This window comes from Camellia sinensis, chromosome 10, assembly GCF_055761805.1.
Source record: "Camellia sinensis isolate YWXY chromosome 10, ASM5576180v1, whole genome shotgun sequence".
NCBI lineage: Eukaryota > Viridiplantae > Streptophyta > Magnoliopsida > Ericales > Theaceae > Camellia > Camellia sinensis.
Window position 1 is genome coordinate 121,807,058 of NC_138970.1, and position 53,194 is coordinate 121,860,251.

Below are 53,194 nucleotides of genomic sequence, written 5' to 3' on the forward strand. Positions count from 1 at the left end.
ACCAAACACTTGTGATTTGCCTTGGAGGGGCAGGGAATGGCTTGTGGGCCATCCCCACACTCCACCGGCCATGGCTTGAGGCCACCGGTTGTGTTTTGTTGCATGTTTTGTGCTTTGTTGGATAGAGATTGTTCGAATAAACGATTTTAGCCAGCTCGTCCTAATGGAGCACGTCACTAAATATTTATTCAGTATGCTCGTTACATTGCCCAAAAACGGTGTTGATAAGACTCCGAATCCGGCATTTTCTTTAGGTATTTATTCGGCTCCAGGCTTAGGCTTGGACGGCGTCATGTGCCGAAGGGGCTCCGAATCCAGAGGCTTTGAGTGGCCGATCGTGATATCCACGAAGGGCGCTCCAAATCTGGAGGCTTTTTCGGCCCAACGGCGTCATGCGCCGAAGGGGCTCCGAATCCGGAGACTTTGAGTGGCTGATCATGATATCCACAAAGGGCACTCCAAATCCGGAGATTTTGAGTGGCCGATCATGATATCCACGAAGGGCGCTCCGAATCCGGAGGTTTTTTCGGCCCAACGGCGTCATGCGCCGAAGGGGCTCTGAATCTGGAGACTTTGATTGGCCAATCGTGATATCCACAAAGGGCACTCCGAATCCATAGGCTTTATCGGTCCAACGACATCATGCACCGAAGGGGCTCCAAATCCGAAGACTTTGAGTGGCTGATCGTGATATCCACGAAGGGCGCTCCGAATCCGGAGGCTTTTTCGGCCCAACAGCGTCATGCACCGAAGGGGCTCCGAATCCGGAGACTTTGATTGGTCAATCGTGATATCCACAAAGGGCGCTCCGAATACGGAGGCTTTTTCAACCCAACGGCGTCATGCGCCGAAGGGGCTCCGAATTCGGAGACTTTGAGTGGTCGATCATGATATCCACGAAGGGCGCTCCGAATCCGGAGGCCTTTTCGGCTCAACTGCGTCATGCGCCAAAGGGGCTTCGAATCCGGAGACTTTGATTGGCCGATCGTGATATCCACGAATGGCGCTCCGAATCCAGAGGCTTTTTTGACCCAACGGCGTCATGCGCCGAAGGGGCTCCGAATCCGGAGACTTTGATTGGCCAATCGTGATATCCATGAAGGGCGCTCTGAATCCGGAGGCTTCATCAGCCCAATGACGTCATGAGCCGAAGGGGCTCCGAATCCAGAGACTTTGAGTGGCCGATCGTGATATCCACAAAGGGCGCTCCGAATCCGGAGACTTTGATTGGCCGATCATGATATCCACGAAGGGCGCTCTGAATTCGGAGGCTTTTTCGGCCCAACTGCCAAATATCCCCAACATAAATCCTCCAGTTCGGCTTCAGTCAAATTTCGTCAAGCTTGAAGTCGGTCAGGACACCAGTGAATTCGGCGACAAAGTCGGCAAGCACCTGCCCTTTGATTGAGGTTCTGGGTAAAAATTGAATATCGTATTGGCCGAGTTCTAGAGCCCACTTTGAAACACGTCCGGAAGCTTCTGCACTGCGTAGTACAGACCGGGGGGGATAGTCTGTTAGCACCCCAATGCTATGACCTTGGAAGTAATGCATCAGTTTCCTCGCCGCCATGACTAGGGCTAGGATGAGCTTTTCCAGCGGAAGGTAGCGTGTTTCGGCATCAACCATTGCCTTGCTCACATAATACACCGGCCGTTGCTCTCCCAGCTCTTCCTTTATCAGCACGGCGCTGACGGCCCGGTCGGAAACTGCCAGATACATAATGAGCGGGTCATCAAGAGAGGGCGTTGCCAAGAGTGGTACTGAGCAGAGGTATGTCTTAAGGCCGTTGAAAGCGGCTTCGCATTTGGAGGACCATTCAAAAGCCTTGCCCTGCTGTAGTGTATAAAAGAATTATTGGCAACGATCTGTGGAACGGCTAATGAACCTGTTGAGCGCGGCGGCCATCCCCATTAACTTTTGCACCTCTTTTACTGATCGGGGGGAGCTGAGCTCCAGGATTGTTGTGATCTGCCTTGGGTTAGCTTCAATTCCTCAGTGATTGACGATATATCCCAAGAATTTTCCAGAGCCGATTCCAAAGGCACATTTGGAAGCGTTTAGCTTCATTCCATATTTGCGTAGGATGCCGAATGTTTCTTCAAGATCGGCAGCTTTACCTTTGACTTGACCACCATATCGTCAATGTACACTTCCATTGTGCGACAGAGTTACTTTTTGAACATGGTGGTGACTAGACTCTGGTAGGTTGCCCCGGTGTTCTTCAGCCCAAAAGGCATAACCTTATAGCAGTAGGTTCCTCTTGGGGTGAGGAACACAGTTTTCTCCTGGTCCTCCGGATGCATGGCAATTTGATGGTAGCCTCTGTAAGCATCGAGGAAACTCATGCGCTGATGGCGTGCTGTAGCATCTACCAGTTGGTCTTTCCTTGGGAGAGGAAAACAGTCTTTGGGGCAGGCTTTGTTTAAGTCCGTGAAATCAACGCAGACTCGCCATGTACCGTAGCCATGTGGGGTAGGTAACTTCCCGGATTGCCCCTGCATCAAGCAGCCGGTCAACCTCTTCAATCACGACAGTAGTGTGCTCTGCGGCAGATCGTCGACTTTTCTGAACGATCGGTTTGCACTTAGGGTCAACATTCAAACGATGCTCGGAAACAGTTGGGTCGACGCCCGGCATTTCATATGGAGTCCATGTAAATACATCAAGATTATCGAGCAGGAAGGATACTAGCTGTTGTCTGTCGGCTTGATTTAGGGAGGCACCGACCATGAAGAATCTCTCTAGATTGCCGTCAATCTCAATTCGGTCTAAGTCTTCCGTGGCTTTCTCATTCGGGAGCCGCCCGACATCGTCGAGGCTTTCACGATCTGGCACCTCGATGGAATTAACTTGCAAATCCTTTGGCATCTTTCTGGAGAGGAGATAGCATACTTGTGCCGATTGTTGGGAACCACGGATCTGCTCAATGTCGTATTCTGTTGGGAAGCGCAGAAGTTGATGATAGGTGCTTGGGACAGCCCGCATAGTATGCAACCAAGTTCGCCCCATGATGAGATTGTACGGCGAAGGCAGCCTGACGACCAAGAATTCCACATCCACTGTTTGGGAGCCTGCTTGGATGGGTAGTATGATTTTCCCCAACGGATATTCTGGATTTACATTGAAGCCGAATAATGGATAAGGAGCCGGAGACAAGTCTGATTCGTTTAAGCCAAGTTTGATGAAGGTCTTGTAATACATAACCTTAGAAGTACTTCCCTGGTCTATGAGAACGCACTCGATAGTAAATCGGTTGACACGTAGTTCAATGACCAGTGGATCAACGTGGGGGACTGTTATGCCGATAAGATCAGAATTGTCGAAGGTGATACTCGGAGCTTCACGCTGTCGTTTCGCTGGCGTGAGTTGCTTCTGGGATGCAGGATGTGCTTGAATTGTATGCATGGCTGAAGGCGTTGGCAAGCTGTATATCATATGGATGACTGCAAGCGGAGGTGATTCTTGCTGAAGTACAATTGGTCTGGTTGCGCACGTTTGGGCATGATGTTGGGGCTGAACATCTCGGACCAACTCCTGAAGGTCTTTCATTGCATAGCTATTGTCACGATCGTGATCTTCGCGATATTCACACCGCCTATCCCTTCTTGTCGTGTCAGGAGGTGCCACCGCTTCTGATGGCTTGGTGTAGAACGAGGGGGCCCACTTTATATGCAGACTTTCTCCAGAGGAACTGAAAACTTTAGATCATCCATCAATCTTGGGATCCGAGGATAATAAGTCGGAGCTGCTATCGGTGTCGTGAAGCTGGGCTCGAGGTCGTCGATCACCTGCTTTTAAAGGTCACTCGGGATTTTAGGGAACGGCTTGTTTGGAGTTTGCTACCTCCAAAGCCAAATCCTGACGGAGGCGCCTGTTCTCATCGATCAAGTTTTCCAACATCTGCTCATTTTGCTTTGCCTGCTCCATGATCGCTTGCATTGCCTCATGTTCTGGAGTCGAAGGTGAGGCGAAGTTCAAAACGCGTCTTGCTGGGAGAAGCTCCGGTCCGCGCGTGTTTGTTGGAGTGAAAACGTCTACCTGCGTGTTTTCATCAGTGACTATTAGAGGGTCCTCTGTCACATCCGCCATGGATATGCTTGAGTATTTCCACAGACGGCGCCAATTGTGGGGAAGTGGTTTTTAGAAATACTCTTCTGATCCTGGGGAACGCTCGTGATCCACCGATAGGCACTTGAAAGGAAGTAAACACTCCGGTCGGAGGTGCCGGAAATAGCACTCCGACGGTCAAGTCAATCTCTCGTTCTAGATTACTTGTATTCTAAGTTAAGCATCACAATTATCACATACCTCTTTCTGGCTAATGTCTCTTCTATTTATATCTTTTCTTCTTTGGGCCTCGGGATTAGTTCCAAATCCAACCTCCTATTCGGCATATTTTATAATAAACCGATCTCCACTCGGCCCCTTGCTTAATCGACTATCTAGCCGAATAAGATTGGGTCTGAGTTTCCGCAGCAATGGCCGAATGTTTCGAATCTTGATTCTTCAATGTTCGACTCTCCGGAATCTCTACGACTTCCAATATTCGGCCCCCACACCTCCCTATCATACAAAATAAACTCATTGTGGTAAAACAACCATTTCCCACGAGCTCCAAGTATTCAAACCCGGTAGTTCTGATACCAAGTTGTAACGCCCTAATTTTTAAGCCCAAATGATAATACAACAATCATGGCTCCTTAAGGTAAAATCGGAATAAATCCCCACACTTGCATTACATGATCATAAGATTCATACAAATAGTTCCTTATGCGATTATACATTCGATGATTTTAATACATGAACCTATAGCATGTAGAACATTTAATCCAAAGCCAAATAAAATAAACAAATAAATACCCTTAAGGGTTTATAATCTTCTAAGGCTTAAGCCTGGTTACACAAAATGATTATTCAAACCCACACAAACATAGCGTTTGGCTTACAAATAGAGTCACAACAAATGAGAACATTGTGCTCTCAACACGCATTTCCACGCCCTTAGTTAGGCAGAATCTCCACATCTTTTCCTGCACAAAAATCTCATAGGATGAGCATAAAGCCTAGTAGGAAATCCTTAACAAAGTATATACATTTTATACAAGTCCCAAGAGATGAAATGTACATGTCATGCCATGCATTTTTGAAAGTAGAACACATCTTCATCTTTTGAAAACCATCATGCTCAATGATGTTATGCAATTTCAACTATTCATAATTTATAAATTTAATTCAAGGGGCGGTAAATACAACTCTGGTAATCCCTAGGTTGGTATCTGCAAGTAGGCATCACTAGCACTACTAAACCCCACTTTACCGGTCTTTCACCGGAAGGGAAGTGGTATCTCCTCCGTACGTGTTTTCGGTCTTTCACCCCGGACACTTAGGCCAACTTAATTAATTTCATCTACACCACCTATCAAGATTTACCAACGTATTTACCCCCAAACCATTCCATGAGAACTTGTTTCACAACATTCTTTTCTCAACTCAAAGTTTTCAAATCAAATTTCAAAGCTTATCATAATCAAATGAATTGATATGCCAATGTAATGATTACCAATGCAATGCAACATTTCTTCCATGTTCAATTCTTCCACACAATATTACCATTGTGATCACAATTCCCAATCCTCTTTTCAATGCAATTTCACAAGATGAATATATATACCTTTATTCCACTTCATCCAAGGGATAACATATTTCCCACATTTTGAGCTTTCTCAACAATTTAGTCATTTCAAGACTATATCAACATTTTGAACAACAATTTCCAAAATCAACAATTTACATATTCCATGAAACTCATCATTTATGAATATAAATAAGAAACTTTCCAAACATCCATTTATTTTGGCACACAAAATAAATATGACAACATCATCCAAGGATTTTCAACATCTTTCAAAACCTCCAATTTTCTAGGTTTTCTCACCAAAACCATTCATCTCCAAAATATTTGAGGGAATCTCACCAAAAACATCTTTCTCCAATCAATATAGTTTAAAACCCTCAATTTCTATTTTTAAAGGAATAAGGAGTAAACCTACTTTCAAAATCACTCATTTTCTTGAAATCAACAATCAAATTTTAAAGTTATCAAATGATGATCTCGAAAATCATCGAGATCTTGAAAAAATATATATATAACTCTAAGAAAATCCCTATCTCAAGTTTTGAAGAAGAAATGAGACGAAACCCCAAAATCGACGATGTTGAAACTCGATCTTCACCGCACACAGCATAGCCCTCAAGAAGTTATCTAACTTTGATGAAGAACTTGGTTCAAAATCCCAATGGATTTGAAGAAATCAAGGATTTGATCTTGTTTGATGTAGGAAATATAGAGAGAAAGGAGAGAAAAGAGTTTTGAGAGAGAGAGACACATAACAAAGTGAGATACACTCAGCTTAAAGTGGAAGAAAAGGAAAAAAATCTCGGATCTCACCTACCACTGCACATGTGGTGCCCATGCCTGCATGTGCGGTGCGCGTGCTCCCGCACATGTGGCCTTCATTCCCGCACGTGTGGCCCTTTCCCCGCACTTCTACTCGCGCACCTGCATTTATTGCAGTAGTGTGCTCAAACCTCCCCTGTTTTCCGCACATGCGGCCCCTCTTCCACACGTGCAGCCCAAGGCCCCGCACATGCGGTCCATGCCTCTAGTCTGAAAACTTCTCAGCTCAACTCCGGACACTCCAGACCCGACCTCGCACCCTCCGAGACGTGTGAAACTTGATACGGAAGCAAACAAGGACAAGGATTTTGAGAAAAACTTCCAAACACAACAAATGTAAACGGTTAACAAGACTCCAAGTTAAACCCGCCACTCTAACAAGGGCAAACCCAATGCAAACAAAGAGGGAAGAGACGCACTACGTTACCGGTTATCACATATTATATATTCACTCTATCTAAATGTTGAATATATGATGTATGTAATTGGAGAATATCATTTATTGCATGATATTGACATATATATACAAGAGAATTCCTTTTGATTATGTTTATTATTGTCTTTTCTTTTGTTATTTATGATTATTCATCATGGAGCAGACATCCACCAATCCAAAGTGTAACATCCACCAATCGTCTCTTATCATCTCCACTACCTCCACTGCTAACTGACATTGCTCATTGTCACCTCATTCATCGCCGTTTTAGATCTACCTTTTCAGTTTTTGTTCCTTGTGTGCAAACAACGAGAACGACTTCATCGAGTCCTTTATTAAGGATGACATTTTGCTATTTTGATCTTCTTCTCGTCTCTATGGAGCCATTTTGCTGGATAATTTGTCGCTATGTTCTTGGAGGTTAGATTTCGCAGAGTTCTTTTATAGATTTCATCTTGTACACATTGATGGTGTTCAAATCGACAAGGAAAATCATCATTCGAACACGAAAAAATTTAGGTTTTTTAGTTTTGTTCATGTACACCATGTCTTTTTTGGGTATAAGGCGCGTTTTCCACACAATGTTGTACCAATTCACTAGCCCACATCAAAAGAGTCGTCACTTAATTTTTATAGAAAATTAAGAAACTTTTAACAATGAAAACTGAGTAAATGATCGATCCACAATAACCAAAAACATTCCAAGTTCGGGAACTTAGGTACAAGAGGGGAATGTCATTAATTGATGCACCCCCTCTCGCCCAATCAAAGATTGGCCTCTATTAATATTCTATTTTATGAGATTTAGCGATTAATTATTCCACAAAATCCATTATTAGCCCTAATCCTTTACTAAACCTAAAACTAGGTGATTTGAATAATGAAAACATCACTTAACTTGGATTCATGAATAAAACCACATATTTTTTTTTTATATAAAATAAGGATTTTCCATCAAAAAGTAAAATTTTAATTCATGTGGTCATAAACACAATCCAAATTAAGTAATATTCATAAAATCATACAGAACACTCAATTTAGCACTAAAAGCATTTAACTCGCATTATTTTAAAAACAAAGCAAAAATCAAGTAATATGCTATGAAAGATGAAGACTACCTAGATCCCACTGCAAAGTGTCCAACATGCATAATATGGATTAAATAGTATATATGACCTAAATATGCAACTAAACATATAACATACAAACCTAAACCCGGTTTAAGGCTACTAACATGATTTCATGCACATAAAGCAACTAACATATAAAATAAAAACATGTTGAATATTACACAGTGATTAAACCGGGCTATATGCATGTTTATATTATGAATAAATTAACCTAACACATGCAATAAACATACATTAACTAAAACATGCAAATAATCTAACCTACATGATGCTTATGCTAAACTAACAACCTAAACATGATTACATAATAAAAATATGATTAAAAAGGTATTGGAATTAAATAAATAGAAGCCCTTACTTGCTGGTTTGAATCAAACCAAAAAGAACGCAAGAAAAGGTGAGAAAATAGAAGATTTATTTGCTTTCAAACTTCCCTCAAGCTTTGATTCTAATTTAGCTCTCTTTTCTCAAAACCTGGATGCACTCTTACTTGTTAAAGCTACTGTAGGGTTGTATGGTTTTCGGATTTAGGGTTAAGGTGGCAAGGTTTCATTCTTAAACTCACCAAAAGCTCTCGAAATTGCTTAAGTGTTGGTCTTCTAAAAGAGGTGGGTAAGGGCTCCTTTTATAGACAAAGAGGAGCCTTGGGGGACAACCTAGGTCATGCTAGGGTTGCCCCATCGCTTCTTCTTAGCGGCTCCCTACAAAAATGCACCAATCGTCCAATTTGGATTATGGGCGTCAGGTGAATGTGCAAGTGCACCAAGATGGTACAAGGCGCACAACGCACATGTGGGCGCACGTTCTATCTTAGTATCTAGGTGTCAACCCATATACCTAGGTGTGAGGTTTCATGCCTTTGGACCTTCTTATTGCCTGAGTGGGTCCGATTGACTCTCAATTGACGGTTTTATGTAAAATTGATAAATGGTTTTGAAAAATGTTCATCAATTCAAACTCAACCAAACCTTTCTCTCTCCCTTCCTCCTAAGTGGGACCAAAGAGTTAAGTTTTGGATAAAAATGGATTCAGGAGTAAAATGGTCATTTTTACAAAAACATGGTTTTGGCTTAAAATGGAGTGATATTGCAGTTCACAACAACATTAAATATCTTCAGGGATGAGATAATTATCATTTCATCATCATGAAGCTTTCAAGCACCCAAAGTCTTAGGGTTAGTCAAAATAGGGTATCCACAGTCACTACCAGACCTTCCCTATCCAATGTCGCGTTACTACCATCACTAGCAGCCCCTCATTTACAACTTCCTCATTCTTCTTCTTCTTCTTCTTCATACCTTACTCATCGCCACCACAGCCATCGCCGCCACACTGTCTTTTTTTCTTCTCTGCAACTTACTCCATTGTCGCGACCTCTTCTCATCGCTAACCCCGCATCTTATCCCATTCTTGTTCTTGTTCTTCTTCTCATTCTTCACACTTCACTCGTTGCCACAGCCATGCCTCATTCTTTTCTTCTTTGCTACTTTCTCCATTGCCGTGATCTCAGCATACAATTAAGAGGGTACAACGGTTGTCCGAAAGCAGCAGTGGCAAAAAAGAAGGGTTTGCTGGCAATGGAGATCGCAAGAAATGTGTGGGCTAAAATTGGATTAATTAAAGTGTTTGGGGTGTTCAACAAAAAAAATGTCAAAATTCAAAACTAAGGTTGGGGTGTTAAAAGAAATTGGGTGCCCAACCAAATTTTTGGGATGCATCTAAAGCTACCCTTTTATCTCTTTGTAAAATTACTATTAAGGACAAAAAGCCCCAAACTTTCCCTTTATATTTCTTTTTGCACTCTTTCATCTTTCTTTTCACTACACACTACCACCACCACCCTTCTCTTCCACTGAACACCACCACCTTTTCTCCAATCTCTCTTTCAATCTATCTACAAATTTAAATACTTCTAACTTAAAGAATATATACATCTACACACATGAATAACAACAAACAAAAGAAAGTGCACTGTTAAACATTCCGTCCAACTTAACAAGTGTGAAACATGTAGCATACATAAGGGGGTTATATGCTCATTTTCAAATTTCAATGGGGTAAATCACACATGGAATAAAGCACAAGGAGTTAAAGTGCACTTTATTTTCTAAACAAATAATGAAAGTATCTATAATTCACACACTTAAGTTACTTATATATAAGAGTATTTTAGTCTTTTTCACTAAATCACTAATGGTCCTAATGGTGCATTTCGATCCACACACCACAATAGGGTTATGTGATCATTTCTAAACGTTAGGGGGTAAATCGCACATGACCCAAATCACGAGGGGGTAAAGTGAAGTTTACCCTAAAATGTATATATAATCATTATAAATAAATAACATATAAGATTTTTGTATTTAGAAAAATGTTTGGATGTAATTTTCAATCATTTTGGTATAGTTTCGAGTTATTTGTAAAAAGTGAGTTCGAAACTCCTTCGGCTCTAGTTCATTAAACAAATTGAGATTGTTCAATTTTTAGTAGTTGAGCAATTAAATTTGTTCGAACTTCTGTGGTCGAGCATGAATAATTAATCAACTTTGGCCCGTTTGGTGAGACATGACTGAACAAACTTGATTTGTTTGGGCATTTCCAACCGAACAAGCCTATTTGTTTGGCCGTGTTCCATTGAACAAACAAAATTTATTTGGCTTTGGTTTACAGAACAAAACTCAAACACTGAGAAAAAATTGCGAAAGTGGTGGTTTTGGAGGAGGTTGCGGAGTGATGATTGCGGTGAAAAGGGTTGTGAGGTAGTGCTCGAAGGCGGCTTCGACGGTTGTAGTAGTTGAAGATGGAGGAGTTAGAGTTTGACAGATTTTGAGTGTAAGGGAAGAAAGGAGGTTAGGGGTGAGAGTATATGTAGAATTAAAGAGTATGTAAAGAGGTGAAATAATATTTTTGAATTTTTTAGGAAAGTGTAATTAGAAAAACAGTGTAATAAGATAGAATTACCTTTAATGTTATTTGAAAAAAAAAAGTGAATTTGTTTTTGATTTTTTTTAACAAAAAATAATATATATTTTTTATATTTTACATAAAAAATATTTTCAAAATCTTAAAAAAAAATTTAAATAAAAAAATTGTTTTTATCAATAATTATTGTTTTTAATTAAATTTTTAAAAAAAAGTTTGATTATGAGTTTTGAATAAAATTTTGAGTGGTATGTTTGTTATAAGTTATAAGTTTTTTTGAATCAAATAACTTTTATAATTTAAAAATTCATAAAAAAGAAAAACTCAATTCAAATTTTTTTTTAAAAACTCATAATCAAATAAATTTTATCTTTTCAAATCATAATTTAAAACCTCATAAATTCAACTCCACACATAAATCATAATTTTAAAATCCTACTAAAGATTTGTGTGGACCTTTGATCATCCCAAACAACCAGATCATCTTATTTAAACACTGCCAAAATTTGGGGGGGTTTGGGAACTTAGTGCTTGTTTGGTTTGTTTTTGGAAGAGTTGTTTTTGAAAAAATTTGGGAGAGTTATTTTAGAAAGTTTTTTGGTTTGTTTGGTTGTATATTTTGAGAGAAAATTTTTTTGTGAGAGTTTGGGATGATTTGATATTTTGGAAGAATTGAATAGATGTGTGTGAGAGAAAAAATAATTGAGAATGAGAGATGAGAGAGAAAAAGTGATTGATTGATGTGTAAGAGAAAGAAGTGATTTTGAAAATTTTTTGAGAAAAATCTCAAACCAAACAATTTTTTAGAATTTTTTTTCTAAAACTCAAACCAAACAAGCCCTTAGTTTTTGGTTTTTTTTTCAATACAAGACAAATGTTTTACAAAATAAAAAAAAACAAATCCAAACAAATATCACATCAAACCCCATAATCATTTTACTTTTTCTCTTATAAACATCACATTCAACCATAAAAAAACCCAATTAACTTATCAAATACAAAAAAAAATTCTCTAATAGTAATATCTACAACTAAAAAAAAACCTATTTCCCAAACAACCACCATTGATTTTTTCACTTGGGGTGGGTGAGCATGGAATTTGAAAGTAGGCAATTTGAGCTGGTTCCCTCCATTTGCGTATTAGTTCAAAATTTCAAATACAGAACGTCTAACGCACTGCCACTGCCAGAACCCCCAACCCAACCCCCCTCTCTCCTTCATCATCATCATCATCATCATCATCTCTACACTACAGCAATTACCCAAATACTCAATTCAATTGTGTGCTTTCCTTGGTCATACATGGCCCAGAAAACGTATGTGGTGCTTCAGCCTCCTCATCACCACAACAACGACAATGACGACGACGATTTCCAAGATTCCTGCAGATCATCTCTACCACCTAAACCCCGGCCACAATCTCAGCCTCTGAAACCCTCCCCTTCCGCTAATACAGTTCGTCCATCCAAGAGACCCAAACCCCCCTTGGGTTTGGGATCCTCCTTTCCCTCAAAACCTGCAACAACTCCCCAACATTTTGAACCAGATTTCACTACCAACCATGCTTTTCCTTCCCAAGAAGAGGATTGCTCCTTGGATTCCATCGACTCAACCCTAGGTTCCGGGAATCCTCCTCATAATACTGTTGTTTCCATTGCCCGGGATTCTGCCTTTTCGGACCTGAATCGGAAAGGGGTTTATTCATCCAATTCATTGGAGGCTAGGTTACTCACCTCTATAGTCAATCCTGCTCCCTCTGATTATTCTGATAATAATGGTACCTTGGACAATGGTAACAACTCCTTTGATGAGTTTGAGCCTTGCACACAGCTTGATGTGTTGATTAAGTTATGTTCTGACGAAAATGAGCAAGATGGTCACTCCAATGGGATTGACTTTGCTCATCACCAAGAACACTGTTTCAATAATAGTCCTGTTTGTTGTCCCCTTTGTGGTAATGACATCTCAGATTTGACCGATGAATTACGACAGGTTCATACTAACGACTGCCTTGACAAAGACGAGACCACTCTAAATGTAATCCCCTTTATTTTGATTCGGTTTAAAACACACACACAATTGTTATTGCTTGACTGCTTTCTTGTGGATACTTGTTGGTGACAAATATACCTATGCATAGAGTTTTATGGCATGTTAATTTCAAAATTTGTTATTTCTGGATAAGTCAACCATTGTAATGGGGATGACACCTTGGCTGATTCTAGTTTACTTCCAAAGCAACCAACTACGTAATTTGTATCAACCGAAAATTCATTAATATCTTGTCTTTCCTGGTGGGTATGTTGGAATTTTTAACTCTCAACCACATGGCTGTACAAATTGCTATGCAATTCAGGTAAAGTTCAAGCTCTTCCCAAAGTTCTTTGTTTCGGAGCCTCACTTTACATTTAAGTTATGATTGTCGAGGACAATATTGGTGGTCTACACCATTGTACTTACCCAATAATAATACTGACTTCTTTGGTCTTTGGTGTGTTATTTCCTTATGTTCAAAAGTCTGTGTGTGGGTTTGGACTTCCTTGGCCATTGGTGTGGATGCATGTGTGTTATTTCCTTATGCTAAGAAAAATGAGATTCTTTGGATTTGCTAAGAGAATTGTATGAGCTATGATAAGCTATTATCTAATTGTAAATTTTGTAATGAAGTTCTAGGTTCTTTCTTGCAGTTGGTTTGTCCCAATGAGGATGTACAACCTCGGTGTTACGGACAAGTTGTTGATGCCTCTCCTATTAAATCTCCTCGGCAAATTGCTGATATCTCTCCTGTTCTGGAGTGGCTACGCGGTCTGGGTCTAGCTAGATACGAAGAGATTTTTGTTCAGGAAGAGATCGATTGGGACACTTTACAGTGGCTGACAGAAGAGGTATGCTTCATGAAACTAAATTTGACCAGGACATGAATCCTCAACTTAGAAAAAAGGATTTTATTATATTATATTATATTTTTGTGGAAGTAGAAAGGAACAGAATTTTGCTCCAGATCTGCCACAGAGGGCTACTGGTGTTGCTATCACTGCTATAACCTAATACTCTAAGCCTGTAGTGCATCATGCATTCTTGTTAACTGTACTTCTTTATAAAGGAATTAGTCCATAAAACAAGGTCCTTCTTGGTAATCATCCTCAAAACTGTTTTCTGTTCTCGAAAGTAGGATAAAACCAAATGATAAAAGTGTGGAAAGAATTGTATTATTGATCTCAATGAAAGTTCAGTACACAAGAGTTGCAAATGTAGGGAATACACCTGCAGAAGTCTGTTTCCAATCTTATACAACCACTTGCTCAGCTGACTCTAACTAACCATATCCTAACTGTTAATTGTATTAAACTAGTCTGCTATATAACTACTGATGCTTCTAGAAGAAGCTGAGCTGGATTCTCCTTGATCTCCTGAGCTGTTTCAGCTCTTGATGCTGCAGCTACTGAATTGAGATCAATTAGACTGAGGTGCTTTTCTGCAGCTATTGCTATTGCTGCTGCTGTTTCTGTTAGACTCAGCTGATTCATGACCTCGTGACACTATCTTCTCAAAAGAAAATGTGTTTGGTGTGGAAGTGTTTCAGAGAACTGTCTTGAACAAAATTTGTTGAAAACTAAAGCATCTGTAGGCAACAATTTAAAACAGTTTTCCAAGTTGTTAAAAATTTGGATTCATGGAAAATGAAAACAATTTGAAATGATGGTCTTGTCAAACTTTCAACTGTTTGAATCTCTAAAAAATTGGAAAGTGAAAGATGGAAACAAAGATGATGTCAATGTGAACGATACTAAATAGGAAGGTTGTGAGGATATAATTTAGTTTGCACTGGAATGTAAACAGGGAAATTTATATCAATGTAGTTTGGATGCATATCTGTATAGACTGTGTACATGTAGGTGTGCATGTGTGCCCGTATGAGGGCAAACTGGACCTGAGACACTTAGTTGCTGTCTACTGCGACCGGTGCTGAAATGTTGAATCTGACCTATTCGAACTATGAGTAGCTTTGGTCAAGGTTGTATGTAAAGAATTTGGGTTTGGGATGAATAATTGCACTCTGACCTGAGGTTGGTCCTGGCTTGGGATGAGGCCTTGTGTATCACCAACTCTCTTTTGCCTAATGTCATGTATAAGTATATTATTGTGAGTAGTTTACATCTGATATACTTATATGAAATATGCAAAATAAGTTATAAAACTGTCTCCAATCTGATTATTATTTTATTACCATTGTTATTATGTAGTTATCTTTGTGAAAGTTATTTTATTTTTCTGATTTGAAATATTGAGAGCTTCTCTCTCTAGCTGCTTCTCTCTCTGTGAGATCTCTCCAGATATGATGTGTAAGTTTCATTTTCTTCTGAGATTCAATGGCAAATCAATGATCTGATGCTAGTTCTGTGCAGACATTTAAGGTTGCAAATTTTTTTTATTGCATACAATAGGTAATTATGGAAGTGAAAACTAGTTTCAGTCGATATTAGAAATCTGGTAATCAGAGAACTCAACAAACTTTGGCTCCTTTTCTATCTATCCTTAGAAGTAGGGAGAGTGAAGGAAGAAACAAGTTGTAGCAGATGATGCTGAACCCTGTTTTGTTGCCGAGCTCAGCTGTTAGAGATTGAAGGATTGCATGGATCAGATTTGAGTACATAGCAAAATGAACCTTGATGAACATGATTGATATCCTGAAGCATGCTTCGATTGAATGATCAAGTAAGGAACAAGAATATGATTCAGTAGAAATCAAGGATGGTCCTGCAGTGAGGCAAATTGCTAGAATGCATAATGAAATTTTGCTTCTTTGAAGTGAATGGGAAATGAAGAATAAGCTTCTAAACAATAAAGAGTTGACTTGTGATCTTAGAAGGTGAACTGGATACCTGAGAACAGAGCATTTGGAAACAATAATAAGAATGGAATGGAATCTCACCAGATTTGGAAGCCTAAAGAACATTTGAAAACCTGGGGAAGATGATGGGGTTGAAGAACTCCACTGTACAGAGATTGAAAAAAAAGAAATATGTCAAGCAAGCCTATTGTTATCGAGTATCAGTTAAAACAAATGCAATTCAATTATTGTTATCCTCCTTAGCTCCTTTTGTGAAGAACAATAAAGTTGTGGTGAATCCTCCTCAAGAAAATAGAAACTGAGGGAATTCAAAATTGGAAGCAATGATTAATATGCTATTTCATTGCTAAAAAAACTACCCTTCTTTACCGTGAAGACCATTGCAAGCAGAATTGGGGTTGGATTTGGATTAGCTGAAATTTTATCCAATGAAATTGTTCAAATTTAATCAGGAAGGTTCTCAGAGACATCCTGGAATCTGGACCATGGCATTTTGCTGGGAGACTCTTGATATTGAAGAGATGGTATCCACAGATGGGAATCTTGAAGGGAAGTTAAGTTTACCAATATGGGTCCAGTTCTAAAATATTCGTTTTGAATATTGGATTGGACTGAGCAAGGCTTAAGCTATATAGCAAGTGCACATGTTTCAGCCATTTCTTGTACATATATTGTTGCCATTGCAGATTCTACCCACTGCAAAGACTGATTTTGTTACCTGAGTGAGTTGTGGTACTGATTTTCTAGGTTGGGCTTGGCTTTTCACTGAAACAAATCCATATATCTTGAAATATTTTGTTGCTGTTGCAGATCTTATGTCCATTACGTTTTAATGCTTTTGTTACTTGAACATGTTTTACCCATTATATTATTTTTTCGTCTCCTGCAGGATCTATTCAGCATAGGTGTTACTGCACTTGGTCCCAGGAAAAAGATTGTTCAATCCCTTAGTGAACTTAAAAAAGAAAGTTCCAAGACAACAGAGATAAGGACAAATGCCTCTAGAGATGTAACTGATGAGACTAGTAGAGTAGCTGTGAGCAAGTTGATTACAGATTATTTTCCTGGTTCTGTTGGTCACAGGAAAAAAGATTGCACTCCTTCTAGTGGACAACGTGAGATTGAAAAAAGTCACGCAGATGCTCGTCGTAAGCAGATTGTGGTGAAAAAGAATGTCATGAATGGAAAACTCAGGGACATTCCCCAGTGGTGCTGCATACCAGGAACACCATTTCGAGTGGTAAATGATGTTTCAACCATTTATGAATACTTGCTGTTTATTTTCTTACTTGTGTGGTTTTGGCAATTATTGATGATTGGATGATTTTCCTATATTTTGCAAAAACTGTGTGTTTTTACTTTCTCTTGAGAACTGGCAAAGTTGATAAAAGGATGTTGGTTTAATTGTGGGTTAGTACATTTTTAGGATTCTTCTTTATTAAAGACTTACATGGGGTTTAGCGTGATGCCACTCTCATCATGGATCCTAACTCCCTAGTTTCTTTATTGTTTTCTTATGCCCTTGTTGGTTTGAATCAACGTTGGTGGCATTATGAGATGGGTTTCAGAATCAAATAGATTAAATATACAAGTTTTTCTGCATGCAATATATGCCTTTGGTTGCCATATTTACCATCATTCAGGCTCGTCAAATTTTATTTTGTTTTTGTCTCATAGATAATGTGTGAAACAAACAACTTGAATTCTATTGACTGCTTGCCACCCTACGTTACACGAACTCGCCAGTTTAGGGTAGAGTACCCGTGTCGACACGACACGGGTACATGTACGAAATCCAGCCGAGATATGGTAATAAGAAAGTGGATACGGCAAGCAAGATCGAGTAAGCATACTTGAAGTGCTTGATGGCCTTGATCGAGTTCAAAGTGCGAAGTCGAAGTGCAATCTCGATCTCATCTTCCTTACCCATACTCGTGTCGATCTCCTGTTCTTCTCTCTCTCGATCTCTCTTGTTCTTCGTCTCTCGATCTCCTTCTCTCTCTCTCTCCCCTCTTTGTAACACAACCTCTTTGACTACTCCATTCCTCTTTTTAATTTTGTTTTTTTTGTTTCTTAAACAATATCACACCATTACTCCACTACTTTTAACTTTTATTTAAATATAATGACTCTCTATCTCACACCCCACTATTATTTAAAGATAATATTGACTCTCTCTCTTTCTCAACCTATTGTTAGAACAGGAAACAAATTAGAATAGGAAATATGTGATTGTATTTTCTTCTTTATTCCTTTGATTGGTGTAATGGGTTGGCCCAGATATTATGCCTTATGACACTCTTGAAATTACTCCATATTATTAATATAAAAGGGAATGAAGTCTAACTTATTCCCTAACTCTTTCTCTTCTCTAAACTTATATGTTATCAGAGCCAAAACCTTAGCCCATCCCTCCATTGCCTTTCTTCTCTTCTGTCAGAAGCCCATCTACAGTCTAATAGCCCAGTCGCCAGTCTACCCAGGCTTCCTAGGTCTTTGGCTCCTCATTTGGGCTCCCCGACAGCCTATTAGGCTTAGTCGGTAGCTTTACTGAGTCTCTAAGGGCTTGTCAACAGTCCTTCTGACTGTCTAGGGGCCTGTCGGCAGTCCCCTTGGCCTTCGTGGCCCTTGTTGACAGCATCTCTGGTATGCGTGACTCTTGTCGGCACCTCTGAGCCTTGGTTTGACTTCTGCCTCTGGTTCTGCCTTCGTCTCTCCTTTCATTTGTCTTGGTCGTTTGTATTGGTTGATTATTAAACACCTTTTTTATTCTTTTTTAAAACACAAAGAAAAAACAAAAAAACAAGAGACTACTTTTCTTCTTCTACTGTTAACTTCTTCTCCGGATGAGTGTCCAGAGTCACCCCCCTCTCCTAAGAGTCTAGGTAATTCTGATTCTAGTGCTTCTATTCCTGCTTTTTCAGATCTTGATGTTCCCATTGCTAATAGGAAGGGGGTTAGGTCATGTACTCAGCATCCTATTAGTAATCATGCCTCTTATTCTTATCTGTCTTCCTCATATAAAGCTTTTCTGTCTAAAGTGTCTTCTGTGAGTCTACCTATCAATTTTTAGGATGCTCTCTCTATTCCTGAGTGGAAACATGCCATGATGGAAGAGATGAGAGCTCTCAACAAGAGTGGCACTTGGGAGTTAGTGGAGTTATCTAGAGGCAAAAATCTAGTTGGGTGTAAGTGGGTGTACACAGTAAAACACAAAGCAGATGGTTCCATAGAACGGTTCAAAGTAAGATTGGTTGCTAAGGGCTTCACTCAGACTTATGGGGTGGATTACCAGGAGACATTTGAACCGGTTGCTAAGATGAATTTTGTGAGCATCTTACTCTCTTGTTGCAAATTTGGATTGGTACTTTATCAATTTAATGTAAAGAATGCCTTATGGAGACCTAGCAAAAGAGGTCTATATGAATATTCCTCCTGGTTTTGCGGATGCTAAGTCCAACGGTAAAGTATGCAGGTTCCGAAAGTCACTTTATGAGCTAAAGCAGTCTCCTAGGGCTTGGTTTGAAAAGTTTGCTCAAGCTATGCTGAAATATGGGTTCAAACAAAGTCAAGCTGATCACACTAGTTTGTGAATTACTCCTCACATGGTAAGACCACAGCTCTTATTATCTATGTTGATGATATTGTTTTGGCAGGAGACGATGTTGAGGAGATTCTTCATTTGAAAGAATATTTAGCCAAAGAGTTTGAAATTAAAGACTTAGGCTATTTGAAGTATTTTTTGGGCATTGAAGTAACTCGGTCCAAGGATGGCATCTTCATATGCTAGAGGAAGTATGTACTTGACTTGCTAAAGGAATCTGGAATGCTTGGAGGTAGACTATGTGATACATCTCTAGAACCGGGCCAGAAACTGAGTAAGGATCAAGAGGGAGATCCAGTGGACAGGGGGAGATACTAGAGACTAGTGGGCAACCTCATATACTTATACCTGAAGTCTTCTTCTAGAAAGGGTCTCTATTTTTCAAAACATGGCCATCTCAGTGTGGAGGCATTTACTAATGCAAATTGGGCTAGATCAATCACTGACAGACGATTAACTTCTGGATATTGCACATTTGTTGGTGGCAACCTAGTCACATGGCGAAATAAGAAATAGAATGTGGTGGTTAGATCTAGTGTTGCGGCAAAATTCAGGGCTATGGCTCAGGGTGTATGTGAGTTACTATGGATTAAACTATTGTTGGGAGACTTGGGAATCTATCAAACTGACTCCATGAGACTATACTGTGACAACAAGGTCGCAATCAACATAGCTCATAACGTAGTTCAACATGATAGAACTAAGTATGTGGAGATTGATAGACACTTCATCAAGGAAAAACTCACTAGTGGCATCATATGTATTCTATTTGTGAAGATCGGAGACCAACTAGTCGATGTTCTCACCAAGGGGTTAGGGAGCAAACCATTTCAAGGCATTCTCAACAAGCTGGACATGAGAGATATTTTTGCACCAGCTTGAGGGGGAGTGTTAAAATAAGAAATATGTGATTGTATTTTCTTCTTCTTTATTCCCTTGATTGGTGTAATAGGTTGGCCCATATATTATGCCTTATGGCACTCTTGTCATTACTCCATATTATTAATATAAAAGGGAATGAAGTCTAACTCATTCCCTAACTTTTTCTCTTCTCTAAACTTACACCTATTATTTTTAAAAAAATGACTTTATAAAGATAATGATTTTATTTTAAAATATTTTTATATTGTATTTAATTAATTAAATATTATTTAAAATTATTTTAATGTTGTATTTAATTAATTAAATATTTTTAATAAATATTTTTTTTAAATAACTATTTACCGTATCCCCGTACCCGTATCCAAATTTGGGTCCATATCCCCGTATCTTCCATTTTCAGTTTTAAGGTGTTTGACCTCTAGATATGCACTCACACTCGGTACTCGTACCCGAGTCCATGTAACATAATTGCCACCTATATTTCTAAAAAAAATTTGAGCCTATGATTGCTAAACTATGAAGCACAAATATTCTAGAAGGGTGTCGTATCTGTATCTGTATTAGATATCGGTACTCACATATATGTATTTGATACTTCCTAAACGTATTGAATACTTGTAATTAATTTCTTTAATTTTGAGTAGCAAATACTTTAGGTCACATATCCGAACTATTATAAAACTAAGATTGGGTTGTCCAACTTCATGCTCTCAATAAGAAAGTAAGATTTTTGTGGGATTGTCTCTTGGGTAATTTTTTGAGTTATTTGGTAGGAGCATAATACTTGGGTTTTTGTGGATAAGAGTGAGGATGTTGATTCTTTATGGGAGAAAGTTTGTCATTTGGTCTCTTTTTGGGTTTCAGTATCTTCTATTTTCAAGGAGATACCATGTTTTTATTTCTAGAGATTTGAGGGTGGTGTGTGATTTGATTTGTATCCCATATCCATATCCTTACTTTTTAGAAAGTAAGGATAAATAAAAAATATAAGATAAATTACACTTTCCCACTTAAAGCATTAGCTGCTTCTTCTTCCTCTTCTCTTCCTCCTTTTTTTTTTCTCCTTTACCTTGACCCTTACAGTTTATCTTTTCCCAATTTGGTCCTTAAACTATCTGATTATTTGCAACTTGTCCCAATTCCTAATGTCCAAATTTGTATTGAAAAATGCCATGTTAACTGCCATGAATTGCCATGTCAGTTACCGTGTATTATTTTAGCCAACCTATAATTATTTTCCCACATTGATTATTTAAGTATTGCATTTTTTCCCTATATAAATGAGTAAGATGAAGAAATGAAGAGAAAAAGAAAAAGGAAAGAGATGGAGAAAAAAGAAAAGAAAGAGAGAATGCAAAGAAAGAACGAGAGAAATGAAAAGCAAGAGAGAGAAAATGTCTTACAACTTTTTTGTTATTATAATAATATAGGTTCAACGAAGACATCTTTAATATAGCTCTAATGCCTTTAATTTTTTTTATATTTTTTTTGTATTAAAATAGGAAAAATCAAAATTTCATATCCCATATTTCTCACACACGAAGAATCTACTTTGAGGATTAGAATTTGTCTAGGATGTCTTGGGGTAAATAGGAAAAATCAGATAGCTTATGCATCAATTTCAGAAAAATATAATGCTTAAGGGGCCAATTTGGAAAAGTTAATTTTATTATATTTCCATATTAAATGCCACGTGATAGCTGACGTGTGCCACATGGCAGCGGACGTGTCATTTTTTGTTATAAATTAGACGGACGCTGGGACTTGGGCCAAATTGGGAATAATTGCATAGTTTAAGGACAAAAATGGGAAAAATTGAACTTTAGTAAAGTAGGAATGAGCAATGTTGCCCAATAGAGAATAATTTTATCCAAGTATATAAACATTTGATTTAAACATGCATTATTAATGCCTCATAATTTATTTGCATTTTAAAACTTATATATACTTATATATAGCAAATCACAAGCCACAATTAACCTCCACACTTTTCCCGTCCTCACACAGGTGGCATGTGGACGCTTCAAACCTTTCCACTTTCGTCGTCCTTACACGAACCGGCTAGTGGACGCCTCACAACATCCCTACATTCGCCGCCCTCATGCGGACCGGGCACGTGGGCACCTCACACACAATCCCATATTCGTTGTCCTCACATGAACCGGGCAAGTGGGCACCTCAAACACATTCCAAAAACATGAACATTTTTCACACAACACCCACAATCACAAGGATTCTCCAATTTTAATTATCAATTACCCATTTCATCAAATTCATGAACAATCCCTAGAGTTCATATGAAAATTTGGGGTTTTTCCGTACCAACATTTATTTTCCTTAGTCCAAGTGTATTTACTCCCTATTTCATAGTTGAAAGCATGATCCATCACCAATTTCCAAATAAATACCTTATCACACTAAACCTACATATATATATACATAATCCCATTCATCTCAATATTTCTATTTATCACAAGATTCACACCTATTTAGACCAAAACATAAATATACAAGGGTAAAGGTATTTCTACCTTAAGCAAAGAGCAAGTAGGCCAAGCTTTTAGGAGAATTCTTCTCAAAGATAAAATCCAATCGGTAGAGAGGATGATCTTCACGTGTACTTCTCTCTTTGCAAGTGATTTAGGCTAGATCTTAGAGAAATGAGAGAGATTTGGGGTAAGAAACTTAGGGTTTTTCGAAAGATGGTGTTTAAGAGAGGAGATGTAAAAATGGAAAGAAAATGAGTAAAAGTCGACTTTTTAAGTCAGCTATCCCGATAAACCGCTTGAGCAAACTTTCCATCACTCGAGCGAAGTACCAAAATACAAAGGAACTGCCCGAGCCTATGAAGCACGGACACGGACACGCATACGGACACGGACACGGGACACAGCAATTTCTAAAAAATAGGGACACGGACACGACAGGGGACACGGCAAATTTTTTAATTTTTTTATAAATGTTTTTATTTTAATACATATTAATTATTTTATTTATTTATTATATTTTTTAAATAATTAATTTTTTTATTTTATTTTACATACCTGTGTTTATTTTTTATTTATTAATATGTATGAGTATATATTATCTTACAATATGTATTATATATTATCTTATAAATATATTATATTTTATATAATAACTATTATATAATATATAATAATAATAGTTAACTAAACCCTCAGAATAGTTAACTATAATAGTTAATAATAATAGTTAACTATTATATAATATATATAATAATATATAATAATGTGTATGAGTATATAATAATAATAATAATAACTATTATATAATAAGTAAACCCTCAGAACGACAGAAGCAAGGGAGGGAGAGAAGGAGAGAGAGAGAGAGAGGGAGACAGGTCAAGGTCGCGATCGCGATCGCGATTGCGATCGAGAGAGAGAGAGAGAGATTGTGAAGGCGAGAGAGAGAGACAGATCGCGATCGTCTGGGGCTTGGAGCTTCGATGGAGCTTCGACCTTCTGATGGAGCTTGGAGCTTCGATCTTCGACAGGTTTGTCGCTCTTCACTCTCTTCCTTCACACTCTCTCCCTCTTTGCCGTGTCTCACGCCGTGTCCAGATCTGGACACGCGTGTCCCCTACAAGAAAAATAATTAAATTAAAGGGACACGGCAGATGGCGTGTCCCGTACGTGTCCCCGGCGTGTCTCCGTGTCTGACACCGCCACGGCGCTGATTTTGCCGTGTCTATGCTTCATAGGCTCGAGCGGTAAATGTAAGGTCTCAAAAGTTTTGCAGAGGTACAGTGAAAGTACTGGGAGTTCACATTTTACACTCGAGCGACCATTCCTTCGCTCGAGCGGTCTCACCTGCAAACCTGCGAGATACTGGGAGTTGCAAATCTCCGCTCGAGCGACCAAAAGACCGCTCAAGCGGTCCTCCAAAAACAGCTGTTATATCTACAAATAAAAGTAAAGTGGTCTCTAGCATCTCTTAAACTATCTTAAACTAATAGCGAATTTCTATTGAGCTTAGGTATAATAAAATGTTAAAAATTATAAAAATATATATTTTTACAAAGGTATCCAAGCCGTACCACCTTATTTTTTTAGGTTTTGTCGTATCATCATATTTGTATAGTATCATATTAGTATCTATTCGTATATGTTCTTCATAGCCGCTAAGTATAAAGGCTCTGCTTGTTTATTTTCTTTTTCTCATTACTCTTTTCTTTTAATCCTCACGATGTCATTTTAATTTTTAGTAATTCCTTTTATTTTTATTTTTTGCAGGATGCATTCAAATATCTTAGAAGAGATTGTTCCCATTGGTTTCTCACTCACTTTCATATGGACCGTAAGTTCAATTTAACTCATTAATGTTAAAGCCAAATTGTCGAAGCCAATTAAAATATATTCTAATACAAGGGCGTGTACTACTAAATTCTATGAGTTGCTTATTAGCATATGTTCACAAGTCTACCAGGGCGTATGTCTTGAGTCTTGACTAGTATCTAATTGTTTGATAGATTTCATTTTGTTCTATTTTGTTGTTGTAGTTATTTCCTCCTTTTCAACTTGGAGGTTTCAGTTATCCTTTCCTTCTATTATGAATTATGTTTGTTAGGCTGAAGGGTAATACTTAAATTTGATCATCATTAATATAAATATGTCAGATGAAGGAAGAGAACCCTTATTTTGGATTCTCTTCCTTTAGCCATTGTTCCTCTCTATTTTTTGCATCCTCATTCTTCTTCTTCTTTCTTCTGTTGTTCTTAGTTTATTAATTTAACTTGGTATCTGGATTTAGAGCGAGATCCCTCAAAAATAAAGTTCTATATTTGTGTTTGTTTTCTTAGGTTTTGGCCTTTGGAATATAAAAAACCATACCAGTATCCTTCTCCTTCTTCTCCAATCTCTTTCTTTGGGCTATACACATCTGAAATGTTCAATAAATTATTTGCTTATGTTGAATAAAGTATTTATGTTTTAAAATGTTCAATATTTCATTTAGCTTATGTTGAACCCTAAATTATTTGCCTTTATGCCTTATATTAAAGCCTACAAGGTGTGCCTTACTTCGATGAAACCTGCACCTCGCCTTGCGCTTTGCACCTTGTGCTAGGCCTCAAGAGATCTTGGCGCCTCTGTGCGTGATGCAGGACAAATAAGGACAGTGCTGGAATTTCAAAACAGGTTATTTGATGGCCTAAACAGTGAATAATTTATGGTTTCAACAGTAAATTGAAGGCTAATAGGTAGGGGAAGGGATTAGGATTGATTTGAGGGTGATCGGATGGAGTTTTGGGGTTGAAAAATGCACTTTTTGAGGGCTGTAAATAGTAATCCGATAATAGCAAATTGAAACATAAAAGAAGAAGATAGGTCTAGGCATCACACCTAGATTCCATAGGCATCACACCTAGGGTTTGATTGTTTCACACAATCCATAAAGAAGTTTCAAAACTCTTTAACTTTTTATAAAATATCAACTCTATTGAATTATAAGCTTTACATGGCTATATAGGACTAAAAGATTTCCTAAACCAACTAGAACTAAAATAGGAAACTATCAAAATATCTTTGATTTTCAAAACTAAGGCCTCGTTTGGGAACATGCTAATTTAGTAACTTTTTGGCTATTTGGCTAAAAAGGTAAGTAAAAAAAACTTGTATGTTTAGTATGACTTTTTGGCTAATTACGAAAAGATGTGCAAAAAGTAGAGAGAAAAGAGAATCTTTGACTTTTTGGTATGGGTTGTTGGCTTTTTAGCTAATTTAGTAACTTTTTGGCTAATTGGCTAAAATAGCCTCTTGCCAAACGAGGCCTAATTTAAGATAAGAAACAAAAACAAAGACTAATTAAATAACTTGACTCATAAGACGACTCATGGGTGACCCCTACAACCCATGTAGGCAAATATAAAATTACCAAAATACCCCTCGCCTGAAAATCCTAGAAACATAAAAATAATCATAAAATAAAACTATAATAATATTAGAAACATGATTATGTATGGTTCCTATCGATTTCTCTTTGAAACCATTCCAATTTCCAAATATTGCTGCTTCTTTAAATTTACTCTTCTTTGAGCTTCTTATATTCCGCATCATATGGTTCCTATCGATTTCTCTTTGAAACCATTTCAATTTCCAAATATCACCGCTTCTTTAAATTTACTCTTCTGTGAGCTTCTTATATTCTGCATCAGTGCGCCTATCTCCTTTAATAACACTGGACCTTATGAATCCCATTAGAAAGTACTGAACTGCATTGCCATAACGACCCATTGAAGTCTAGGATCAGTTTTGCAGTCACACATGGAAATTAAATTGAAATTCCTGGTATAATTTCTCTTGAGAGTGGTTTTGTTCTGTTAGATGCTGGTTGTGTCTCTGTGTACATAATGAAAGTCTAGGGTCACCACTAACTGGCACCTGTTACATTAATTCACACCAAAATAAAATCCTTGCGCTGAACTGTTACAACTAGGGTCTAGTTTGTCAACTCTATTATACTATGCTTTTGCTATAACATCATTCTGCCTTGTAATTCCAAAGCTCTTGGTTCTATTTGTTTTTGCAGATTATCAAGGTCTCACTAGGTCCTTTTCTCACGGGAAGATTTATTGCTCCCTTATCACTGCAAGGCTTGTAAATATGAAAATTGGGATCCCGTGGGACGAATTACAAGTTTTACCCCTCAACCAAAAGATCTGTATTGCTGGAATTGATGTGACATGCTTTGATGCAAACCACTGCCCAGGTTCAATCATATTACTATTTGAACCACCCAATGGTAAGGTGTGGATGGATGGAATTGACTTGGGACACTGTATCATTGTTTTGCTTTTATATCATCATCATTCTGAAATTGATCCTGCATTTTTTGTACACATCTAGGCTGTTCTACACACGGGGGATTTTCGGTTTTGTGAAGAAATGGCAAAGATACCTGTTTTGCAGATGTGTTCTGTCCAAACTCTCATACTTGATACTACCTACTGTAACCCTCAGGTAAATCTGTACATAGAAGAGTTGTTTCTCATCTTTGGACTTAGGGCTCCAACCAAACTAAGGGGGTGTTTGGGAAGAAAAAAAATAGCCAAATTTAGGCTAAAAATCACAAAAAGACAAAATAGGCTAAAATAGCTAATAAGACAAAATATCACATCAAACCCATAATCATTTCATTTTTTCTCTCACAAACATCACATCCAACCACAAAAAAATCCAATCATCTTCCCAAACACAAAAATTTTAGTCTACTTAAAATAGCCAAAAACTAAAATAGCCTACTAAAATAGCCACTTCCCAAACGAGGCCTAAGTGTGATTGCTGGAGATTTTCTAGGTTTTTGTCTCATCATTTTGGTGGCTCTGTATGCATTGTTATCATTGTACCCTCTAATGGGTAGTCTAGGTGGTCAGTGGGTTTGCTCCCCACATGCGCAACTCAAGTTCGACTCGTGTTTGCACTTCCCGTTTGCCCAAATCATGCGATTAGGGGCGTCGCTTGATCCTTGAATTTGTGCTTCTAGGGTGAGTCCAAAGGATCCTCTGCCTAGGATACAATTTCCGGTTATTAAAAAAAAAAAAAAACATGTTTATCATTGCATTGAACTTGTTCAAAGTCACTTTCCAATTTCATAAGCCCAAATCCAACTTAAATAAGTTGGAACTGATGTATAATTAGTATATGTCCATCCATTAAATGAGTTTTTGCAAATATGATGTCACATCCCAATTTTACAAATTTTGAATCTAAATGATACGATCTGAATAATCAACCTTGATACGATATGAATAAATAAATAGACTAAAAGTGTTATGAGGTTAACATACAAAGCACGAAGTTCTATTTCATTAATAAACTTTAATTATAACCAACCTTGATACGATATGAATAAATAAATAGACTAAAAGTGTTATGAGGTTAACATACAAAGCACGAAGTTCTATTTCATTAATAAACTTTAATTATACAAGTGACGTAAAATTTATATGGTATACATTTCTATGTCCAATGCACCATACATAGATACCAAAATAAAGCAAGTTATAGCCTCTATGGTGTACGTCCAAAATAGAGGGCATTCCCTCTTTACAACAAAAAGGGCCTCGGCCTACAAAAGTAAAAGGGGCCATGCCCTATACATAAATATAAACAAAAATAAGCCTCAATGCTTGTCATCATCTCGAATCATCATTGGGCTTGAGACCTGTCATCAATATTTGAAAATAGTTTTCAATAGAAGGAATGAACACAATGGTCCAGTAGAAAGTTTCTTTACTTAAAATGTATGAAGGTTTAGCGAATATGATTATGATGCGATAAAAAATAACATTTGACAAATTTAAACCATGGATTTTCTCAAATGTTTCTCAACTTCATAAATATAATTACTAACATTTTCATAATAATATATCATTCCAGGTGTTCTCAATTTTATTCAAAACATTTATGAAATTTTAATACAAAACAACACTTAACTGAATGAATCCCTAGGTGTTTGTATCTGTCAGTGATCTATTACAATAATCATTTAAACAACCTTTGCTTTACAGATTATTAACTGGAAGGAAATCGGTACTTACATGCACTGGTTTCCGGTCTTTCATCAAAGTTCTCAAGCCAATTTATTTCTCATCATTGATATCACTATACACTACTCGGATTCACTATAAATTTACGTTACACGGACTTGGGTGTGGGTATCGGGTGCGGGTGCATATTTATGAGTCGTATACTTCAAAACTAAATATTGAGGATATGTGAATGTGGATTCAAATTTAAATACAGGTACGTGATATGTTAAATAGTTATTTAAAAAAAAAGTTAAGAAATAATAGATTCGGTTAAAAAAAATAAAAGGAAATAAAAATTATATTAGATACAAAATAAATTATTAAAGTCCTATTTTAATATGAGCCTTTGATATATAATTATATTATTATATTATTTAATATGATATATTATATAACTTGTAATAGGATTTGAGACTTTTAATATGATATATTATTGAGAGGGGGAGATGATGGCATCGAGCGTGAGAGAAGAGAGACGAAGAGAATGATCGTGAAAGACGAAGAGACAGAAGAAGACAGATTGATATTTGAGAGTAGGCCAAGAAGGGCAGATCAAGACAGAGCAAAATCAAGTGAGAGAGAAAGAGACGGAGATCGAAGAAGATGAAAGCCACACCTGAGATGAAGATCGAAGCCCTAATCTCCATTTTCGTGGCCCTAATCACAGGTATGCCATCTTTGTTCTTCGTTTTCCGTATCCACTTTCTGCATGTCATATCCCGACCGTATCCCGTACTTGTACCCGTGTAGTGTCATGTCATGTTGACATGGGTACTTCACCAAGTCTGACGAGTCCATGTAGCATAGCTATAAACCACAATGTAATTCAATATTAACATATTCCAAAACGATACAATCTTCTTATTAAAAGAACAATTCTAACCAATATTTCCATCAATTCACAATTAAATTTCTGTCTGAACTTACAATTTCACCAATTCAAAGATCACATGTAAGAGATTACAATTTCTTCTTTATGCAACACAATTATAATTTCCCCTTTAAACCACTTTCTTGTAATTAGTTCAATTAAATTGAAAAATTGCTAAAAATTTGGGATTCAACTCTTGTTCCACACATTAAAAACATTGTAGAATCCATTAGTTTAGAAATTTAGGGTTTAAGTGATATAATTTGGTATAAGTCTTCACATGCATGGGTTCAACATAAGGGGACTATTTGAATTTCCACAATTTAGCTTCAATTGAGTTATAATGATAGAAAATATGAAGAGAGAATGAAATGAGGAGGAAATAAAGGAAACCCTATGTAAGACCGTTTCTGTTCGTAACAAATGAGAAAGAAGAGGAAAAATGGGTATATTTACTTCAAGTCATGTGACACCATTTCCTTGCTCATGTACATGTGGCCACACAACCTCACTTGGCAACCTGCGGTCGCTTATGTTACACGACTCGTCAGATTTGGCGAAATACCTGTGTCAACACGACACGACACGGGTATAGATACGGGATACGGCTAGGATATGGCATGGAGAAAGTGGATAAGGCAAACGAAGAAGAAAGATAGCACACCTGCGATTAGGGCTTCGATCTTTGTCTCAGGTGCGATTTTTATCTCTTCGATATCCCTCTCTCACTTGATTTTGCTCTATCTCGATCTCCTCTTCTTGTCCTACTCTCGAATCTCAATCTTTCTTCTTCTGTCTCTCTCGAGCGTTCTCTCTCTTCTCCCACGCTGTATGTCTTCGTCTCCCTCTTTTTTTTCTCTCTCTCGCTCTATATATATATATCAATAATATATCATATTAAAAGTCTTAAATCCTATCACTAAAGTTATATAATTTATCATATTAAATTATATAATTATATATCAAAGGCTCATATTAAATTGGGACTTTAATAATTTATATAATATATCATATTAAATGATATATATAATTTATTTTATACCTAATATAATTGTTATAATTTTTATTTTTTTAACAAAATCTATTATTTCTTAACTTTGTTTTAACTAATCTTTATATAATAAATATATTTTAAAAATTAACTATTTAACATATCCCCATACCCGTATCTAAATTTAGATCTGTATCCACGTATCCTCAATTTTTAGTTTTAAAGTATCCGACCCTTAAATACACACTAGCACTCAATACCCACACCCGAGTCCATGTAACGTAGGCGGTCGCACCTTATCACTGACAAACTAATTTTTGGGTCACTCAACTCCCAAATCGTGCCCTCGGGGCACCTTGAAACACAAACAAGTATACACATCCAAAATAGGTATATAAACAGTGTGAGGTGCTAAACCCTCAACACCTAATCAAGTCAACTAACCAAAGATAAAGGGAAGTATTCAACTTTGGAAATTCAGTTGGATCTAAAAGACTGGTTAAAAGGTCGGTTACAACCCAAGTTATCACATGTAGCTTGTATAATAGGATTTAAATATTTTGAGCTTTCTTTGGGCTGCATCTACTGTCCACAGCTCTTTTTGGGGCTGTCCTGCTGTAGAACATACTTCTTTATTTTTATTTAGTCACACGCCATAAGTAGTGATCTAATTCTTGCCACAAAGAACAAAGGGAATGGAAGCAAGTTGCAATTGAGGAATCCCTCTATTTAGTGTTGTGAATTTGGCATTTCAAATCATAAATTTGTGCCATATTACCCTTCTGTGAATAAATTTGTGCAACTGCAGCCCAAATCTCCTTGACAATATTCATAAACAAGTACCCATCACTTACATCTGCTTGCATAGTAGAGTTAAGTAGAAATGAAATGACCATAGAGTTCTTTGTGTCCTATTCATCTTGTAGTGGATCATCAACGCTTGGTACCACAAATTTTCGTATCAAGTATCCCATCTTCCTTTTAATTTTGTCCATCAAGTTTAATTGTGGTAACCTATAGGGTAGGGTTAAAAGAATGAAAATAATTATTTGTCTTACCAATCAATGAGGTAGAGGCCATGTATATATAATATATTCATGATGCAATTTAGGAAACAATATATACAAGGTAAGATTTCTATAATCAAAATAATTCTTATTCTAATTTCCATATTCAAACATAATATTTTGATTTCCATATTCAATACTCTCCCTTAAGCTGGTGTGAAGATATTCAACAAACTTAGCTTGTCAATGGAAGACTGGAGCAAAGTCTGTCCCACAAATTTTGTAAATATATCTGCCAACTGCTAAGAAGAAGAGACAAAGGATGGACGCATAATGCCAGTCCAAACCTTTTCTCGAATGAAATGTATGTGAACCTCGATATGCTTGGTATGCTCATGAAGTACAAGATCAGAGGATAACATAATGACATATTTGTATCACAAAATAAAGAGGAACAAACAGTCTCCTCAAAACCTAACTCTGCCAGAATAGAACGAATCCAAAAAATCTCACATGTCCCATGTGCCATAGCCTGATACTCAGCCTCTGCAGAAGACCTAGAAACCACCGCTTGCTTCTTACTTTTTCATGAGATAAGATGATCACCATAGAAAGTACAGAAGCCAGAGGTGGAATGCCTATCAGTCCTAGATCCTACATAGTCTACATTGGTGAAACAGGAGAGGCCAGATTGGAGACCAGCGGTAAAGAACAATCCCAAGCCAAGAGGAGTTTGAAATACCTCAAAATATGATGAATCGCGTTAAGATGCTCTTTACGAGGTGCATGCATGAACTGACTCACAACACTAACTGCAAATGTCAAATCAAGTCTAGTGTTGGTCAAATAAATGAGGCGTCCAACAAGATGCTGATGCAAGCCTGGGTTATCCAGCAACTCACCAGACTCTGATGTGAGTTTGACATTAGGATCCATAGGAGTAGAAACAAGTTTACACCCTAACATACCAGTATCCTGAAGCAAGTCAACGGTGTATTTTCTTTGAGATAAGGAGATCCCTTCCCTTGAGCAAACAACCTCAATTCTCAGAAAATATTTGAGACATCCTAGATCCTTAGGCCTCTTTTGGAAACATGCTATTTTAGTAACTTTTTGGCTTTTTGGCTAAAATATAAGCTAAAAAAAACTAGTATGTTTGGGGTGGCTTTTTGGCTTTTTACGAAAAGATGTGCAAAAAGTAGAGGGAAAAGGGAATCTTTGACTTTTTGGTATAGGTTATAGGCTTTTTGGTTTTTTTAGTAACTTTTTGGCTTTTAGACTAAAACATCTACTTGCCAAACAAGGCCTTAATATCAAATGTTTGGCTCAAGTCTTTCTTTACTTGACCAATGTCGAAAGAGTCATCACCTGTGAGAATAATATCATCCACATAAACTAACAAAATTATACACAGACCTACAGAATTATGGCGAATGAAACAAGTGTGATCGGAGTGACACTGAAAGAAGCCCATAGATATAATAACAGAATTGAAGCGACCAAACTATACTCGTGGAGACTGTTTCAGACCATACACGGATTTGCATAACTGATACACTTTCCCCAAATACTCCCGAAAATCGGGTGGAGGAGCCATAAATCGTCTCAAGAAGATCTCTATAGAGAAATGCATTCTTGACATCAAGCTGATGAAGAGGTCAAGAATGAGATGCTATAAGGGAAATAAGGAGATGTACAGAAGTAAGCTTGGTGACAGGGGCAAAAGTGGCACCAAAATCCTTGCCAAGAATTTGTGTGAAACTTTTGGCCACTAGGCGGGCTTTGTAACTGTCAACTAAGCCATCAGCGAGGTACTTTATAGTGAACATTCATTTGCAACCAACTGTGCTTTGCCCAGGAAGTAAAGGTATAAGATTCCAAGTGTGATTCTATTCTAAGGCCGCCATCTCAGTCTGCATAGCCGCTACCCATTTGGGATTCTGAAAGGCCTCAGATACAAAACAAGAAATGGACTCCGACTCAAGCTTGCCAAGAAAAGAACGGTAAGAAGGGGAAACCCTGTCATAGGCAAGATATTGGGAAATAGGATGATAAGTACTACTCAAATAACTGAAATGATTTGGAGGATGTCATTCCCGATGTGGGTTACAACGAGGAGGTGGAAGAGAAGTTAAAGGAGAAGAGTTACTTGACCCAGAGATCGGAGAAGCGGTAGTGGGGGCTGAGTGCGTGGGTGATGGGAGTATACTCGCAATGGAGGAGGAGGCAAAGGTTGAGAAGAAGGAAAGGGGACAGCCTTATTCTTAACCTCGTCCAAAATGGTCACCAGGCGAACAGTGGAAGTAACAGGAGGAGAAGCCAAGAAACAGGGTCAACACCTATACCCTTTAGACATGGAAGAGTTTCCTAAGAAGATACAATGAATAGATTTGTCATCTAACTTTGTGCGAGTGGGACTATCTGAGTTTGAACAAAACAAGTACATCTAAGGACACGAGGTAAGGGTGGAAACAGAGTAGTGGTGGGCATAAGGGTATGAAACGGAGCGAGTCTATGCAACACATGGCTAGGGGTCCTATTAATGAGGTAAACAACAATAAGAACTACCATATGCCAATAAGACTTCGGAACACTCATACCTTGAAGAAGACACCGGATAACAAACATAATATAACGGTTTTTGCGTTCAGCAACACCATTTTGTTCAGGGGTCCGAGGACAAGTTGAAGAATGTTGGTTTGATTAAGATGGGAACAAAATGCATTAGAAATATATTTCCCACCATTATCAAAATGGATAATCCTAACAACTGCATGAAACTGAGTTTTAACAATCTGTAAAAATTGGACAAAAATGGAAAAGATGTCAGACTTAGGACGAATTAGATAAACACAAGTGTACTTAGTATGATCATCAATAAAAGTCACATAATATCTATGACCAGAAAAAGTAGTGACAAGGGAAGGGCTCCAGATATCAAAATGTATAAGATTAAAAGCACTAGGAGCATGAGTCATATGAGGGATATAGCTAGTACGAGTATGGTTAGATAACTCACAAACCACACAATGAAACTTAGAATCTTTGCAAGTTTTATTAAATGAAGGAAAAAGTTGACATAAATATTGAAAATTAACATGACCCATTTGAGCGTGCCATAATACTAAAGTTTGAATATTAAAAACACAAGACATGGAAGCAGGCAAATAGAGGCCTGAAAACTAGTTAAGGAAGAAGAGGAAGGCTCGTCCAGTGGATCCCCAAAGTAGTATAGCCCATCACGCTCATTAGCCCTTGCCAAAAATCCTCTTTGAACTCAGGTCCTGTAAAAGGCAAGAGAAGGGTAAGAAGACGATAACACAATTAAATTGTTTGGGAAGATGACTAATAGATAAGAGATTATATGACAAATTTGGAACATGTAAAACAGATGATAAAGTAATGGTTGGTGATAAAGACACTACACCCTTATGACGAACATAGGATAACAAACCATCAGCAAGACACATAGATTGGGCAATAGTAGTAGGGACTGGCGACGAAAGTAAGGAAAACTCACCCGCCATGTGATCATTAGCCCCAGAATCTAGAACCTATGAGGGACTAGCAAATCGAACATGGAAAGCAGTAGAAGTACCTGTTGCAAGGGTGGTAACAATGGTAGATGATGGGCCAGGAGAATTGGCAGTAAGAGATCCAAGCTTAGCCTGAAGCTGACCAATCTGAGTTTGTAACTCTTGTAAATTAGGGAGATAAGGAGACCCAAGAGCATGAGTAGCAGAATCCACTAGAACCGTAGTGCTAGGGGTGCTAGCACAAGGGTGAGAGGAACGTTGCCTCAACTCAGGATGAAGTTTGAAGCAAAGAGCCTTAACATGACCAGAAATGCCACAATGATGACAAGTAACTGGACCAGTAGAACCCCGAGTACCAGACTTTGCAGCAAGAGTCATCTGATTAGATGAAACTGGAGATAAAAGAGAAGGATTTGATTGAACCAAACGCCTATGATGCTCCTCACTATCAATGGTGGCAAAGGACTTGTAGAGAGAGGGCATAGGTGATGTGTTTAAAATCCGAGTTCGAAGGGATTCAAACTCAGAGGTTAAACCCATAAGAAATTGGTAAGTATGCTGGCAAGCAAGGCGTTTGGACATAAGAGAGGCAGCATTTGCTGGTAACTTAGTCAAGGGCTCATATTGAGCCAATTCTTCTCAACGGACTTGAAGGTATCCAAAGAATTTTGACACTGAAAGACCCAAGGCAGATTGGGAAGCACGAGCAATATCCTGATAGAGCTCAAAGATGCGAGCATCATTATGAGCATGAACATACATTTGTGACAAGGCATGCTATAGATTGGAAATTGTGTTGCAGTAGAGAAACATGTGATAAATACGATCTTCCATGGAGTTGAACATCCGTCCCAAAATAGTACTGTTATCAATATCCCACTGTGCACGGGTAGGATTTGTTGCAGCAGGTTGGGTATTGGAAGATAAAAGCCAATGAGCTTTTCCCTTGCCCCCTAAAAAGAGTTTAAGGGAGCAACTCCAAGCGGCAAAAATTTTCCCATTCAACACAACACTCATAATACGATGAACAGGAGTGATGAGAAAGAGAAAAATCAGAACTAATTGGAACATGCTTGGTAGGTATATCAGCAAAGGATGGATCAGTCTTGCTGTAAGAAGAGTGGCTGAAAAACACACAAAGATAGCAACACAATCCAAGAAAAAATAAGAAGCCGAAAAAAACTCAATGGCTTATCTAAATAGATGCTACTGAATAAACTCGGTAGTCCAAAAGAATAAAAGGACAGACAAAGGGGTTTAATACATCAGTCCAATCACCCCAAGAAAGGGAAAAAAACAGACCACTTAAAGAGGCAGCCGAAGCACGTAAGACCAGAACCAAGTCTAGTCGGTAGCAACCAGAGCCTCGGCAGGGATAAAGAAGGCCTACCGAGATGAAGACAAGGAAGGAGAGGGGCTGCGAAGGTTGGGTTGAGGTTGGGCTGTGACTGTCGGAGGGAGAAAAGGAGTTGGAAAGGGTTGTTGAAGGCTAGAGAGAAGAAAAAAGGCAGTCGGGGTGATAGGTGGTTGAGAGAGAGACAGCTAGGGAGGCTATAATACCAAAAAAAATGAAAAAAATTATTTGGCTTACCAATCAATTAGGTGGAAGCCATGTATATATAACATATTTATGATACAATTTAGGAAACAATATATACAAGGTAAGATTCTTATAATCAAAATAATTCCTATTCTAATTTCCATATTCAAACATAATATTTTGATTTCTATATTCAACTGGGTTTTCATTCCTAGATGAACCCTGGTAGCTTCTTATGGTTGTGAAAAAATGCTATCTTCCAACATTGTTAGAATACACCGGATGGCACCAAACCAACAAATAGTATGGAACAAACCAGCAATATAATGCAACAAAAAATAGAAACAAGCAATAAGGATAACCTGCCGAAGTGTAGAAAACCAAAAAAAGGAGAAGAACAGGCCACAACCATAGTGCTGAACCACAAAAGCTTATTGCAGAAAACAAAAGGGACTGTTACCCAATCAAGGTTAGCAAAGACTTCATCAAGCACTGGTGTACAGAAAAAATTGTGAAAAACACCGAGGAGGGGTTGCCAGGATGGAAAAAGTGGCTAAAAACACTTTTAGATCCTCAAAATGCAGCAATCAACTCTCAAACACCTTGGGTAATACATCCATTTGACTGACCTTTAATGAGTGAAAAAATCAGACAGATTGCTCTAATTGGACCGGAAACACCAGATCTTAAAAAAAGGGACTATTTTCCAAAAAATAAAGAAAAAATGAAAAACCATATGAAGAAGGCAATGATTAAAAAAGGACAAATAATAATCAGTTGATCATCAAGTTCCCTAAGTTGATCATGGAGAGCCCAATTATTATTATGTTCAAGTCCAAAAATGAACTATATGCTCTAATAGACTAATACCATGATGAATAATATGAAGAAGTAGAAGAAGAACAAGAGAGAGAAGTAGAGAGGCGCATCATACATATGTGGAGAGAATAAAAACTAGTGCACTCTCCTCTAACCCTTTGCATATATATGATTTCCAGATTACAAAAATACCCTTCGGACTAAATATATGAAATAACAATGCAAAATTGTTGCTAGGACACTCTCAAGAAGAATTCTTATTCAAATTATGATTCCTACGAAATTGGCTTGAGGATTGTGCTTGGCACATGGAGAGCTAAGCAATATGCGTTTGAATAATGAATGAGTTCTCACCTCAGGCATGGGCATTTGTTAGATCACCACATTGAGCTGGACAATCTATGTATATTATTTTCAAATGAAGATGCATAGTATTTCCATACTAACTTATAATATTTATAAACCAGATGGGTAGTAATTTTTTTCTGTGTGTAGTGTAGTCGCATATATTTACATGTATACAGCATAGGTAATCAATCAGATACATGAATCATCTTAGTCTTCATAAAATATTAGTAGCCAAATGAACATTTAGAAATCGACAAACAATTAATGAGACAAGTTGACATGTTGCCAAGTTTTTCCTTAAACATTTGGTAATGTAATAATCATTTGCATTTAGTTGGTAATATGAATATATCAAAGTAGGCTAGTGGCTGGCTCTATTCAATGTCTAGTTTCAAAATTGATGAAAGTTTATTCACTATCTCATGCAGTATGACTTCCCAAAGCAGGAGGCTGTAATTCAGTTCGTTGTTGAGGCCATCCAAGCTGAAGCTTTCAACCCAAAAACTCTTTTCTTGATTGGCAGCTACACGATTGGTAGAGTCTACCACTCTTTCTCTCTCTCTCCTTTCAAACCCAGTATCAATGTGATGAATTTTTTTTTGTCATTGTTAGTTATTTTATTATTTCAAGTTTTTTGTATATTTTCATAGTAGAAAGGAAAGAACAATTTCTCCAAATTTTCTTCATATCCCGTCTTTTCAATTAACAATATTTGTTCTTATGGTATACTAGTATAGCTTCAGATTTTAGAAATTTGCATTGCAAAGTTTAGCACAGCTCTCCCTCTCCCTGTACCCTAAGACAGTTTTTTCTCTAACAGGAAAAGAAAGACTGTTTTTAGAGGTGGCTCGTGTCCTCCACAAGAAAGTCTATGTCACTGCAGCTAAGCTGCGCCTTTTGGAATGCTTGGGGCTTTCTATGGAAGATATGCAGTGGTTCACGTTGAATGAACGGGAGAGCCACATTCATGTTGTGCCAATGTGGACACTTGCAAGCATCAAACGATTGAAATGTATATCTAATCAATATGCGGTAAGGGTGCACATTACTACATTATTTCATATAATTAGTTTTTACGAGGTGGAGGTTTCATACCACATTGGCTTAGACTTTTATAAACTCTAAAACTGGAATTATTTTGTGGAAGTCCATTACCTTGTATGCAAAATGAATAGGTAGGTAAACTTACGAGGTAAATTGGATAAAGAGAAATGTTGTGAAAGGGTGTAGGCTTTTTGAGTTTCAAATTTTAAATATTTGAAAATATATAAAACATATAAGAAATTAGTGAATACCGAAAAAAAATATTATACAAATAAACAAGGAAAAGATGCATCACTATTCATGAATTTACTCAAAAAAGAAAAAAAAAAGGGAGGGAGGGAGGGAGGGGGGGCGGGCTAATCGTCTATAGTCATAGATAATTTAGACCACAATCAAGTATTCACTATGTAGAAATAAAACAAAATATTCATTGCATAAAACTGATTCATGCACAAATCTCACCCTATGGATTAAGGCGTGATTGGCCAATAGCCACGTGCTACCAAGGCCTAACTATACCAAGTGAAGGTGCCTTTGAAAATATATGCAATTTATTTAATACTGTTAGAATAGTTATATGTTCTTATGTAATTATTTAGTTAAGTTGAGGGTACTCTGGTCATTTTGTAATGTCAGGTTTTATATAAATATATTTGCTGGTGTAGAGTAATTCAATAACTCTAAACCATATATTATTATCAGTCACTTTCCATTATACATTCTAACTTGGTATCAGAGCAATCTATTCTCCATCAGATATTGTTCAACAAATTCTAGGCATTGATCTGAGGTGACCAAGGCATGCTAATGTCATCATCCATACGATGACGTCAGTGTGACGTCAGCACTGTACGGACGAGTTTTTCACCCTAGGTTCAAAATTGCCTCCTGATGATGATGGTATTTTTTGTGGATTTTTTTGATCAATCCTTATGGGTGCTTTCTATTTTTGAATGATTTTCGAGTTTTTTGGTGTCCCTCTTTGAATCTGCGATATGCCTTGTCTCTGGTTGTTTCTACCTATTGAAATCTACTCTATAGGGGCTGAAACTCACCTGTCTATGGTTATTGGACCTTAGTTTGTTCATTTGTTGCTATTGGGTTGGTTTTTTTTATCCCTATTGTAGTTTGATAGCCTTGTTTGTGTCTCACCCACCTTTGTTTTTCATGGGTCATTGGTTTTGAGCTCTGTTTGTTGCCTTTCTTGGTTGTTTGTGGGTGATGGTAATTTACTTCTTGTTGTTGGTTCATATTCCTTTTATTGTTGACTTGCGGGATTGCTATGGCTGAGCTTGAGGCTAAGGCAACACCACGTATGGCTATGAGTAAGGATGATGAGATGCGTAAATCTATTACTACCAAAAAATTGAATGGTGCAAATTATATAGCTTGGGCTCATGCAGTTAAAAGTTTTCTTATGTGGCAAGAAGAAACCACGTTATCTTACTGAACTACCTCTTGCTACTGATCATCCTACTTATGATGGTTGGTGTAGTGAGGATTTATGTGTTATGGGGTGGATATGGTATAGCTTAGACCCTTGTGTTGCTACTACTGTGAAATTTTGTGACACTGCTAAGCAAATTTGGGACTCCCATACTGAATCGTTTTTGAATCAGAGTAACGTCTCTTGGGTCTATGAGCTATATGAACAGATTTTTGCTAGTCGCCAATCTGGCCGGTCTCTTTCCGATTATTATAGTGGTCTTAAGAACTTGTGGGATCAATTATTACAACACGGACACTTACTGATTTGGCCACACAGAAGCAACATTGGGAAGAGTTTATGATAGCCTCTTTACTCTCCGACTTAGATTTTGATTTACGAGGGTTCAAAAATCAAATTCTCGCCAGTGAGGCTCTACCTTTTGCTGCTAATGCTTATTTTCAGCTGTTGCGTTCTTCATTGGGACAGACTTAACCCATCTTTGGGTCCTTTTCCTTGTCCTCTTCTGCATTGGTCTCTAGCCGTGGTGATCGCGGGCCTAGTCGAGGGAGTTTACATGGACCCTCTGGTCAACGGGGCTCTTATTCTGGCTCACGAGGTACTCATGGTGGTGGTCGTAGTGGACTTAGTTCTAGTTTTCATGGTGATCGCACGTGTACTCATTGTGGTTTCCTAGGCCATATTGAATCTTGGTGTTGGTAGAAATATGGCAAACCTGACCATGTGCATCGGGTAATGGATGCTCCGTCCTCGGTTTCCACTAGCCCTGTTGCTCTTCCAGTTGATTCTCATGAGGCACTCACTACTCAGATTAGTGAGCTTACTGCCCTTGTCCAGTCTCTTCGGCCTGGTCTACTTTCACCCTCTACAGCTACTATGGCTAGTTTAGGTAATATTGCATATGTGGCTTAGTCCACCCAACCTTAGCTCATAGACTCTGGCACTAGTTCCCATATCTCTAGTAATTCTTTTCTTTTTGATACTCTTAGGCCTGTTACTCATGATATTGTACTTGCTGATGGATCTTCTCGACCTGTCAGTGGTCAAGGCCCTCTTCATCCAACTCCATCCCTCTCCTTACCCTCTGGTCTTTATGTTCTTAAGGTTCCATTTAATTTGCTTTTTGTTAGTCAATTGACTCAAGCTCTCCATTGTTCTATAACCTTTTCTCCTACTTCATGTGTTTTGCAGGACCTCCAGACCAAGATGATGATTGGTTCGAGGCATGAGAAGGATGACTTGTGCTTTTTGGACACTGAAAGCTCTCTTCGTCCTCAGTCTACTGTGTTGAGTGCTGTAGTGTCTCCCCTACAGTGGCATTTTCGCTTGGGTCATCCCTTAATTTGGAAAGCATTTGAGTCGTTTGATCTTATCCATACAGATATCTAGGGTCCTTGAACTCCTACTGTTAATGGTAAATTTTTATTTTGTTATTTTTGTGAATGATTATTCTAGAATGACTTGGTTGTTTTTAATCAAACAGAGGTCTGATTTGCCTTCCATCATTTCTAAGATTGATAATGAAATCTTTATTGAATTTGGGAAACGTATTAAAATCTTTCGATCTGATAATGTCTTAGAATATATGTAGTCTATTGTGACTACCTTTTGTGATACTCGTGGTATTATTCATCAAACTAGTTGTTCTCATACATTCCCCCTAAAATAGTGTTGCGGAGCGAAAACGTTGCCATTTGCTAGATGTGACTCGCACATTGATGTTTAACATGCACGTTCCCAATCAGTTTTGGGGTGATGTTGTGCTCACCGCTTGCTTGCTTGCTTATTAACCGCATGCCATCAATTATGTTACACAACCAGTCTCTCCACTCTCAATTATACCTAACATCATCTCCGTTTCTCTTGTTTCCTCGTGTTTTTGGTTGTGTGGCCTTTGTCCATGTTCTTGACTCAGGTTTGGATAAGTTATCTCCTCATGCTTGCAAATGTGTGTTCTTAGGCTATTCTCGTACTTGGAAAGGTTATCGCTGTTATCATCCTGAGTCTTGTAGGTACTTTGTCAGTGCTGATGTTACCTTTTTTGAGGCTACTCCTTTTTTTCTTTGTCTGTACAGATGTTATCCATTGATCTTCTCTCTTGTCGTGAGGGGGAGCCATCATCTCCCCCACCTACTCTTCCGGCGCCTTGTGTCCCTTCACCCTCTCTCTCACCTCCCACTAGTATAGATCCTCACCCCAGTTTAGATCTTGCTCTGTTACCTCCCTCTCCTCTACAGGTTTATCAGCGGTCCCAAGCTTGTTGCATTGTTTCTTAGGACCAGGCCCGTTCTTCTCTTTTGTCTAAGGCTCCTGCATCTCCTGTTCCCTCTGCTGATGTGGCCTCTGATGAGCTTCCTATTGCTGTTCGCAAAGGTATACGTATTTGCACTCAACATCCTATTGCTCATTTTGTTTTGTATGATTGTTTATCTCCTAGATTTCACTCCTTTGCTTGTAGCCTGTCTAGTATTTCCATTCCCCATTCTTATCAACAGGCTATGTCCATATCGGGTTGGAAGCATGCTATGTCCATATCTCCCCATTCTTACCTAGAGACTTTCTCCCTTGTGGCTCGCCTTAACTCTGCTCAGATTCTCCTCTCGGTTGTTGTTGATCATTCGTGGCCTTTATATGAACTTGATATCAAGAATGCATTTCTTCATGGCGATCTCCGAGAGGAGATCTATATGGCTCAACCTCTTGGATATGTTGTTCCCGGTCGTGAGAATCTCGTTTGTCAGTTACAGAAGGCCTTGTATGGTCTCAAGCAGTTCCCTTGTACCTGGTTTGATTGGTTCAGTGCTGTTGTGCTTGCCTATGGTTTCTGCCGTTCTGTTTCTGATCATTTTATTTTTGTTCGCCACTCGTCTATTGGGAGTATCATCCTTATTGTCTATGTGGATGGCATTATCATTTCTGGCAGTGACTCTCTTGGTATTGCTGATGTAAAGTGGTATTTGGGTCAGCAATTTCACACCAAGGATTTGGGCCATCTTTGGTATTTTCTTGGGATTGAGGTTGCTCAATCCTCTCAGGGCTTGTTTCTCTCACAACGAAAGTATGTCCTTGATCTTTTCACTGAAATTGGTTTTTTAGGCACTCGTCTTGGTGATACTCCCATAGACTCAACTTGGTGGTGAAACCGAGGCCTTGTTTTCTGATCTTGGTCATTATCGTCGGTTGGTTGGGAAGTTGATATATCTCACTGTCACTCGTACGAATATTGCTTATGTTGTGGGTGTGGTCAGTCAGTTTATGCATGCTCCTCGCCAACCTCATTTTGATGTTGTGTGTTGTATCTTGCAGTACTTGAAGAGCGCCCCAGGTCGGGGTTTGCTCTATCATTCATCTTCCTTGTTATTTGTCACTATCTTCAGTGATGCTAATTGGGCTGGCAGTAGGATTGATAGACGTTTTATCTCTTCTACATGATTTTGGTATTTCTGTTCCTACTCCTATGAGTATGTGTTGTGATAATTAGGCTGCCATATTCATTGCTAATAATCCTGTCTTTCATGAGCGTACCAAACATATCGAGATTGATTGTCATTTCATTCGAGGTGTCTTACTACGCAAACAACTTGTGAGTCCTTACGTTCGTTCTGAAGATCAATTGGGTGATATCACCTTTGGCTCAGACTTCTTTTCATCACTATCTTTTAAGCTGGGCATGTTTGATCTTTATGCTCCAGCTTGAGAGGGAGTGTTAGAATAGTTATATGTTCTTATGTTATTATTTATTTAAGTTGAGGGTACACTGGTCATTTTGTAATGTTAGGTTTTATATAAATATATTTGCTGGTGTAAAGTAATTCAATAACTCTAAGCCATATATTATTATCAGTCTCTTTCTCTCTTCTCTCTTTCTTCCTCTCAAACCATAACCCTAAATTTCTCCATTATACATTCTAACTAATACTTTGCTTTTGTTTAGCATAAGCTTAGCTCACTAATATAAAACCTGTATAATCCCAGTGATATAATAAACCCATTAGAGCTAGTGCCTAACTCATATAGAATGAACTATCATTCATTACATTTACATTGCCAACTCATAGCACAACCACAAAATATAAATCTTTAAATAAGAAATGCAAATATATACTATGCTTCAAAACAAAACAAAAGCTCCAAGCCAAGTGCCAGAGCAGATAAGCTTTCACACAATATGTACACCGCCAAAACGGTAAGCCCCTTCTTCATGGCCATCACTAATATACATATAAGGGGAATAGGGCTAAATTGAATCTGTATCCTGAAACAGAGAGCTTAATCAATAAGTTGGATCATAGATCTGATTTATGTCAGAACATATAGTAGTCATTTGCTGATCACCGTGGTAATGGCCGTCGGAATGGAACTAAAAAGAGGAATAACCGGGTTGACAAATGGTTAAACAATAACCCACAGTTTAGTGGCAGACAAGATCTCAAATTTGTATGTAAGAGACCGAAGAGATGACTCAGTCTCTAGAGGGGCACCCACTTATTTTACAAAATATTGAAAATAAAAATTACACCAATTAGGCCCTTAATAATCAGAACCTAAAAATGGAATATTGAAATCAATAGAGGTTCTGGTTATAAATATGGAAAATGTAAGGCAAGGGATCAAATATGGGGCACCAGAAATTTGAATCTTATGACATGAACTCAAAGAGCACAACCCGAAGGCAATGTCAAAATTAGATATTAAAAAAATTGTTGGGGTGGGATGGGCAGCTCGTTGAATTAGGGGTGTCAAGGTTTGTGTTCTCATGGAAAATCAGTGGAATTCTACAACTTTTTTTGGGACCTGACCTGCCTAATGTCCACCTGTGCAAATATATATTCCTTATTACTAATGTCATTATTATGATGTTACTTTTTATTTGTTGAGTTTTCATCATGTTGGTCGTGATGTTCTTTCTGCTTATTTTTCTTCAATAAGCATGCTTCTGTTAATTAGTTTCCCTGGAAGAAACAAAGAACTTGTCTTCTTGTTATCATGGCATGGCTAGTTACAAACTTAACAATATATGATCTAGTGATCTATACAATGTATATGTAGAATGTGCTTTGGGTGCTGCCTAAGCACTTAAGTAAGCCAAAGGATTAACAACATTTTGAATTGCATGAGAAAGACCCACTTTTTTCCTACCAACCTCAGTTTTTTGTTTTGGGTTTTCCTTTTTTTATTTTATTTTATACTGCACTAATATTATGCTTGATCTTGTATCAGCACCAATACAGTCTCATAGTTGCTTTCACTCCTTCTGGTTGGACATTTGGTAAAGGAAAGAAGTCTTCAGGAAGAAGATGGCAGCAGGGTACAATTGTAAGGTGATATTTTAGTTGAACGTTGGAAAATTATAATAACTATCTAAGTTTCTTTCCAAACCCTCATCTTTGGCAAAATTATATGAAAGAAGTCACTGAGGGTGGCTTTGAATAAGATTATAGGAACAAATATTATTTGCTTGCCTATCTAACCTCGTATTACTGGAGACAACCACCATCTTGTCCTTGCAAATTCGGAATACAAACTCAGTTTCTTATTTATTTATTATTATTTTTATTTTTATTTTTGCCAATTGCTAAAAAAATACAAAATCACTTGCTTGCATGTGAATTGATCACTCAGTTGGAAAATTATTATTATTTTTTTCTATGACTGATATGGCAGGCAAAGGGCCTTCAATTTTATTAGTTTTAGCTACCGGAACCAGCATCAGACAAATTTTCACATTGCCTGCAGGCCTACATTCTGTAATTGTGAATTAGTGATTCAGGAACACTTGGTTGCTTTGGTCTCTGTACAGCATTAAGATGAGTATGTGTAGATTATGTTCCACAGTGATGTTTGAGTAGGCAAGTGATTCAACCATTGGTTCTCATGGTTCTAGTAGGTACAATTACTTGCAGTTCCTCTGCTTTGAATTAATCACACTCTCAGCTCTAGTGAATCCAGGCTTCTCATACAGTTGGTGGAAACGAATATTAAGATAACCCTTGTTACATCTGCTTGCTCAACTTTATTGGCTTTGCATCTGATTATTTGTGCAAATATATCATATCTCAATGCTTTACCCTTTTCTCAGTTTTCAACTACTGGATATGAAAGTGTGATCATTTACATACTCAACTCAGAGAGGCCTTAAATCTAATTACTTGGAGTTGGCTATATGAACACGTCTCACAGATCCGAGTTCTTTTATTTTATTTTATTTTTCATTTTGTAAGAGTTTTAACATTGTTGACTGATTTGTTTCTCCCTGGAAGCCCCGTTTTGTATTCTTGTAAATTTAATGCCCTTTTTTTTCGGATTCCATATTGGAATTAAGCATTTGTGGCTAATTAGGATTGTGTTTCCCTTTCTTCAGGTATGAAGTCCCATACAGCGAGCATTGTAGTTTTACTGAACTCAAAGAGTTTGTCAAATTTATATATCCTGAAAACATTATACCGAGCGTAAATAATGATGGTCCAGAATCTGCCAATGCGATGATTTCCTTACTAATATCTTGATGTGTTGACTTGCTTACGTATGGAGGATATATGTCTGAGCATGATTGGTCCAAAAATGTCATGTTGGACTTATTTCGTGTTTCCCTTTTGCATCTAATTGGGAAACTTTTATTCTTTGTTTTACTATAGTATGTTGTAATTTCACTGGTTGGTGGATGCAGATGAGACAACTCGTCTCGGCTGACTTGCAGTTTGGTTTGGCTAATAAATGTTATGGATCTTCTTTCTTCTTTTTTTAACTTAAAAAAATGGAAATGGATAAACAATGCAAACAATAGATTACAAGATTATATTAGATTAATGAAATGGCATTTGGTGGAAGTATTGTTTTTCTACAAAAGTGAAAAAAGTTTGTTTTCATGTGTCATTCCTTTGATTAATAATTCAGAAAATGCACCAGCAAAGAGATCTTGTTTTAAACCAATCCCACCATAGCTTGAGTTGGGTTTGAAAAATTCTTTGGTTTGGACTATAATTTTAATTTGGAATTTGGGTTAAAATTTACCAAAATTAAATTCAGTTAGGGTCTGAGCATGAAGTTTTGCAATTTGGGCAACCTGATAAACTAGAATTGTACTTTGTATGTATAATTATTTTTTGCATTGATGGATTAAATCAAATTGCAATGTAATTAATTTGATTGCTTGGTACACAATTCAAATCAATTTTTTTATTTTAAAATTTTTGAGATTTTTTATTCTATTTTAAATTTTTGTGTAGCTTTGTTTTCAAAACGTGAAATTGATTAGTCTAGATAACTTAATCTAAACCCAAGACACATATATATCTATCTATACTATAATATATGTGAGCACTTAGATTGGTTTCTTGAAGCTTTGTCTCTCTTCATGTCAAGTGTTCAGTGATCTATCAAAAAAAAAAAAGCTAGAGAAGTCAACGGGTCAAGACTTGAACTCAAGGTTACAAATTTGATAAGGAAGATTCTTATCACTTAACACTACAACTAATATATGTTATATATTTAACTTGCACACGCATCGTGTGTGTCAGCCATTAGTATATATATATTTGTGCTGAGTTTGAGGAATATTAGCCTCACCATGGCTGCAGCATCATCTGACCAGGGAAATGTTCTCAACTCGGGTCAAGTAAGTGAAGATGGAGGTGGATTTTAAAAAACAATTCATAAGATTTAGACTCCAAGAGATGTTTTGTTGTCTAATCTATCTCCATATTTGTACAATCTCGCTTGTACCTCTAGATCTCCGCTAGTAGTACCAAACACACAAACACAAATCTTCACCAAGCTTGTGCCAAACACGAACACATTCTTCCAAAGCTCTACAAAGCATGAACTAAGTTAATATAAATTTGAACTAAAAAATTAATTATTGTATTTCACTTTGAGCTCCCAATTAGCTATTTATATTTTTTATTTTAGTGTGGTGGTATTACCCAATTATGTGTTTGGATCCCAGAATCTATATGATTATACGGAAATAGGAAATCTTGTAGAAAAATTTATTATAATTTATCTAAATCTCAAAGAAGGTTATCCTATTGTTAATATGGAGATTGATATTTCCATCGATAACTAAATCGACTAATGGTTGTGGTTTTTTTTTTTTTTTTTTGGCTTATGAAATGTCAGCGCTACAATCCATACGTACCATTTGGTTTCTTTTTTAAGGATAATGTTAATTATTATTTCAGTAATGATTCAGATCTCCACAAAATATCACCCCCACAACCTCCACTCACTTGTGATTGGTCCAAATAAGAAAGAGAAAAAAAAAACAATACAAGCACATCATTGGTCCATATCATTGTAGGGGTGGTGGGGCTCTCCCAAAAGGAGGTCCCAAACATTTTCCTTATTATTTTGTTGTGATGGTTTTAGTTATTATAATATTAAAGTAATCCTTTTAATTATGTCATGAAGTATAGTAATATTATTTATGATTTAATTTGTCTATAATTAATGACTTCAATTTATTTTTGAAGTGGACATCTTTCATGTTCAAATATGAATTTAAGAAAATTTGAAAGGCTAGTGAGAGTATCACGGGTTCCGTTTCGATTATCTAAAGAGTTAATTTTATAAGCCTCTCAATATATATTATTCATAAAAAAAATTAAATTGATATGATAATTGTAAATATTTTTATTTTATTGTATTTTGTCTCTGAAAAAATAGAAGACAAATATATTTTTGAAAATAGACCATCAATTTTCTTGAAAACAAACGCGATAAAATAAACGGTTCAAATCATCAAAATGGGATCGATAATGAGCTCCTTAAATCCTTTTAAATAAAAATATTAATTTGAAAGAATTCAGTCTTATTTTTTAAATGTAATTAAATATGGAGTCCGGATCTTTTGTTGGCCTTCCTAGAGTGCCCCCAAAACGACGTCGCTTTGGAACAAAATTTCTATAAAAAAAAAAAAGAACTAGAGAAACAGAGAAAGAAGAAAAATAGCACCGACAGTCCACACCCTTTGCTCTCCCTTCACCTATCGATATCATTCTTCGACCGTCACAACATTGCCATATCAAACTGTAGCAACGCCGATCCGTAATAAGCTCATAATCTGCAATTAAGAATGTTAATTAAGTTTTAAGAAATAGATTATGTGTTAATTGTGCATTTTGTATGTGTTTTGCATTCCTATATGTTAGCCGTAGGAATATCTGTTCAAAATCCTGTTTTGTTTTGTTTTGTTTTGTTAATTGAAGGCCTTATCGATATCCGAACATGAAATTGTCTATGTCAACGTATTATTTGGGATTTTTAGAATTTTATGGTAAGTTTAAGTAGAATTCGATTCGGAATCAAATAATTAGAATAAATTAATTATAGATAACGACATAATCAGCTATATGACCTGTAAGTGGGTCTTTATGACCATCTCATGTGTATATGGATCTTTATGACCAATCCGATCTGTTAGAACTAATGGATGTGCCACGTATGACTGTTTACAAGTTTGAATGAGTATTGAATCTGTTTTTGATCTAAATTTTAATTTCTGAATCTGTTATGGACATCATTCATAAAACCTTTACTCTGTCGTTATTCACTAAGCTCCAGCTCATTATTTATATTATGTGTGTAGGTGATCTGGCGCGCGACTAGGTTTGAGACTTTCGGTCTTGATCAATTTTGTCAGCCAACCATCGTGCCTCACGAGGGGGTTCTTGATTAATAGTTGTAGTCAAGTTTGTGAACCAATCTTAAGCTTTATTTTCTTTTGTTTTGATTTGAACAGCTTTTTGTGTAATATGTAATAGGGCTAAGTCTCTTTGTCTATCTGTATTGGTAATGACACAAGTGCAACGTCATATTATATGTAAATATAAGTTTGAAATTTTTCTGTCTCATTTAAGTTTGCACAGCAACTCTATGGACGATATATGTTTATATTTTGTTTCCGCTAGCCTCTTATATTATGTATCTGTTTAAGAGGCCTTCGGTAATGTTAGGATTATTGGTTGGTCACGTTACTAAACCTATGGGGGTGAGTTTGGGTTGTGATACAAACCCACTCTACCTTTCATTTCTCTTCTTCCTCTTTTTCTTCTTCTGATTGATGAGGCGTTTACGTGAGAGGCGACTACGGAATAGAAGCGGCCTAAACCCTAGATCTAGATCGAGATGGTGGCCGATCGTTGATAACGAGAGAGAAAGACAAGGGGGCTTGCGGTTATGGAGGTAGTGGTGGTGGGTTGGTAGTTTTAAAGAGAAAAATGAGGAAGAAGAAGAAGAAGAAGAGGAAGGAAAGGTAGGTTGTGGCGGTGATGATGGAAAGATGGTGGCACCATGGGTGAAGGGAGACCAAGGTCGCCGGCTATGAAGGTCACGATGGTGTGGGCTACCCGCTAATGCCTTCTTTCTTCTTTCTCTGGTTCTATTTTGTATTTTGTATTTTTTTTTTTTTGAAATTTTGTCCCAAAATGACGTCATTTTGGAGCACCTCAGGAAGCCCAGCAAATGATCTGGACTCGTAATGATGTATGTGATTTATAGCTTTGAAGAAGTTTTGTACCTTTTGAGTTGAGCATCATTTCCATTCTCCAGAATAAGTGTATTATTTTTTTCAAAAATTTTGATTATTGAAGAGTACGTGTTGAACGGTAATATCATATCAGGTCATTGTGGACAAATGACATTATTATCTAATAATAAAATTAATCATTTCCATTCTCGAGAATAAGTGTATTATTTTTTTCAAAATTTTTGATTATTGAAGAGTACGTATTGAACTGTAATATCATATTAGGTCATTGTAGACAAATGATATTATTATCTAATAATAAAATTAAATAAGATAAATAATCGTACCCTACAAATGTGAAAGTTAATATATTTGTTAGATTTGATACTTATATTTACATGATAAGATTCACACATACATACTATTTATTGTTTTATATTTGAATTATGATTTCACCTTTGGATTAAAAATATTCTTCCATTTCTTCTTTAAAGATTACATTTAGCTAACCGATGATTTATTACTACCTGTTTTTTTTTTTTTCCCCTCTATTTCTTTTTTCTTTTTTTACTTAAAAAATAAAATAATAGATGACTATCAATAGATGATAATCCTTTACTAGGTGAAACTATACAAGTTTTCAGTAACTATAGGGTTGGATTTTTCTTATATTTACATTTTAACTTGAGAGAATTTGAGGAATCTGTAAAGTCTATCATGGAATTCGATTATCTCAACATTAAATAAATTTAGTTTTATCTGACAATCTCAACGTTTTTTTTTTATTGCATTTGCCATTGAAAAAATGAAGGGTCCTCAAATTCTCTCCTGTTAAGATATGAATATGAGACAAACCAAATCCAAAAAATAAGTTTATAGGAAAGAGACAAAAAGAGATAGCATTAATCCTTATTAGTAATCTATTCAATACAGTATTTTTTATATTTATAATTATTATTTTATCAATTGAATTTTTTTTTAATAAATTATAATGATTATTCAATTGTGAAGTTTAAATCCCTCTAAATAATTAAATAAAATATTTGATCAAATTAACCTTTGCAAGAAATTTATGTTTTAATTTTTTTAGCAGAATTTATATTTTATTTTATTTATTAGAATAAAATGAAATCAGATGAAACTTAGGAATGAGTTGAACGGTGAAAATTTAAACTTAAGATCCAAAATATTGAATTTGAGTCATCCTAAATTGAAAATTTATCTAGTGTAAACTTAAGACTTGGTAGATGAGACCTGAGACTTGGAGGTCAGGTTTGACTCTTCTCACTAGCAAAGCCAAGACGGTAAGTAATAAATTTAGGGTGAATTATGCTAATAGTTCTTATAATTTGAGATTTGTGTCATTTTGATTCTTGATTTTTCAATTGTGACACATTTGATCCTGAATTTTAAATTTTGTTCCAAATAAGAACAATTAAAAATATTATTAGATTTTTTAAGGGTAAAATCGTTAATTTGATAAAATATAAATTAATTTGGCAAAAATAAATGTCAAACAAATATTTTTGAATTTTTAAAAATTATTTCTACCCACTAAAAATAAAATTATGTAAAATTGATAAATCTTTTAAACAATTATTTATTTTTTTTATCAAATGAATTTTTATTATGTGTTTGGATGATGATCATGTAAAATTAATTTAAAAAAAGTAATCATGTAATTTTTATTAATTTTTATCAATTTTACATAATTTTATCATTGGTGGATAAAAATATTTTTTTAAAAATTAAAAATATTTTTTTGACATTTATTTTTGTCAAATTAGTTTATATTTTATTAAATTGACAATTTTGCCATTGAAATTAAATAATGGTATCTTCAATTGTCCTTATTCGGAACAAAATTCAAAATTCAAGGTCAAATGTGTCACAATTGAAAAGTCAGGGACCAAAGTGATACAAACTCCAAACTATAGGGACTATTTGTGTAATTTGGCCATAAATCTATTTCGAAAGACTTCTTTGAACGGTAGAGATTTAAGCCTTGTTTGGCATAACCTATTTTAGTCCATCTTTTTATCTTTTTTGAGTCACATCAATCAACATCTCCTCTCTACTTTTTTACACATCTTTTTTAAAAAGTTAAAAAATACACTTATTTAGGACATCTCAAACCACTCCTTAATCTCGTGTGTACAAACTGACCCAATACCTACATATTCCAAAAACTTGAGAATTGTGGAATTAAAAAAAGGAGACATTTACATACAAGTCTTAATTTATGAACTCATATTTTATTAAGTGCTAACTAAGATTTTTTGAACTTTCAA

At 36.9% G+C, this 53,194-nt stretch overlaps 1 protein-coding gene across 3 annotated transcripts; it reads left to right on the plus strand.

Moving 5' to 3' along the window:
• Positions 1 to 12,002: 12,002 nt before the first annotated feature.
• Positions 12,003 to 47,174, plus strand: LOC114263338 (sterile alpha motif (SAM) domain-containing protein). Of its 3 annotated transcripts, XR_003629596.2 has the most exons (11): positions 12,031 to 12,983; positions 13,634 to 13,831; positions 16,688 to 17,038; positions 24,541 to 24,604; positions 26,834 to 27,051; positions 27,151 to 27,264; positions 38,376 to 38,481; positions 38,768 to 38,979; positions 41,630 to 41,852; positions 45,659 to 45,759; positions 46,800 to 47,174. XR_003629596.2 is itself a non-coding variant. In XM_028203844.2 (10 exons), the coding sequence occupies exons 1-10, from the start codon at positions 12,039 to 12,041 to the stop codon at positions 46,942 to 46,944; spliced, it is 2,454 nt and encodes an 817-aa protein (XP_028059645.2). In that variant the 5' UTR covers positions 12,003 to 12,038; the 3' UTR covers positions 46,945 to 47,174. The 3 variants fall into 3 exon arrangements, 2 of the variants coding, with proteins under 2 accessions (XP_028059645.2, XP_028059647.2); XM_028203844.2 differs by lacking the exon at positions 41,630 to 41,852 and having other exon boundaries at positions 12,003 to 12,983; XM_028203846.2 differs by lacking the exons at positions 38,768 to 38,979; positions 41,630 to 41,852.
• Positions 47,175 to 53,194: the final 6,020 nt, after the last annotated feature.

Coding starts and splice junctions, on each gene's coding strand:
- LOC114263338 (XM_028203844.2), top strand. CDS start 12,039: ATGGAATTTGAAAGTAGGCAATTTGAGCTGGTTCCCTCCATTTGCGTA. Junction 27,052..27,150: donor TTGAACCACCCAATGGTAAG/GTGTGGATGGAT, acceptor GTACACATCTAG/GCTGTTCTACACACGGGGGA. Junction 27,265..38,375: donor CTACCTACTGTAACCCTCAG/GTAAATCTGTAC, acceptor TATCTCATGCAG/TATGACTTCCCAAAGCAGGA.